The sequence below is a fragment of the Stegodyphus dumicola genome, chromosome 9, assembly GCF_044657685.1.
Source record: "Stegodyphus dumicola isolate Sdum_Otavi_A_Nest chromosome 9, ASM4465768v1".
NCBI classification, from domain to species: domain Eukaryota; kingdom Metazoa; phylum Arthropoda; class Arachnida; order Araneae; family Eresidae; genus Stegodyphus; species Stegodyphus dumicola.
In genome coordinates this window covers 162,668,812-162,740,900 of record NC_140776.1, presented here as the reverse complement: position 1 = coordinate 162,740,900, position 72,089 = coordinate 162,668,812, and positions in this window count along the sequence as shown.

Below are 72,089 nucleotides of genomic sequence, written 5' to 3'. Positions count from 1 at the left end.
AAAAAAAAAAAATGGAAATTTCGCGAAATAAATATTAACTACGATATATTACTTCTCCGTTCTTCATACACGTACAGATTCATCCAAAAATCACCTTGAAGCAAAGTTTAAACATCTGACGCATCATTCACGCCAAACCCTGAGGGAGCATCATTTGTTTTAGAACACCGTTGCAATAAATCACGTAATCTTTTCTTGAAACAATTTCACGAAGCCAAACCTATTTCATTCAAAAACTTACTCTTCAGTTTTACTTTGTATGGCTGAATTTATGTGCTTTATGTAACGGTGTGGCGTGTTATGAGGAAATGTCTACAATTCTGGCCATGCACCTTTCGTTGTGTGTCAAGCTTTCTGTGAGAATTTGCAATATAATCTGGAGGTAGATGGTTTCGCATGTAGACATGTGTTTACGGATGAAGCTACTTTCACGTTTCTGGCAAAGTTGTGAAGATTTATCTCTTTATTTTTAGCTAATTGTTAATAATTTTGAGTTAAAATACTTTTGTCGCTCTCTTTTCACCCATGGGTTTCATGCTAAAATGTAAATTGATGACTAGAATGTAAATAAAATGGCGTTTTCATTAATACTATGTACACTTTGCACAAAAAAGGGACAGTTTTGTAGACCGCGTTACTGGGCCGATATACGAAATTTAATTTGTGTTTTTCATGTCTTATCATATACATTGACCGCGTTTTCACGTCTTCTTATGTTTTCATGTCTTGCGACTCGGGATATATATTTAAAAAATAATCTTGGCGCATTGCTTTCAGTTTCGTCAAAAATAATTTTACGAAATTCATTATTTATAGTAACCTATTTTTATTTTTCTTTCCCTTTCATTGCGCAGGAGCGGAAAATAAAGGGCATCTTTCATTTAACACTTTTAACAAAGTACGTAAACAATATTTTGCGTTGTTATCACTTTTGACAAATAAACCAAATTTCAAAACGTGCCAATATATAAATTTAAGTATATGTTCAGAAATTTTGCATAAAAAATTCTAGTTCTTTTGGAGGTATGGCTAGAAATGCATCTACTTTAAGGTGATGGTAACAATTTCATAAGTTTTAATTCAAAACTGTTTTCGAAATTTTTTTAAATATTGCTAGAAAAGAGAAATTTTAAAAATAAATCGAAAACTAGCGGTGAATTTTATTTGGATTGAACCTAAATTTCAAACTGTAAAACATGAATTTGAAGAAAGAAATATTAATAAATATGTACCAAATTTAATTAACACTGAGGACCTAAAATTTTGAGAGCTACGTTTTTAAAAACGGCTCGTGCGATTTTTATAAAACATGACACTTTGGCAAAATTTGAGACGTAAAATCGGAATATAGAAGAAAATATTGCGCAATTTTAGAAAAAGGCTGCTTTTGTATCAGAAAGAAAGATATAGAACTATTCCCCTTTGTTTTGTGCAGAGTGTACTTCGTATTAATACTACATCATAAGTAAAATATAACTATTAGACCATTAAAATAATAATCGAACAAATAGCTTCTTTAATTAATGAGACATTTGATTATATAAAAATCAATGCCAAGGACTTAAGCATTTTCTAACTGCAAAATTTTACCCTGAAATTTAGTTCAACCATAATGGCAGGTTTCACAAAATTTCACGGAGTATTAACATTTATCAATTAAGTATTTTCGCAGGACTCATTTTATTTTAATTGCCAGCACTTAATATAACATTTAATAACCAAATAAAATATTTTAAAATTCTACAGTTTTCAGCCAAATTACTGAATCTAAGCGACTTGTCTTTGGAAATATTAAATTGCAAAATATTACATAATTATAGCTTAGAACTACGAAAACGTTCAAGTACCATTAAGAAAGCGTTTTCGGTTTATAGTTATGGAGGAATTTTCCAAACGTAATTTGCATATTACTATGATTTAATTGCTATTAAGAATATATAGGGTGTTTCATATTGAATGGGACAAAAGGAATAGCATAGTACGAATCTTGTAATTGATTTATTAACCCGAAACAAATTAATTCTGAAACTATATACAATCATACAAATCTTATCCCACATCAGCGAAAAACATCCGGCAACGAAATCACTGTTAGAAATCAAACGAAATGTAACGAATCGCTGTTAATAAAATGGCGCCATGCATGCGGAGAAAACGTATTGTCTTTTCGAATACGCCCAAATATTATCATTTACCGTCTCGCACGAAATCTGGTAAAGAAACACCGCATCGTCACAACATCGAACGGTGAATGAAAGCAGTTTCAAGACACCGGTTGCTTGCATAAAAAAATCAAGCCCGGAACCAACAGCAGCCAAAACCGAAGTGGTTGAAGAAGCTCATGAAACATTTTTACGAAGTCCCATAACATCAACGAATCCTGCGAGTTCTGAATTTGTGTGCTTTATGTAACGGTGTGGCGTGTTATGAGGAAACGTCTACAATTCTGGCTATGCACCTTTCGTTGCGTAAAGCTTTCTGTGGTAATTTGCAAGATAAGCTGGAGGTAGATAGTTTAGCGTGTAGACATATGTTTACGGATGAAGCTACTTTCACGTTTCTAGCAAAGTTGTTAGGATTTATCTCTGTATTTTTAGCTAATTGTTAATAATTTTGAATTAAAATACTTCTCTGTCACTTTCTTTTCACCCATACGTTTCATGCTAGAATGTAAATGAGCTAGAACGCGTTTATTCATATTAAGGAGAAAAGAAGTGCTGTTTGAGCGAATGTTTCCCAAGTTGATTTTGGAGTGTAATCTGCCTACTTAAGACCACGTTGTTACGTGACTTATTAACGATTTGTTTCTGTGGCTTTGAGTGCTTCTAGCCATTCGGCTTGACTCGCCAGTTTCCTACAAACCAGAGCCTTCCTGCGCATTACTTTATCCTGCGAGCCGATAGGCTAACTTAACTACATTTGGTTTTAGTTCAACATTACCCATTTAAGTCGAGCTAGAAGTGTTGGCTTGTGTAAAGCCAAGATGGGGCAATGTTACTTCTTTGTTTTCAAATAAAACGGTCTTATGCATCCTTCTTCTTATCTTTGCATCATAAGACCTGAAGATGATTCTTCTATAGTCTTTCTAGATTTTCTCAGTGTATGCTTCCTAAGCATACCAGACTCTATGAAGTTAATCGCCATAATTTACGATTTGGGGGCATGGAAAATCCACATGGTATAGTAGAATATGATCAAGATTATCCAAAAGAAAACATTTTCTGTGCCACTTCCAACAGTTGTGTTTCTGATCCTTTCGTCTTCGTGAAAAAAATTATTATTGGGTACATTTACCGAGATATGCTATCAGGGTGGTTCTTCCCGCAGTAGAAGGAAGAGGTTCACTTCTTAATTCTGCAGTAAGATCGTTGTTCACCACATTGGCATAGAAACGTAGGCTTAGTACCTAAACAATAGTCTACCCCCATTGCTGGATCTACCGAGCTGGGTCGAATGATATACCATTGCTTTGCTGGCCACCGAGATTCCCAGATCTAAGCGTTTGTAATTTTTTTCTACAACAATTTTTAAAGACAAAGCATTCGTGTCCCATTTCTTCAGGACAACTGGAAGTGCTGGAATAATTAATTATTATTATTCTATCACGGATATGGGCATTCTATCACATTGACACGGTAAATACTGCATAGACATTTACCGTGTCAACAGAGAGGCACATATAGAATATCTACATAAAAGTGGATAAATAGAGTTTCGCAATGTTTGATTTATCAAAATATGTAATTACCGCTTTCACAGGTGTGTTTTTTGTCCCACCTTGTAGTATACCTTTAAAAATTTAAATTTTTTCATAAAGGTATGAATTCCTTAGAAGGTCTATCATATGTTATTACGTATATACTTTCTTAGCTTTTTATAATATGAACTGGAATAACTGTCATAAGATTTTCTTCACTTTTTCTCTCTAAAACGTGAGCCTTAAATATCCATCTGTCATTATTTTCATTACAGCAGTAAGATAAATTTTATTAACAGAAAATTTTAGAATTTTGAATGTAGAACTTTTCTAATGTCGCCTGCTCGTCTGTATATTCCTCTTTTTTTTTTTTTTTTTTTTTTTTTTGGCGTATAAGCGAAATGAAATACAGTTTCTTTCGCAGCAGACGTTCTTTTAATATTTATATCATAGTTATTCTTATCCATGTGCCTTCTCAGTCGTCAGAAATGACGCTCTTTGTATTTTAATGGAATACTTGAATATTAGAATATAATTTTCGTTCATTCTTTGAATCCTGTCTGGCAATTCTTCAGATACATTGACTGATCCCGAAACGTCAATATAAACTAGAAACTAGTAGATATTGCAAATTGAATTCCACGAAAAGAATGTAAAATTTATTTAAATTTGCTTTTATTTTAACTACTTGCAGTGTTATGTAACATTAACTGAAAATTTTAGAAATTTTTTTATAAAAGCATTACTATGCTTTATATCACGGATTCGGGAACATTATCTCGCATCGACCCCAATTGTTATCTTCATCGAGCCTCTAGCATTTTCTGTAAAATATACAGCATATAACGTAAAACCATAATATAAATAATTGCACATAAAAAACTAAAACATAAAAAAAAAAAAAAAAAAAAAAAAAAGAAAAGAAAAAAAAAAAAATCTGAAACTTTCAGATTTCATATTCTGAAAGGATGTAAAGTTGCGCGCTTCCAACCTGCACGCAACAAAGTGGTGACTGCTGAAAACTGGAAATTAGACAGAGTCTTGAGAAGGGTTTAAGTCCCTTTTTATTCAAGTTTAGAAATTACAAATGCGTGCTCTTGACGCTCACAAACTACGCCGACCCGGCGGTAAAATAAAAATAAGAAACTAAAAAGAGATGCTAACAAGTGACTAACTACGAGGCTCTCTAAACGTAACTAACCTCACCGCGTTCTAAAATACCGCTGATAATTCAGCAAACTCTGAATATTACGTTGAAAGATTAACAATTTGCCGAGGCAAGCACACGGGCCGAAACGCGTGGTTCTTCAATTTCTAACTAGCCACCTCCACACTCGTGAAGCAAGAAAGCACTCTTTCGAACTCGTTTCCCTTCTATTTAACTCAGAATACTTCCGCTGATAATTTGAATCCTTGCGCGTTCTACTAAAATTTACATACTCTGGCATTGGTAATTCCAGGGCAAAGTAAGGCTTGACAGGAAAGATAGTTTAAACTTAAAATAAATGTCAGATAAAATAAATATAAACCCTACATTTGCCGCTGCCAGAATTTGGAAAACTTGGAAGCAGGTCCTACAAACGACCTGTTGAAAAGTTTCTACAATTCTGAACTAAAATTTAAGAGCCTCGTTTACATAAAAAAAATCTGTTATCTCACAAGAGGTATAATAAATTTCTGTGTATACTTGTTTAAATCTCTCTTCTTACAGCAACTTTTCCTGGACTTCAGCAATCAATCTTGTTCTCTTCCTTCCAGCATCTGGAAGGAATAAGTATCAGTATCTTTCTAAATACATTATAATTTATACTTTCTTGCACTGAATAAGTTTTTGTTTTTGAACGATTTCTTTTCCTTACTTACTGCTTAATCCACATTCATTCAAGTATTCAAACATGAATTTAACTTTACCCTGGCTCTCCACCATGTGTGGTGTCAAAAGGGAATATTCGTGTTTTAGTATTGTAACACTTCCCCTAACCACAATGATTTGTTAGAATTCAACGACCAAATAGACACACCTTACTCGACATTCTACAACTCGATGAGGTACTTTAACATTCTTAAAATTCAAGTGTAAGTGGAGAACCCTACAAAACACATTCATTCTAACTTCCCCCTCATTTAACTTTAGACATACAGGCTTTCGCTCTAAAGCATGATTTTATCTACAGTTTAATACTTAAATTTGAATTCATTGCTCTTGAGCATTTACTTTTAGCATCTAAAATTTTATGCCTCTAGACTAAATTCTACTTTTACATAACTTTCAAGTATTTACGTATATTTACAAAATTCTAATACATATGATTTTTACAATTTACCATAAAATGAATAAGAGAAAAATAAATTTTTACTTTACTCATTCTTCGCTAAGCTGGCGGCACTGAAACTAATATTCTTATTAATACAAGAATACGAAGTTATTTTTATCTTCAGCCAAATTTTGGCTTTAACATAACAGAATTAGCCTTTCGACCAACAGAAACTGCTTGTTCTTAGATTTTATACTTAAAGAAAATAATACTTTTGCCTTAGCTAAATAAGGTAAAACAAAACTAAGTCTCAACCGAGACACATTGACTTCCGTCAAAACATAGAACTTCGTATTTACGCATAACATTTCGGAACAAAACAAAAAAATGTTTATAGAAGATTTTAACTTATCTTTGAGTTTTCGATGACTGGAACTCCGTTATTCTTTTCTGGCAGAACTGATCCCACGTTATAGGTTTCATGGACGTCAGTCTTCTCCTTAAAGTCCTCATAGTGTCGTCCAAGTTAATTTTTCTTCTTCGCCCTCTGCATGCTGGCCTCTTGGAGCGGTAGTCGTCGGGTTGCTATCTTTTCCGTTTTTCCCCTGGACGGCTGGTCTTGGCGTCCTCCGGTCTGGAGTCATTCTTGAATTTCTTCTGTTGGTGGTGGTCTTTTCGTTCCTCCTGCTGTCTTTTCATTTTCGGTAACGGCGGCCTTGTTTGCACCTGACTCTCTGGCCCTGGAAGCGTTCTCCTTGATGTAGAATTTCTACTGCGATACGTTGTAAGTGATGTTTTCCTCTTTACCAAGGTTTCTTTACGCGGCGGCTTTGCTTTCTTGTTTTTCTTAAATGCTGGAGTCGGAAAGTTTTCGTTTCTTCCTTTCGGTACCGTCGCATGGGTTGTAGAAAGGCTAGGTTTCTCTTCAGTTCTCTGCTTCTTGGGTGGTGGAACGGGTGACGTTACTTCTGGACCTTCTACTTCTTTCACGCTTGAGTCCTGCAAGAAATTTTTAAGGATTTCAAAATCATTTTGATTATAGTATTTTTCACTTGGTCGGGACTTGCTTTACAGATTTCCCCTCTCTCGTTCTTAAGGTACAATATGACTCCTTTGATTTCCTGAATTACATAGGGGCCTTCAAATTTTGGAGCTAACTTTGCAGTAAAATTGTCTGGGGCACTTGATAAAGAAAATTTCCGCTTCAACACTTTATCCCCAACTTTAAAATCTGCTTCACGGCGTTTTCTATCATAATATACTTTTTGCCTATTTCTTGCCGTATCCGAGCTTTTAATCGCCTGGTCAATAAGCGTTTGCACGTCTTTCTGTTTAAATTCTTGCTCTCTTTGTTGCACAAAGAATAATTTATCTAAAGGCGTAATTAACTTTCGGCCTAAAAATAATTCTGCTGGGGTTTTTCCCGTAGTATCGTCATTTGCCGTTCTTAAAGCATAAGCTAACTCATTTATGTAGCCATCTCAGCGCTTGTGATGTGTGCTAATATAACTGCGAATTATTTTTACAATGTTTTTATTAACTCTTTTTGCTATGTTTGCCTGTGGTTTATACGGAACCATTTTGATATGGCGTATGCCAAGTCCAGTGCATATGTTTTCAAATATTTGACTAATGAATTGTTTACCGTTATCGCTAATGACTTTTATCGGTGCACCGTATTTTAAAATGTATTTGTGTAAGAATGCATCTGCGACTGTTTTGGCTGACGCGCGTTTAAGTGGAAGAGTTTCTGTCCATTTTGAAAAATGATCTACAATTACCAAAAGAAAACGATTTGTATTTAACTCACTCTGGGACAAAGGACCAAGAAGATCTATGCCTAAAATTTCATTCGGAAATGTAGCGCGAATGCTATTTAAGTACCCGGCCGGGCTGTAATTTGTATCATTTATTAACTGACATTGATTGCAGGACCTGACATACGCAGTTACAATTTTGTATAATTGCGGGAAATATACCGCCTCGCGTACCCTTTTTAAAGTCTTTCTGACCCCTAAATGACCCGCTGTTTTCGCGTCGTGTAATTCCTTCCAAATGCTTAATCGAAGCGAGGCTGGGATGACTGGTTTGTACTCGAGATTTTCGTCTGTTGTTTTCATATAAAATAATAAATTATAAATTAAATAATAAATTAGATTATTATATTATTATATTAAATAATAAATTATAAATACAATTAAAATAATAAATTATTTCATAGTTTTCTGCTCTATTTCTTATCGCCTCGATATCTGTGTGCTCAGAGCTTTCGGGGTCTTTCAAATATGGATAGATACTTCCAAATTCAGGATCAGCTTTCAGTTCAGCGATAATTGTATCTCTAGAATCTAAAATTTTTGAAGTCAACACAGCGCATTTAAGTTCATTACCTTCATCGTCCAGTTTTATACGAGAAAGTGCGTCAGCTACATTGTTTTCCTTACCCGGTTTATATTTTGTTATTAAATTATATTCTTGGAGTTTTAAATCCCATCTTATTAACCTGGTCGTTAGGGTTTTCCCCGAGGAAAGTCTACCAACAGCCGCATGATTCGAAAAGACTGTTACTGGCGCTTTGCCGAAATAAACTCGAAATTTGTGTACAGCCATTAATACGGCTAATGTTTCTCTCTCTGTAGCTGTCTAATTCCTTTGTGTATGTGTGTGTGTGTATTTAATTATGGCAAAGCACACTAGGGCTATCTGCCTAAGGGGAGGGATGCCTTCGTGGAGGACTTTCTAAGGGAAACTGGCTCGTATACACGTTACACATGGGGAAAACCACGAAAACGCCCATGCAGCCAGCCCGTTCGCTGGATTCGAACCTCGGACCGAACTACCAGTGTTCAGCGACTTTCCGCTCGGCCGCTGGTGGGCTCCTTTGTGTATGATTCAACGTTTTACTAAAAAATGCCAAAGGATGGCTATTTTGCATAAGAACCGCACCCACAGCATAGTCCGACGCATCTGCTGCAATTTCCAGGTTTTCGTCCCCCTCCGGGAATTTCAAAACAGGGGCATTGATGAGCGCTTCTTTTAATCTTTCAAATGCGGTATTTGCTTCCGCTGTCCACGTAAATTTACTTTTCTTTCTTTTAATTATTAACAAGCGAAATCTGTTCAACAATATTAGCGAAATCTTTTATGAAAGACCGATAGTAAGAACATAACCCAAGGAAAGAAGAAAGTTTCTTGGTGGTGTTGGGAGGTGGGAAATTCTTGATTGCTTTTATTTTTAAATCTTGAGTTTCTATACCCTTTTGCGAAATTTTATAACCCAGATATTTAGGTTCTTTAGTTGCGAGCTTGCATTTTGAGGCGTTAATTGTAAGACCGGCCTCTTTTAATAATTTAAAAACTTCTTCTAGATCTTTAATATGTTGTTCCAACGTACTACTCGTTATAATTATATCATCTAGATATTATCTATTGAATCTAGAACTGTCCTAGGAATCATCTAGATTTTCCTAGGACAGGCTTTAGAACAATATCCATAGCTCTCTGGAATGTTGACGGGACCCCACACAAGCCAAAGTGCATGCGTAAAAATGCATATGTGCCCGATTTTGTTATAAACGCGGTTTTATGTATGTCTTCGGGTCTCATAGCTATTTGATAGTAGCCAGACGTTAAGTCCAAAGTAGTCATGTATCTAGTAGATTTAATCTTTCTAATAATTTCCTCTATAACCGGCAAAGGGTAAACTGGGAATTTAGTAATACTATTCAGTTTTCTGTAATCGATAGCAAACCTCCAAGCCCTTTTATCCGAAGGAGGAAACTCGTTCTTTTTCCTACATAGTACGACTGGACTCGCGTACTCACTATTTATGGGCGTTATTATTTTGTTCTTTAACATTTCCTGAATATGTTCTTCTATAATTAGGTCTTTCCGTTTATCATAGAGATAAGGTTTAGTCCTACAGGGTTTGTAGGCAGTTAACTGTATCTGATGCGTAACTATTTGACAGCTACCAGGCCATTCTGAAAACAAGTTTGAAAAAGTACTCACCACTTGCTGGATGGCTTGACTTTCATGGTCATTCAAATGGCTAAGGTCAACTTGGGGTTGTTCCACTGGTTCCACCACCCTCTGGTCCATCTCCAGCACAATAGAACTGTCCTGAAAATTCAATTTGGCCCTCGCGGCCCTTAAAAACTCCATACCTAAAATAAGTGGATTTTGCAAATGTTTTACTACAAAAATTAATACTTTGAGGCTTTCATCTTTTACCTGTATGTTTAATGATAATTTCCCGATGCAGTGACAGGTTTTTCCTTGCGCCGCTATAGTTTCTGTGTTTTTGTTTTTAAATAATCGTAACCTATAAAAATTCTTCTTGAAAAATATATCACTCATAAAATTACCTTCTGCTCCTGTATCGATGAGGGCTTCTACTGGTACATTGCCAACCAGGACTTGTATAATTGGTAGATGGGAGTTTTTTACGATAACCGTATTTAAATATCTTTTTGAGGGTTTTTTTAAAACTTCCGGTGTCTGGACCCTCGCTTTCACAGGCCCCTCTACTCGTTTAAAGCTTTCCTTTCAACTTCTGCCTTCTGTGTACGCGGACGTTTGTTTTCAAATTTCCTTTTTGGTCCTTGACTTTCGAGGTTCGATGAGTTAGCTTGATAGCTCTTTCCCCCATAAGAGCGATTTGCATTTCTGGTCTGCTCATTTGAAGATTGCCTTCGGATACTTTGAGAATACGATGCCCCTCTAGCTTTTTCCGCTATTCTGCGATTTTGAAACTTGACCGCCAATTCGAAGAGCTCCTGCAATGTGCTTGGGTTTCTAGTTTCAAAGTAATCTTGAACAGCAGGTAGTAATCTTGGTAAGATTATTTCAATAATCTCTGCGTCGGGTTTCTTCCCATATCCAACGTCAGCTTAACTCTATGTGGCGATGGCAACTTTTTGTCTTTCAAGCACAGGGTAGAGCTGAAAGTGGTTGTCGAGGCTTTCTAGAAATATCGCTACCGAATTTTTTCCGTCGAAATTGACGTTTGGCTTGATTGACGCTCTCATCGTCTGGACCAGGTATCCAAATCCTTCCAATTGGCTTGCCATTTAGACATTTGCTTTGAAAAATGCAACATATGAACGAAATAATATGCTCTTTTATAACAATAAGTAATATGTTCGTTTATAACGTTCTGTTGTATGAATAACTAACGTTTGAAAAATTTACATTAGGGCTTTAATTACAGCTCAAGAAATGAACTGTACAAATTTGTAATTCATTATTCTTCTATTTGTAAAGTTGCGCGCCTCCAACCTGCACGCAACAAAGTGGTGGCTGCTGAAACTGGAAATTAGACAGAGTCTTGAGAAGGGTTTATGTCCCTTTTTATTCAACTTTAGAAATTACAAATGCGTGCTCTTGACGCTCACAAACTACGTCGACGCGGCGGTAAAATAAAAATAAGAAACTAAAAAGAGATACTAACAAGTGACTAACTACGAAGCTCTTTAAACGTAACTAACCTCACCGCGTTCTAAAATACCGCTGATAATTCAGCAAACCCTGAATATTACGTTAAAGGATTAACAATTTGCCGAGGCAAGCACACAGGCCGAAACGCGTGTTTCTTCAATTTCTAACTAGCCACCTCCACACTCGTGAAGCAAGAAAGCACTCTTTCGAACTCGTTTCCCTTCTATTTAACTCAGAATACTTCCGCTGTTAATTTGAATCCTTGCGCGTTCTACTAAAATTTACATACTCTGGCATTGGCAATTTCAGGGGAAAGTAAGGCTTGACAGGAAACATACTTTAAACTTAAAATAAATGTTAGTTAAAATAAATATAAACCCTACAAGGTCAAAAGGGCTTTTTTTTAGCGTGTTACCTTTATTTATTAAATATAATGTTTTCCGCGTCTAATGCATAAAATTCAGTTCAACAGCCATGTCACAGAATATTTAAAAAGAGCATATCTTTTCGAATATACGATACACAGTATAGAAGGCTGGAAATATTTTTTTCCGTATAGTGTTGCCGTTGCTCGCTTAGAAATCGTTGAGTTTCTTAATCAAAAATTTGTTAAAATGTTACAAAATATGGAATAGATAAATTCCAATTTCCAACTTTGGCCCTCCAGATTACCATATTGGAGAGCAGGACTGCGTTATTAAAAACTGAATGTCTCCAAGTACCGTTGTTTTTTCACAATGCGAGAAACTTACATACATTCAGGCAAATTCTTCATTATTTAATTTTTTAAATATATAATGCAGGAATGTAATATTCGGTGGCAACAATCTGAAAAGTGAAACGCCCTTTGATAGTGGACGACGCAAAAGGCCAAGATAAATTAACAGCTCTTCTGGTCAGATTGCCCCTTTCGGGTAGATAAAATAAAAATAAAAGTTTTGAGAAAATGGTTTATTAGATTTAGTTAAATTAATATTCTCAGACTGGGATTCCAAAAATGTTCGATGTTAATTAATGGGATGTTTGCGCTTGACGCATTTTTTTAATATTTGCATAAAATTTCTTAATCTAATTTTAAAAATCCTTCGTTTAAAAATATTCAACTTGTTTCTTGTTTCATATTTTACATAGTTTTGGTTTCTTTGTATTTTATTTATTCCATTTTCTTCTGCTCTTTTGTTTGACATTTTTCTATATCGCTTCTTTTATAGAAGACTTATACATTCCATAAAAATGCCATTGACTTTTAAAACTTTTTAAATAATTTTAATGTCTTCTTTCCCTTGTAAATATATTTGATGCCTTCCTTACTATATGATACGGCATTATACCAATAAACAATTAATTATAAATTTTATGAATACATTTTCTTCTATAATTAGTGGAATCTTAATTATGCCGATCCATTGAAAGTATCTATTTGATAATCTAAACCGTTCGACCTCTTGATCATCATTTATCCTCATTACAAATCCATCGACCTCCATGCGCTCGATATTAAGCCCACTAGGAATCCATGCCTTATGCTATTCACCATGGTGTCCTTTCACAAACAGATCTTCAAAATTCCTACTTAAATGCATTTTTGCACGAATATTTGTTTTTAGTGTATATTGTTTAATTTTTTATTTAGTTTCCTTTGTGAGTATACGTTTGTTTATTTGTTTCTATTTATTACTTATTTTCCAAGCTGTTTATCATAATTTTATGAATATTTCTTGTGTATTTTCTATTTTCCATTTTGGTATACCAATTTTATAAATATGCAGTTGTTTGCTTAATATATTATAATCGTGGCATACACAGAAATGTTAGCATTTTAAATCTGTCGGGTTTGGGATAAAACTTTATCACGAAGATTTTGACTTTTGATTTATCTATGGTTACAGGGTTATTACTATTATTTTTCATTAACCAGTTATTTTTATATTATGGATCTCTATTGTTGCATCTCGTTTCCGTTTCTCTACCAGAATGTAAATGAGGTTGAAAGAGATAGAATTTAAAGGAAACTTTTAGGAATTTAATTCAGAGCATATTCTACCTCTTGAGACCATGTTACTAAGCAAGTTTTCGCTATCTGAGATAAGATTTTATTCTCCTGGTTTGAATTATAGTGCCGATATTTAAATATAGATTTGAGAACCATCTTTGCGTTAAACTGAACTGTGTGGTCTTTCAGTACTAGCTTAATTTAAAATCCGAATTTTCTATTACCTTAAATGATATCCCTACAAGAGGTTCATTGATTTGTAAGTACGAGTCGCTCATTTATGTTCCAGTTCTGATTTAATAAAAAGGTTTAATTTAAAACTTTCTTAAGACTTTGTAGTTCTGCTCAGACATGGCGATAATTCGTTTAACGTCCGTTAAAAATTTAATACTAGTTTTTGCTACCTGACATTTGGAACGTTTCAGAGAGGAAGTCAGTGAACAAATAACTTCAATGTTATTCAAATATTTCATTTCAATATTCCGTTGACACTTTTTTCTTCTTTCCAGACTCACAGTAAACGTTATTCCAGAAATCAGCAAAACTTCAGGAAGTATCTAGTCATATTAATGCAGAATTTATTTCACTTCAGCTTTGGTAGCGGAATTGAATTCTACGACTGCAAGTATCATACTTTTCATAGTCTATTTTGAGCTATGGTGGAAAATAATTTCGTAGTCGTGCAAAGTTAAATGTTTCTGGTTTGGTGGAGATAATATAAAAGAGAGCAAATTAGAAGGCGAGAAAAAGGATTAAATATTGTTTATTAGCAGTGTTTATGCTGCGCGGAGACGAAATCGATACAATCCTATAATAATTGCTAAGCGAAGAAAGGTCAGAGTCATTATGCAGAGATATTACTATTCTGACGAAAAGCTGCAGTTTATTATTAAATTCCGCTAGCGGAGAGCACCACTTAACAGAGCTATGAGTGAAGCAAAATTCGCCTTATAGTACATATCCTGCACCATATCTAATAAATATATAGATAGATCTTTCAGGCAATCCCTGACAATGTGTATCGGCCATCCGGCATAATTGCCGCAATATGCATTAGTACACATTCATGTCATTAAACAATGCCATGCACGTTCCAGATATTCTTCCTGTAAAACGAGTAACACAGTAATGCACCTGATCAGACAAAAACGAGGATAAGTGTTTAATTTTCATCAGTGATGTATATATATATACGATGGCATTTCGAAAAGTAAAGATACGCCGTACGCCAAAGGAGAAGAAAAGTTTTGGTGAGCAAGATGGCAACACAGGTGTTAACCTTGAACCGTTAGCTTTCTTCTCGCGGTCGTTCGGCATTTCAACGTTGATTCTGGTTGGAGTAGGTCGTGTTTAAAATGGCTGCGCCGATTCAGAATCACGCCAAATACGAAGTGCGCTTCGTCATACGTTTTCTTCATGCAAAAGGTCAGCGACCAGCGGCTATTCCCAAAGAAACTGTTTCTGCTTATGGGAACATTATGAATCAACAAAATGTAACGAAATGGTGTCGTCATTTCTCTGAATGGCAGGACCGATGTTCATGACGAACAAAGAACAGGTTGCCCATCCGTGATCTCTGATGCCCTTCTTCAGAGAACAGAGGAAGCAATTCGTGAGAATAGACGTCTCAAATTGAAATAATTGCATCAGATCATACCGGAAGTGTCAATGACAAATCTTTATGAAGTTGTGACTGTCAAATTAGGTTACAGGAAATTGTGTGCGCGCTGGGTTGCAACAGGTGGCAACCTTCTATGACTGTGGGATACAAAAGCTTGTGCACCGACTTAACAAATGTTTGGATAACGGGAGTGATTATATCGAAAAATAATAAATAATCCAGTTAATAAGATGTAACTGACGTTTTCTAAATAAATGTTTTTTTAAGGAGTGCGAGCCATTGTATCTTTACTTTTCGAAATGCCCTCGTATATGCATGATACTTATGATTTTAGAAAAATTGTTTTCGAATTTTTAAAGTAAGACTTATCATTTTTTTCTGAAACAGCAACCATGTAAATTACATGCTTAAACGCACCCTTCCCAGGTCAAATTTAGTCACAAGTATATTTAGGTTAGTCACTGAAAGGAAAAAATTATTTTCTTAGTCGTGCCATTAACACCAGGAAGTGATCTGTAACTTAAGCAGAAGTTTTTCTGTGGTATGTGCATGCAAATGTGAACGTTTGTTTCCGTGGATGCATAAACGGTATCGATAAAAATGCGAAAGGTCTTTTGAAAATTGGAATTTTAGCCTCAGTGGTGCTACTGAGTGTTGATCCTTACATTTTCATTATCTCAGTTTTGCGTCATATTATTTTTGTGTCCAATCTACTTTTCAAATATAATGATGTCGTCAACAAATATTTTCGCCTGTATTGTTTCCAATATAAGCACAAATAAAAGAATGTTGCTAAGAACTGTTATCGTTAGGTGCTATTTTTAAAGAAATAGTATGGCATATAATATATATATATATATACACATACACGCAGAAGGAACTAAATTAATAAGGTAATATTTCAAATACTTAAAAAGCCTAATACTTGCCCTAAAGATGCATAGTAAAAATAATAATTTATTTAAAAGAATAGGAATTAAATTATCTCTTAGGAATATAAAGAAAAATCGTAATCTTTAATGCTAATGAGGAACAATATTTAATATGTGAGCTGGAGCATGGAAAAAGGTATTTTGCATTCTCTAGGTCACTAGCAAGGTAAAAATTTAAGAACATGGTGAAAACGTTACTAATTAAATTGATAAAAATATAATAAACTGTAAAAGACGAAAACTTTTTAAGAAAAATTGTTGTACTTAAACGGAAGTTAATTGCCTAATCAAGGGAAAAGAATTCATCTCTGGTTAATTAGCAGTAATTAATAGAAGAGTTTATGTTTCATAGCATTTATATGCAAGAACCATATATATACATAACTTTGTGAGCGTGTGTGTGTGTGTGTAAGATAAATATATGCAAAGCAAACTTCTAATTTTAATCGACATTACTCCTTATTATCCTTCATTTTAATTTGGATATCCTGAAAATTGATTATTCTTTCCTGAAAATTGTAACTATTTACAATACGTCGATCTAAACAGCATCATTTCAAATTACGCGTCATAGGACCTTACATAATGCTTCAGTACAAATTCCTTTTACCCAATCAATGAATAATATTTCTACTAAACCCGGAAAACTTTTCACACTTTCCTACGCTTCTTCTGAACTCGTAGCATATTTTCTCGCGTAGCTTGCTTTGTGTTAGAACATCGTAACTTATCTCTCTCTCTCTGTAATCAATTTCATGCATTAAGATGCATTAAACTTCCAAACATGTACGGTGCAGATTGCGCACGTAATGGTATGTGCATTGTTATGATGATTAGCATGAGTGAATAGAAGAGCAGATTGGAGAATAAAAGGCCTTAAAAAAGGGTCACCCTTTGGTGTGAAGTTGAAATCTAAATTAATTTAAAACTTCTTATTCTTTTCTTTTTTTTTGCATGATTTTTGCGCACGAGTTTCAACCAAATTTAACTAAACTTACAGATGTGGCAACTTTCAAGAGAAACATTGAACTGAAATTTAAAATGAAATCGAAGAATGTTCGTTGAAATGTGAGCATTTAACGAAATTAATCATCAACTGTTTATGAGCTAAATATATTAAAATTTTTGTTTCATAATTTAGTCCCCAAATATCTACGGCAAGCAGATATAAATACTCCTAGTGAATATTATTAAAATTTTGAAAGATATTGGTGATACAGTGAACTCAGTTGCAGTTATTTTCTAGAATTAGCTGGCTGATAAAGGAGTTTCCACAAATGTCATTTTTATTTAATTAACCTTTGCTGATTATGATATAAAAGACGTTTAATGCTCAAGTAGTTCCTTTTTTGGCCTCTTAAATAGCATCGAACTACTTTTCTGCTTTTTGTATATTCCTGAACTCTTTCACTTAGAGCAAAATGGCGTCCGATAAACTGAGAAAATATCATTTTATGGAAAAATCCCTTATCAACAGCACCTAGTTCAAAAACTACGTGCAATACAGATCATTTTTAGAGAGTAATATATTCAACTCAGTTGATTCAAAGATCCTTGCATTGAAGGTATTTAGCGCAACTATTGTGTTTGGCTTGCAAGGTCTAACTGCCATAGAAAACGTTAGGAATCTTCTTAGGAAACGTTTGGAAGTATGTGACCCGCCATCAGCAACAATTTCGCAGCTGAATCTTGAGCTGCAAGAGGAATGAATCACGACACATTAACAGCTGTTTACAACCCTATCCTTGTCGTCGAAATATTTGGGCTTAGAGTGATCATATTCCCTTCTAAAAGAGTGAATTGTTCTTTATATGCGTCTATGATATAAACGTTTCTGTCTTCTCACTAGTAGTACTCGGATAATATTTTTTTTTCAATTAAGTGCAATTTTGTTCTTTTGTACCCCTTGCTTGGATGGTTTTGTGCGTTTATCCTATATTTTAACATATTGGGAACCTTAGGGTACGAACTGTGTCGATATATAGAAGATTTCTGCATGAAATGGTATTAAAAAAAACTATTCTCACTTTAAATTTTGCGTATCAGTGTACTTACTAATCGCTATCTTAAAGTTACCACAGACGAAGTTGCCCACACGGTACAGATTAATAGAGTCTGGCTTCAAAGCCTCTGTCTAAGTTCACTGCTAACAACTATAGGGTCGGATTCAGTACTCGTTCTGTACAATGAAAATAAAATATGTAAACATTAATATATATATATATATATATATATATATATATATATATGTAAGATAAAATTATATGAATCAGAATTATAATATAATTATAAACATTAATTCTTCCTCTCCATTCTAAAATCGTAATAACTTCTTTGCATTGCGTCATTTCTAGATCACTCTATGCCCGCGCAACTCTGATGACGTAATAATTAAGAACTGAAACTGCCATTGTAAACCAAAACTTTTCTCTTCGCCGTGCTTCCATCCTTCATAACTACGCACTTCAGCTTCTGCTCTCTACTGTGCTAAGATGTAATTTCGCTGGCTTGCTTTCTATCTCAACAATATCAAAAATGTAAATCTTCTGTGGAAAGGCACGACTAGAGTGCCAAGTGATTGTGGCCACAAATATCAGTTGCAAATAAAAATGGAATTAAAACTGCCTCGACTGCCAAGTTCTTTAGATATTACCAAGTTAGCATTACTAGCATACTACGCAATCAAAATCTTCTTCAATATGGGTCTAATCACTCATCTACAGTGTTCCGTCTTTTCTTTTGCTTTTATTATGACATATATATATATATATACATATATATGTAATGGGATGATTCGAGAATAGATGCAGTGGATTGGCGATGTTTTTCCCTCATTAAAATAACATAGAAATGTGTTAGTGCGCAGATAAATAGATGAACTTGAAGACAAATGTGGCCTTTCGAAACATAATATTATTCCTTGATAACTATATCTTTGGACACTTATTCTTTTCCACTACTATACATCATCTTTATTGGCGCTCTGTGTATTCTGCAGCTTCATACACCTCACATTATTAGAACAATGGACAATAGATGGCAGAGGCTAAGCGACAAGTCTAAGCAGCAGGAATGTGAAGTAGGGCTGCGCAATAGTGGCAGCGATATTTATAGTAACACGCTTCTTTAATCTGATTGGATGTGAGCCATGCGCATTGCAGGCTTAGTAAGAGGACATAATGCGAATTAGTTTATAGATACTTTAAACATACTGTCAAGCGTCTCCCAAGAAGGTTCCCCATGTGGTCTGTGGCAGTTAGATCCGGGGACCTTGCAAGCCAATCTGAATAGTTGCGTTGAATATCTTCAACGAAAAGATATCTTTCAGTCAATCGAGTTGTATATCTTACTCTCCAAAAGTGATCTGCATTGCAAATAGGTTCTAGAACTAGCTGCTGTTGATAAACGATTTCCCATAAAATGACATTTTCTCAGTTTATCGGTTTCAGAAACATGCAAAAAGGTAGTTCGATGCTATAAGAAGCCAAAACAATATGTGATCACAAAACGTGTTTTACCTTAAAATCAACAAAGGTTAATTATAAAATGATATTTGTGGAAAATCCGTTATTAGCTAGCTAGTTCTAAGACAGAAAGAGAACATAGCCAAATTAAAATGGAGAATTGAAAGAACTATTCCTAAATTAAAGTTAGTAATCTTCTTTCACATTCAATATCTGCATATTTATATAAAGGATTGCTCAAAAACGTTTTAATTAAGTAGATATATATGGCGGCGAATGGAAACATTTTACATATTCAAAATACTTTAACACATAGCATTTTTAGCTCTTATAAAATTGCTACTTTAATAAATGATTGCTTTCTTTGTTTCATCGAAATAAAATTAATTTAAGTCGCGTAAAGTTAACATGTAATACATTTTTATAAAATAATTACAATTGAAAAATATTTGTTACACACGAAATAAAATTATTAAAATAATATAAACATTCATTAATGTAGTGGATAATCCGGTCATACGTACAATTAGGTTGATCATGTATGCAATTAGGATTTTTTTTTAATTTATTCAGAATGGCTACTTTACTGTTACATCACATATTGTAATTTCATTTCGCAACTCAATTTCTATCTAAAAAGCGAAAAATATACATACATAAGTGCAAAAAGTACTCATGATAATATTACATTGCTTTGAAAAAATGACTCTTCTATAGAATAAAAATATTCTCTTGTTTTATCACTTTTAAAAAGCCAAACGTGTATGTTTTTGTTTAACCTTGCATTCCAAAATCAAACTTTCAAAAAGAATTTTCTGGATTTAGTGTGGATTCTTCCCACTAAGTTCGGTTATCTCTATTTCAAATAAGTTCATACCTCAATTTATGTATTCTCTGGATGCTTCTTGGAATGCAACCTTTTTCTAGAAAAATATAAGCTATAATATTTTTTATGTGTAGGAATCCACATCTTGTGATGGGAAAACGTAAATTGAATTCATCTCTGAATGTGGAATACCCATTATAGTATGAACGCCGAACTGTACTTTTATCTTTTAGCCCGACCTACTTTCTTTGGAAAATAACTTACTGTCGAGTCATATTCTTACAGATATACGTATGAGCATTGTTAACCTTAAAAAAAAAAACAAATTTTGAAATGCACGACTATGCTTACATTAAAATTTTTTCAATAAATTTTGGAATTCTTTCTGTGATTTACGACAGTTTCAAAAGAGACTTTTTTTTGCAGGTTTTCCCCACATGTAGAAATTTTCCCCCTTTTATTACATGCTCTGCCAATGTGCACTACACGGCGGAAAGGAAGGGATGCCCCGTGGAGGACCTTTTAAGGGAAACCGACCGTATCCACAATCACACGTGGAAAACGAGGAAAACACCAATGCAGACAACGCGTTCGCAGGGAATCGAACCTCAGACCGAACTATCAGTGATCAGCAGCTTTTACCGCTCAGAGGCTGGTGGGCCAATTCTGAATTATTGCAATTTAAAAAATAGTTCTGTCAAAAGCTCGTGTAGGCTTTAGACCTATTGGCATTTATTTTCATGATGAATACACAAATACGCAACTAAAAATTTTAATTTTCGTGTTTAATGATAAAATTAGGTATAGCATCAACAGCGCTACTTATCACATTAAATGATAGTATTGTTAATTTAGAAGTCAAACAACAAAAATCACCGTTATATTTTCAAATTTTCACAGGACTAGTTTCGATGGTTTTACTGAACCATCATCCTCAGCTGCAAAAGCGCAAGTGAACAGGTAAGATATAATGATGAGATAAGATAAGAGAGCCTGGAGAGGAGACAAGCTGAGGGTGATGGTTCGGTAAAACCATCGAGACTAGTCTGCGGACAAATGAGACTTTTTGATCTAGAAGGATCAGTAAATGGGGAGAAGTATCAAATATAGAGGAGTCGCCCTATAATATGCATTAAAATTTTTGCATTTCGATCGTGCGGTTGTGTACGGCAGATTTACATTGGTTTTCTTCTGTGCTCATAGTCCTTTCAGAAGCCAACATATAAATGTCCAGCAAGTTATTCCGTTTGCATATTATTGTAATTTCATTTGACATTATATGATTTTATCCTTGCAGGAAGAAGGATATTTAGAGACACCAACTTTCATTCAAAATGGAGGTGCAACTCATGCTCAAATAAAGTTGCTTTTTGACATGTTTGGTGAGGCTTTTGTGAATATAAGTTTTCCAGATGCTCGGATTATTCGCTTTCTAGATCCGTGTTTTTTTTTTTTTTCCAATGGCAGCAAACGGTAAAAATTTAAATTTAGTATTTGGTACATCAAGAAAATACTTAGACTCTCCGCATGGTCCTAAAATCAGCATAATGCGGAATGTCGCTGATATTCTTGTTATATTTTTACGCTCAACGATAGATCATGTTCTGCTATACTTACGGGGTGTTGGAACCCCAAAATCTTCAAAAAATGGTGATTTCGGAATTTTGCATTTTCAAATTCTCTACAATTTTATCTTTCTAAAAATACCATTTTTTAATCTCTATGAAAATTAGAACTGTAAAAAATCTAGTTTTAATTTGTCATCGAATGCTTTGATAAATGATGATTTTTACATAAAAGCGTGTTTTTCTCCAAACGTCATTCTTTTGTACTCGATGTACCTTTTCTCAAGAATTTTTATGGCTTATTTATTAAGGTTTCCTAATATTTACTGAAATAAGATTTTTGTGATAAACTAAGAAAAAAAAATTTTTTTTGTATGAGAAAAGTGCTAAATTTTACTATGCCTAACAAAATATTCTGTAAATTACTCTAACATTCAAAATGTTTCAAATGCTCATTTCAGTATAAACAGATAGGTATACTTTAATTAGACAAAATATTTCAAGCGTATATCCTGCAGCAGATTTGGAGAGTGCAAGGTACATCGAAAATGACCAAGTTAACATTGTCGGTATAGGGGTTGCTGATACCCCTTACGTAATAGAAGCATAATACCTGCATATTGAACGCATTCTATAACATTGGGCTCACCAGCGGCCGAGCGGTAAAGTTGCTGAACACTGGTAGTTCGGTCCGAGGTTCAAATCCCGCGAACGGGCTGGATGCATGACTGTTTTCGTGGTTTTCCCCATGTGTAACGTGTATACGAGCCAGTTTCCCTTAGAAAGTCCTCCACGAAGGCATCCCTCCCTTTAAGCAGATAGCCCTCGAGGCTTTGCCATAATCACACACACACTATAATATTGGTCTTCTTTATTTTACTTTAGGATTCTCTGTTTTGTACTGAAATGTAACGGGTTCTGTTCTGACTACGCCTTTGTTGAAAAATGCTAGATAATACCGAAAGTTGGAGCTATTTTTTTCGACCTTCGAATATTTTTTTCCTTAACGGTTTAAATACCTATGAGGTTTTATTAACCCATATTCATTAGAAAGGGAAACAAAAGATTTTCTGAGCAAAGATTCATTAACTATAAACCCAAAGCTATATGTCAGAATATCAGATTTTTGGGCCTTCTAATTCACATTTACGTCCTTCCTTAGAAATAGTAATAATGAGAATCCTTGTATGTCCTCCCTACAATCAATATTACACATACAAACCTTTACAAATTTTATGGATGATCAGATGGATATATCTTAGATATACTTAGAGATCTGGCCAGTAATACGGCTAAAAGAAACACAAGTGTAATAACGCTTGCATTATGTAAATGCGAAAAAGTGCGCATAATAGACTAATATCTTTTGTGTGTTCAACGAATATTGCCAAACTGTTACAGGAAAAAAAAATACTTGTAAAATCTGTTTGTTTTTGTTTTCCTCAAAACTCTAAATTTCTTAAACTTTCTCACGGAGCAGGTGTTTTTATCTTGCTTCTAGGGACTTCAAATGCTTGGTTTTAGAAGTTTTTGTGAATTTATTATGCTTCTTGTTCCAGCTTTTCACCACTCCAGTTTACTGCATAATACGCGAGATGTTCATATACAAACAAAACTATGTGTTGCGGAGCATGTGTTACAAATGTACAAAATGTTTGAAATATAGGAGAGACAAGAAAGATAGAACCAAGACGAGTATAGCCTATTTGTGTGTTTTCTCAAAGTTAAAAAAATACCATGATGTGTTTATAAATGTTTCTGGTATTGACTTAACTGGCGTTTAAACAACTGAGTCGTTGTTTAATTTTTATTCATATTAGGTTAATACATGTGGAAATCATAATTGTTAGAAAACCAGAACTGACTCTAAAATTAGGCAAAATTATGTCTTATATAAAGTTAAGATATTTTGTAGCATATCTTTCACAAAGACTATAATTTGAAAGATTGATAGCGGAAGAAAGGTAAATGACTAATAGTCTTTTAAGTAAAATATTCTCGTAAATAGTAATCTTTTATTTTTATTGATGGATACTCCATTTATTTGCTTTTAAACTATCAAAAGTTAAGTTATCTGAAGGTCTGCACATTATGCTTTAAAATATGCAAGATGTTTTTCTCATAAAATCAAAAGTTTAACAAAATATTATTTTTGGTAAACTGTTTACATTGATATTCCCATAGCACTTCTGGTACTTAAGGGGAAAAAATATTACAAATGCAAAAGAAATTCATAAATATAAATATGTTGTTGTTGCGACTTATGTTATTTGTCTAGCAACATCAGAGGACTGATAGTAACAAGCTGAGAAAATTCATCGTCGCAGGAAGTGCAAGTATATGCCTGTCGTTGGCAACAGCCTTGAGCGCAACACAGACGACAGTAAGACTTTACTTATCCCCCCCCCCCAATTTTGATGGAAAGTACCCTGGCGGACTGGCCCGAGGTCTCCCCTTTCTTCCACTACCAACAATCTCTCTAGAGCATTTTCGTATCGCCGCATATTTAGAGTTCCCCATGCCGCACAGACACTATACATTTGCAAATAGTCCTGCTTCTCCGGGATTCGAGCCTTGGTCCAAGGGTACGGCGATCAGCGTCGCTAACAACTATGCCGGTTGGGCGGCGCCTTACAAAATGTGGCCCAATTACAGATTCAAGTTTTCTAATATGGAGTTGAGGTTGGGTGGCAATAGAAATATTGAGCAGATTATAACGTATTCCTCTCACCTTCTTGGCATGCCTTCGTGATGTGGTGGTCTGCTCGCTGGGCGCGTATTCCAGAGGTCCGCGAAGTCGTTGCTATTGTTTATTTCTCCTGCTTCTAAAGAAAGTACCTCTACAAGATACAGTAGTTTTAATCACGATTCATCAGTTCTAACATAATGAAATATTTTTCTTAAATAATAGACTACTGATTGTAATCATCAATAATTTCTACACATTCTGTTTGAGTATCTTAATATTTATATCTCTCGAATGTTTCATGTTTCTTTTTTCTTTTTTTGTAGATTTCTAAGTATTTTTTGACGGAATTCCTAGGAATCGAATCCGATTTTCAGTCATTTGAAATATTTTATCGCTTCTCGCAATATCAAGTCATCGAAATGTTTTAGCTTAAATGATGCAAATGCGTGCAATATGCTTATGCTTGAGCGAAAGCAATTATAATATTATTTTCACTCCAGTTTTTCAGTTTTAATTCTTAACTTCATAAAATGCCTTTTTTCGTATCATTGGAGAAAAGACAAAATTTAGAAATAACACAAACCAGCAAAACCTGATTTTTTAAAATTGCCTACTTAGTCTGGAAATGAAGCAAACATTAAGGGAAAGGATGACAAAAACACATCGCAGAAGACAAATCTATATCTGACACGGAAAAATGTAACCTTTCATCTAAACTTTTGGACTCCACCAAAATTGAGTATGATTATTCATGGCGTGGAAATGAAAACTTACTGCTAAAAATCTGCTGAATGAGGGGAAACAAATAGGAGCAAAACTGAAATAAGAAATCAATTTTTGAGTCATTAAAGTTATGGAAGCAGCATACATGAAATATGTGCAATACCCTGTCCGGGACTCAAACTACTGAGCTTCTAATGCCAAGCTGAAATGATTTCTACTTTCACAAAAAAAGCTCGTAATAAGAAGGAAAAAAACCTTTACAAATTGTAGTCTGAGTACACTTATTCAGATCTGTGATACATAAAAGATTTTTTTTCCTGAATATGGAAATGTAGATATTCGTGAAGATTATACTCTTATTATTGGTGGGAGCTTGGTTCGTAATAGATTGATTGCCACAAGTCCGATGATAGGTTAATAAAAATTTGTTTTTTCAAATTGAACACTTCAGCGTTCTGGAATTTTATGTAGATATACTCGTACAGGAATTCACAGTAACAGAGCGTACAATCAGTAGTTACGCATCAAATTACTAAAACCGTTAAACACACCGTAATGCAAAGCACATCTAAAGAGAAAGCTAAATCGGATATCTCAGTTCACGCGGAACTAACAACTCACAACAACCATAACTGAGCAACTGAGAGCAGATGCTCTCTCTCCGGCCTTAGATAGTTCTTACCCGGACGCCAAGATGGTTCTAGTACCGTCTGCCTTACGAAGTTACTGCAAAGCAATATGAGGGTCGAATTACGGTTAGAGTTAACACAGTGGTCAATTATATTTATTCCCTTACAATAACTATTGCGATGATACAGAGACCGCACCCAAATGGTCGACAAATTTGGCGACAAAATAAGTCATCAAAACCGTTGTCAGTTTGGCTATATCTCGCCAAATCCACAGAGAATCCACCAATGTACTTGCACCTGTATTCTTGCTTTTCCAGCATAGCTTCTCTGCAGTGTTGTAGGTTACATTACAATAACAAAATGAAACAGAACAATTTTACTTATAATTCCACCAAAATCATCTATTTATGTACAGAATTCGTAACATTATTAATATTAGCCGAAAGGGCGTTAACCCAGAATGGCAATTAAAGTCTTTTTGGCATTTTACGTCGAATCACTATAAACGACGTAAGACTTTTCAAATGGTTGCTACCAAATGTAAGAGCCCTATATTATATTTAAAGTAATTGTATAATGAAGAATTTGCATGAATGTATGTATGTTTTTCGCATTTCAAAAAAACAACTGTATCTAGGGCCATTAAATTTTGAATAACGTACTCCTCCCCCAAATAAGGGCATCTGGAAGTCCTAATTTGCAATTTGTTTTATTATTTATTTCATACTTTGTATCAATTTAACTAATATGATTAAGAAGCTCAATGATTTGAAAGCGAGCAATGGCAACACTTTACGAAAAAAATTCTCTCCAGCGCGTGAGACTGTGTATCAGAAACTCTAAAGATAGGCTGTTTTTAAATTATCTTTGATATTGCTGTTGAATTCAATTTTATGGCTTAAGTGTGAAGAACACGAACTTTAATAAATGAAAGTAACACACAAAACGTTAAAAAAAAAAAGCCTTTTGAGAGTAATATAAAATCTGAAAACTTTCCGATATTGTATTTACTTTTTTTATTATTATTATTATTACTATTTTGTTTTAATTCTTCTTTCTGGAATAGCTTTTGTTTTAGTAGAGACTTCATTTGTTTACCAGCAATTCTGAAATTCGAAATATGAGCATCTTCTCTTGAAGATTATATAAAAATGGGAATAAATGATTTTGCATTTAGTAATAGCAAAAGCATTTTTATCAATCTAATGCACCTCTCTTTCTGAGCATTAAGTAAGTCTGCAGAGTAAGGAAGCTTTAAATGCACGCAAACTCAGTTGCAATTTAAAATCTAATGGATTTCCAATATTTTTTATATGTCCTCTAGTTCTATAGAAATTTAATCGTAAGCTTTCATTGAATAATTTTTATTGTTACATTTATGCGAAATAACCTTTTTTTCCGTAACTCATAATCATCCTCATAATCAATCCTTTTTTCCATCAAATGAAAGTACGCTTCAGTGAAAAAGAGATTAGCATTTTTCTTCATGTCAGTTAATATAATGATAATTAGCTTAACATGGCTGCTGCAAGCAGATAAAGGGTTTTTGTTATACATATTTGATACTATTATCTGTCGTCTGAAGAGCAAACTAAATTGCTTGGAGTAAATGACGAATCACATTTTATAAACTTTCAAAAACGAAGCAGCTAATTATAGGCAATAGTTATCATTTGAGATTTCTATAATTGAAATGGGTAACGTATCTGCGAGAACATCAAATGGCATTTCCCGTCGAATACATCAGACATCTTAACCATTACAAAAATAAACAAGATGAAGGATAAAACAAAGTATGATATGAAAGTTAGATTGTATTAAGCGCGTGTTACTATGAATTATTCGTACGTAAAAATTTTTGCGTAATACACGAGAACAGCAGAACACTGAAGGATTATCGACTAAAACGAAGAGGTCACTTGGTAAACACTATTTTCGAAGAGCTGCCATAGTTCATAAGGTTTTTAGCTGGTATTTTTTTTTTAGTTAGTTACGTAAAATTACGTACTGTAAGGTGTTTTTTCCCTCCTTCCAGCGCGCCTTTCGTAGTGTAAAGGTAGCACACTTGGCGCGTCTTCCATAGGTACAGGTTCGAGTCCCGATAGTAGCATTGCTTATTTTTCATGTTTCCTCCTTCAAAGGCGGCTCAAGTAAAAGGTGTTCAACGATAATTCGTCCCCCTCAGGAGTTGGGGATTGGGTCTTCTAATCCCCAGTCGACCTTTAAAAGGGGGGTATGGCGATGTCACCCTTTTAAAGGTCATTTTTTTAAAGGTCATTTTTTTAAAGGACAACGGTTTTGATGACTTATTTTGTCGCCAAATTTGGCGACCATTTGGATGCGGTCCCTGTATCATCGCAATAGGTATTGTAAGGCAATAAATGATTAAATGATGATGATAAGTAGGTAGGTATGGCGATGTCCACTCTCCTGTTAAGCCGAAGCTCACCTCATTGGCTTTTCTAAACCGGTCACGAAGGAAAAACATATAGGACAACACAACATGAATAAACGAAGTCTCCAGCAGCAGCCATATTGGAGTGTTCTTTGTTATTGGTCTACTCCAGTTGCGACCAGGTTTTATTAATTCTTTGCTGATCTCTTTTGCTATGTTTTTTGCTTCAATTTCACGATAAACCAGGTCTTTAAAGTCCATCTTGCTATTTCCTAATCCTTTTGTTAATTCACATTATTCCACATAATGCCTGTTATTTCCCAGCTTTCCGCATAGTAAAGAGTTTGCGTTTTCTTAAATTTTAAATCTGTTCAGGTACGCCGGGAATGTACCATTACCTGAGGGGATCTGAGAAACATCCTTTCGGTTATAGTTTTCATTATTTTTGAGAATTCAATGTGTTCTAAGTAGTCATTTCTACGGTCTGAATCTCTCCATTTTTATTACATTCTTAATATGTATTTAGATCCCTGTATAAGGTACATAAAGTGAGTGAGTGAGTGAGTGCACCGCTATGATGGCTTCCGACCACGGACATGAACCATACGGAATTATATACCATCACGGCGGGGAAGACTCCAGAGTAACAAGGTTGAATATTATAAACTAATAATAGTTTTCACATATTGTTAACTGCAAGGCTCTAAGCGTTATTTTGGTTATCTGCTTTAAGTTCTGAACTTTTGAAACATTATAATATTATCCACGGTTGTTTCTGCTTAGGCAGTGTTCTGAGATTTTCTCTATTTTATCAAGGGCTATTCTGTTTTTGAATGTGTTAGTCGTCCACATTGCCCAGGCACAGTCCGCTGGTTTCTTCAAGTGCCAGGTTCTTGTATGTACACAATGGAAGTAATAATGGTCCGTGTCGCCTTCCTCTCCGCATTCGCAGAATGGAGTATCCCTAAGTCTGAATCTGTTCAGGTATACTGGGAATGGTCCATGACCTGTCAAGAACTGTGTTAGGCTAGCACAGTGGGTCTTTATTTCCATGTTAACTTTTGGCAGTAAGCGAAATGTCCTTCGTCCTACCTCTGCCTCTGTCCATCTACTTTGCCCATTTTGTAGCAGACTTGTCAACGTTGTTCGCTTAATATGAGACCAAGGAAGTTTAGTTGGTCTTTCTAATATATCCGTACAGTTGGCTGCCTGCTTGGCCAGTAGGTCAGCGGCTTCATTGCCTTGAATCCCTGTGTGAGCGGGAACCCATTTTAAAGTGGGTCTTTGCGAAATAGGCATTGTCAGAAGCTGTTTCTGAATTCTGTATACCAATGGACTCCGGCTGTTTTGACTTGTGATAGCCGTCAGACTTAATGCCGAATCACTCAGTATGGAGAATTTCTCCTGTTGACATGTGTTCGCATATCTAATTGCAGCACCGATAGCTAGGTACATAAGGTATTTTCTACCTCCTTCCAGTATGCCTTCGTGGTGTAACGGTAGCACACTCGGCGTGTATTCCAGAGGTCCAGGTTCGAGTCCCGGCCAGGGCATTGCACATTTGTCATGTCTCCTGCTTCAAAGTAACCTAATGAGTCTATAGCACAATTACGTAAATATTAACCTCACTCGCTATTTTTTCTTCCGTCAGGCTTCACAAAAATGTAAATTAGTTTAAATTTAAATAGTGAGGAATTTTTAATTTAGGAAAGTGCTGCGGCAGTAAGTCAATATAGCTATTTAAGCTGGACATCCATTTAGCAGACCTGTAAGCTTGCATAGGTCTGCTACACTTATACAAATATGCTACACTTGCTCTTCTTACTAGCTTGTACGGGTCTGCTAGACTTGTACTCAGCAAACCGTTACAAGCAAATGTTTGTACATGTTAGTTCGCAAATTTGTAATCACCAGTCGAGGAGCCGAAATAAGCATAGATATTTGATTCTATGGTTTGCTAAATTAAGGACTTGACCCGTGTAAGTAATCGTAGCTGGTTATTGTCAATTTTTAGCTCAAGTATAAGATATAATTTTAATACTTTGTTACTATATTTTAGTTACAGATATGTTTGGTGAAAAGATTACATTTCGACAGAGCAATGGGTGGTTAAATGTTTGCCGTTAGATAGTTAATTAGATTTAATCATAAATATTTATTAGCATGAATCCCTTTAACTAAGTATGTCTTGTTAGTCATATTATGTTTTATTTTCTTGTAGGATTTACATCTCTTCATGGATAATAAATCAAAAACGTTAAAGTTTATAGTTTTTATTAGTCTATAGTTTTTATTTGAATATGCGTTTTGCCAATGGATAATTGTTGCATAGGCAGACTTATACAAAATGAACAGGTATTATTGTCAATTACTGTATCTCATGCAACAGACTAGCAAACAATTTGAATGGAAATTCTTTAGAGCATTTAATAAATTTTATGATGAATAAATTTTTGCTTCGGATTTTCATATTTTAACTCTCATAATACTCATATAAATAAAATACTTATATGCTAAAAATAAGTATATTAAACTGTTCGTGACAGGCATTTATAAATTATTTTTGTAATGAGCACAAGAATAGAGAAGGACAGATCGTATTCCAAGGATCGTCCAAGGAATTTGAGTGACAGTTTAGTTTTGAGTAAATCAGAATCTTCTAAGGGGAAAGTCTGCATGAGACAGGTTTTTAGCCCAAGGCATTTCATCTTTTGAAATTAGAGACAGATTTATTATAAACATTTCAAGAAAACTGTGAGATACTACTATCTGTCAGATACTATAAGATATCTTTCTTACCGTAAGGTACTATTATCTGTCAAATTCAGTTTATTTGTATTTAATGTTTAAGCACTGTAGCATTATTAATATTGCGAAGAATATTTCAGTATGTATGCTTCATGCTCCAAGTAAAGAAAATATTTGCAAACTTAAGACATTATTAAATGGTAACTAAGAGAAAATCTGTTTACTTTTATTTGTAAATTTTATTTATGGCAATTATCAGTTTTGTTAAATACTAAAGGTGCATAAAATAGAAAATCATTTATTTTTCATATGAAGACGTTAAAAATCAATATTTGTCTGTTTTTGTTTTTATCCTATTTCTGTTTTAATTCTCGTAGAAAGAAGTATGGGAAATAAAAATTGAAATACAGAATAAAATCTTAAAAATATGAATATTTTCTTTTTTTTTTAATCTTCTTAGAAAATTGAGGAAGTGAAGCTAGGAAAGAATGAGGAAAAGTTGAGGCAGATTTCTTTAATCCTACACGAGCTTCTTTATGATGTATTTCTCTCGCCTTCTTAGCATGCCTTCGTAGTGTAGTGGTCAGCACGCTCGGCGCGTATTCGAGAGACCCGTGGTTCGAGTCCCGGGGAAGGCATTTTTAATATCTCCTACTTCAGAAATAACCTAATGTCTCTACATCTTATTCAAATGGAAAAAATTATGATTTATGAAGTATTCGAAACTTCAATCGAAATAAAATTCAATTAACAAATTCTACCAAGAATATATTTTTTTGTTAGAAGTAAACTTTAGTTATAAATAGAGCAAATGAAGTTGAGAATTCAGTGATATCATAACAGGTTTTTTACAGACTAGGACAGTAAAGATAGCAGAGAAAGAACTTTCCTGAAAAGCATGAAACGAACAGAAGTCATGAAACATATAAAATAAAAGATAACACAAAGATAATGTTCTATAATTCTGGATGCTTAGAGAAGTTCAAATTCCTTCTATATTATTCTATATATTTAACCTATTCTTTTTGACACTTCTTGAACTTCTGTGTTTTTGAAGAAGGAGGCAGCAGCTTCAGTTAGCTTATCTTGATTGGTTAATATTTAGGCTTCAGACACTACTACTTTTCTGAAGTAGTAGTGTCTGAACTTATTTATGTAAGTAAGTTATATGGGACATCAGCTTTATGTAAGAATCATATGACAGCTATTAATGCTATTAATTTTGAAACAACGCAGTATAGAAACGTTTACTATAAGTAAGTTATAGTTTAAGGATAGAAAGGAGAAATATCCAAATTAAAATATAGGTTTAAGAGACCATTGCAGGTTAAAACTCTAATTTTACATAGTTACGACATTTACCTGTTTATGTGTTTGTCTACATGTCGGATTTTTGATAAACACAACTGTAATATTTTACCTCTAGTTTTGGAAAAAAGACGTTTTAGCAACATTTTTTTTTCCTTCGGTAAAAGAAAGGGATACATATAATCGCTCGCGAAATTTAAAGAATTTTATTCAAAATATGTGCCAATCTAACCCGATCATGTTTGCCAAATTTTAAATATTTTTAAAAGAAAGAGGTTATATTTTTTTAATCACTTAACTAATTGCAATGAAATTGTAGGAAATATAATTCTGAAATGGGAAAGTAAAACTTATATTTAGTACAAATTTGCGAACTCATTTTATAACACCTACATGATGTACTACACTATTACTAAAAATTATTCATCATTAGAAAAAATCCTATTCCCACAAAGAAACTCTTAAAATATTTTAGGTATTTATTAACAAGCATGCCTCTGATATATATTAACAATCTTAAATGGCGGTAATATTTTGTAATATTCTAATTAAAAGAGTGTTTCTTGGAAGCTAGAATAGTGAAGGACTATGTACCGACTATTCGCTGAGTTCCTGTAACGTAAGTAACAAATCCAAGAAGGGTTAAGTTATCCTTTTATTCCAATTCAAAATGAATTCACGGATGGCTACTCTCGGGCTTACAAGCAGCCTCCACTTGTGATTTAACTCAAAATAGAATATAAACTAATCTAATACTAAATAAAATTAATCAGCCGAAGATACACAGAATCATCTCGCCGAGTTGGCCCTTATTTAACTCTTTGAAGACATAACGCCCCAGACGGCCTTTCAATCAAACGACCACAACCGCCCGAAACGGCCGAAAGTACGATGTTGTTTTCTTCCCTTCCCCTAAGGTATGCAGTTGCAGGTGTAGTTCCCCAAATGCATTGTATCAGTTTATTGCAAATAGCTTATCCTAAAAGGATTTATTTGTGGTTTCGTATCTTTATTTGTTAGGAAGTAGAAATGATGTCATTTGAAATCTTCACTCTTCTTTGTGCGTTAATGGACCGGCAGGGGAGGAATTGCTGTGACTCTCGAAAACTTTTCGGGCAGTTCATATTTTATGCATACAGGTTAGCGAACACTTCCGTTTTAATAGAGTTAACAACTCGACAGAACATCCTTTGCTAGCTTGATAACGCCAGGCTAATCAAACTGCTAACATTTTACTGAGATGTTCCACCTCATCCTCCATATTCCCCACATATTGCATATGTGATTATAATGGGGAGAGGAGGAAACTGCTGTGACTCTGGAAACCCATTTCGGGCGTTTCGGTATTTTAACATACAGGTTAAGGAAGGCTTCGGTTTTTAAGGAGTTAAGGATCACCGGCTTCTACTAGCAGGCACGTAGAAGTATGGCTGTAGAATAGCAAATTTAAACTAATAGCAACGTCATGGCCGAAAGGCTCTTCTACTGAAGTGACCCAGACTTCAGCTTATATACTCGTTTGTACCTCATTTGCATAAATCGTAATCCTAAAAACTCATTCTGGAAGGGAAACATAGGGAGAATTTAAACTGTATAGGAAAGGTTTGTTGCAAAATAAAAATAACTATTAGAAAAATAAAGCAAAGCCCTACTATTTGATTTAAACTTCCTGTCAATGTTTTAAAAGGAAACAGAAGAACATAATTTTAATGCCCTTGGTTCTGTCAAACTACCTACTAACCTACCTACCTCTCTATCTATTAATCTGTCTACCTATCTATCTGTTATTCTATTTGTATGTCTATCTCCATATGTGTCTGACTGTGTGTGCATATGCGCGAATTTTTTTTATATAATTCTCTATATTCTTACCCATTTTTATGTATGTTATATGCATTACTTATTATTTTGTATTGCTTATATGCATTAGTTATTATCGTGTCCAGCAAAATTAATTATATATTATAAAATTTATAATTAAAATGACTGAAAAATTATATGAAAGCAAATACAGCCATAAATTTATTTGCGATTATTTAGAATACGGGAATCATAATCGCAAATGCAGAGAAAGAAGATTAGAAATACAATCTTTGTAAAATTTTTAATGCTTTTTCATGACCAACAATTTGGCTCATTGTAAGCGGATTGTTTTATTTTATCTATTTTAAGCGACCACCATAAATTACTATAAATCAGGTATAACTTCTTATTTACAGTCACTATATTTGATTTAAAAAAACACTTAGTAATATTTAAACATATGATCATAAATTAATACCAAACGAAAGGTTGAAATTAATTTTTAGCAGCAAAACGGCTTATATAAAACATTTAACGTAAGTATCACATACGTTCTTAGCATAAATTTAACGGATTTAATTTTCTTAGACTGAAATGAATTCATTTTATTCAAATTTTCCTATTAAAAAGAACACTAGTCTAATGATACACTTAGTTTCCCAAACTCTTACTGAAGTCACTCTAAGGAAGAATGAAGATGATTCATTGTGTTAAAACAAACGTGAGAAAGGTATTTTACAACCACCTTTGCAGGTCCATAAAATAAAGTATTTTATAAATTTAGTAAGTCGGAAATCATTCCATGACGTAACTTCAGATCTTCCTGATTTTGGTACTGATTACAGAACGCAGACTGCACGCACCAATCTCATCAATCCGAAGTATTTCGTGAATGCAATTTAGTAACTAATGATTGGCTATTCGTGTCATCTGAGGTCAGTAGGGACAGAATATTTCCACACGAGAGGAAAACTCGAATATTAACAATTGACTTGTATAACATCTGCGTGAGGAGTTATGAACATGGACGGGATTGCCAATGAGTCTAGAAAAGAAAGAAAATTATTCGAAATAGAGAATTTATTTCAGAACAGAAATTAGGATGTTTGAAAAAGAACTATTTGGCTATGATCATGAAGAATTAAAATCCTGCTAATTCATCAAAAATAATCTTGTTAATCCATAATATTTATTAATGACGTTTTAGAGTCATTAGGTTATATCGAAGCAGAAGACATGAAAAATGAACAATGCCCTCGCCGAGACTGGAACTTGGACTCTGGAATACGCACCAAGTGTGCTAACGTTACACCATGAAAGCTTGTAGAAAGGAGGAAGAAAATACCTTATATACTCCCCCTTTACTGGGGACTGATTAGGGGATCCAGTCGCCTAGAGGTGAAAATTCATTATCCACCACGTTTTAGTCCGGGCGCCACTGTAGAGTGTTTAGGATATTTTGAAGCAGAAGACATAAATACTGAGCAATGTTTTCGCAGGGACTCGGACTTGGAAGTGTGTTAACGTTACACCACGAAGGCATACAGAATTGAGGGGGAAAATACCTTAGAACGTTTTTATTAATTTAAGAAATGATATTTATGTTAAGTAGTAGTAGTATTCCAGGGTAGTAGTAGTAAAAAAGCGGTAGTAGTATTCCAAGGAATAATTTCATCACGATCAAGAAAACATCTTAAAACTAGAGCTGCTGAAACTTTTAAAAAAATAAATAAAAAAAAGTATTATCGGAATTTACCTCGATTGTCATACAAAGCTTCAGGATCAAGAATTCTCGAATGTAACTTCAATTCAGGATTTCTTAAACTTTTTTCAGTTGCGATCCTTTTTTATCACTGCGATTTTTTCGCTACCCCCAGGACCCCATAATATTTAAAAAAAATCTTTGTGCGAGAAGTGAAGTATTGCGCAAATCTGACACACGTGTGAATGAAACTGTCACTTTTTTTCACTTGTAATATAATATACTATTGCAGGTTTAGGCCATTAACTTTAATTTCTAATTTTAAAACATAGAACAATGTGAAAATTTTAAATAAGTAGACGAAATGGCAGCGTCACGGGCAAAGCAAAGAAAATGAACCTTTATATTTTAAAAAGAATGCGTCGAAAGGTTTTCGATTTTTACTTTGTCTGTATTGGCTTATCTTTATACACTCACTTCCTAAAGTTAAGCACGGAGCGGAAAATGCTAATATCCGGAAGCCAATGAGAATTGAAGAGGATGCAATTCGCTGCAGAGGTAGATGGAAATATGCAAATATGTTAGGTAACAGCCAATCACGCTTTGATGTCAAGAAATATGCGGAAAAGGCAGTCTTATAAGAAGCCAGCATTATGAAGGGTTACAGAAGATGATTGTAAGTGCTGATAGAAGGTGTTTGTAACTTTCGTACAATTTGTTATCAAGACATACGTGTTTCTATGACTTCCAGAAGACGAATGGAAGTTCCTGAGGCCTGGCGTATTGTGGGGCGCATTGAAGCAGGACAGTCGATCACAGATGTTGCTCTTTTCTTCCGCGTTTATCATTCTGTAATTTCACGTTTATGGAAACAATTCCAAACCACACAGACAGTTGTCCGAAGACCCGTAGCCGGTCGCCCAAGGGTTACAACCTCTGCGTAAGATCGATATTTTGCTATTGTAGCAAAGCGGAATCGCAGAGCGACCTCCACACGTGTGACTTCTATGGTTACAGCGTCCATTGGTAAGGCGATATGTATAGCTACTGTACGCCGAAGATTACATGTGAGTGGACTGCACGCCCGGGTACCTCGAGTTTGTGGTCCTCTATCCGTCCAGTCAACAGGGGTGCGATTACAGTGGTGTCGGGAACATGTCAATTGGAATGTGTCTGACTAGGGCAATGTCATGTTTGCTGATGAGTCAAGATTTATGAGCTAGATGACAAGCATATAAGGATATGGGGTGAACAACGAACACGCAATCAGTCCCAAAACATCACCGAAAGTTATGCATTCCGAGGCGGAAGCGTTATGGTGTGGGCAAGGATTTCATTAGGATACCGCACCGACCTCCGCATCTTTAAACGGGGTTCTTTGTCTGTTCTTTGTCTTAAACGGGGCTGTACGGTATCGAGATGAAGTCCTAGAACCCATTGTGAGATTGTACGCTGCAGCAATTGACCCTACTTTTATTTTAATGGACGAAAACGCCCGTTCCTATAGAGCTGACATCATCGATGACTACCTGGAGAGTGAAGGGATTGCGCGTATGGCGTGGCCAGCATATTTCAACGACATTAATCCCATTGAAAATCTTTGGGATACTCTCGGCCGTGCTGTATTTTCACGTTTCCCACCTCCAGCCACTCTTATTGAGCTGGAAACTGGTCTACAAGAAAATAGGCGATTACTTAATTCTGCGGTTTTTGACCACCTAATTGAAAGCATGGTCACAGGGTGTAAATTTTGTATACAGATAAGGGGGGATCACATACCCTATTAATGTCCTTTTTTTCAATTTATGCTGTTTATTTTCACTTTATACATAATTGTGTTTATATCTCCAGCATGTGATTATCTGATAACTTACAAACATTTATATTGTTTTCATTTCTGTGTATAATTATTGATTTTGTTTTATGCAGAAATATATATGCTATTTTCCAGACGAATTTTGTGTCAATTAAAGCAGTATTTGTTGATTTTTTTGCATTTTACATATTCGTGCTTAACTTTTGGAAGTGAGTGTATATTTTCACTTACATTGTATGTAAAAATATTTAGTAATTGTGAAAATACTGTAATAAATTAAAGAAATACCAAACCTATTAAACGTTTTGGCGACCCACAGTTTAAGAACCCCTGATTTAAGAAAATTTTATTATGTGAAAAAACTTTACGTAAATCCTTCGTTTCAAAATAAGTAAAAAGCTTTCTTATCCATGCCCAAATCGTATTAATCTGAGCAAACTGCTCTTCCTAAGCAGGACTTAAGTCACTTCGTGCGCCAACTTACATGTCTTTTTGCATAGGGAGACAAAACATTAACATCTAATATTGTAAACAAAAATTTTGGTCTGTCTGCCTGTTGGCTGATTTCCTTGTTTGGATGCAGAAACTCTAACTTTAATTGCAAAAAATGTTTTAACTGTATTAAACTTTTAGAATTTTATATATTTTACAGTTATTAATGAAGGTGTTTTAATATTCCTTACAGAGTAGTCGTGTGGTGGCCAATCAGATATTTTGTTGGGTGCATGTACCTAAATTAAATGAACTAGCTAGATGAAACTTTTCCATGAGAACAAAGCTAGATGAAACGTTTCCATGAGAGTGTAAGATAAACATGATTTTCTGTGCTTTGCACTAAAAAATTGAATTCCGATGCCGACTTTTCGTCATGGGCAATTCCCAAATTGTTAATCCATAAGATATCAAAAAAAGATTTAAAATCAAAAAAGGATTTAAAAATTAAACTAGTATTTCAATGGCGTCTTAACAAATACAGAACTATATAAACTTAAGCAATCTGAAATCTGCGCGTACGCTAGATTTGGTGCGCTGAAATGGGCGCTTTTGCTAGATGTGGCGCTTTTGCGCGTACATTTTCGCTGCAATTTTTTTACGGCTCTTGAAACCGAATAGTACCGAAAAACGTTACTGAAATATTTTTTCTTTAAGAAATATTAGGTAAAAGCGCAGAATAGGCTGCATCAACAAAGTTCAGTAGGCGGAGCTGTGTGACGTTCATAAATGGGTGGGACTAAGCTTGTGACGTCACAATGTAGTCTCGCATTTACACTACGCGTACTTTCTATTTTCTCTTATAAATAACAATAATAAATTGATTATTATTGTAAATTAATATCAAATTCTTTACTTTAATTTACATTTCTAACATTTAAGCTTAGGCGTTACTGATAAGAAGTATAATAAATTGTTTATATTTAAAATTACCATGGTACAGTGAGCGAATTCTACCAATTATTAAAACAATAAACAACGTCGCAGTCTCTGATATTTGTAGAGCTTCAATATTTTCAAAGATTTTTATTAAAGCATTTATACAATAATTTTTTTTAAAAAAAATTTAAATTCATATTGTGGAACATTTCAATTTTATCATTTTTACAAATTACCTTCTTGCTACTTAACGACATAATTCCTTACATACCAATAATTAGACAATTTTCATTATTTTCTAAAAAATTTAAACTTTAATAAAAAAAGGAGAATATTTTTTATTGCTTATGAACATCATTACACAGCTTTCATATCAGTTTCTAAAATTCCTGAATCACGTCATATTCTGTGTAGGCATACTAGAATTCTACGCATTAATAAATTAAAAAATCTAATTTCTCAGAATGAAAGAAAATAATATAATAAAATAAATACTACAAACTTGGAACACTAAGCAATGCTTCACATACGCACACACACACATATTATCAATGAACTCATATTATCAAGTGCAATTACGATACCAAACACTACGTATTAAAATATGAGGTAAACGTTACTTCAAGGGTTAAAGTTTACAGTTTTGCTACTGTTGAGTAGATCGTCGGGCTATCGATATATATCGTAAGTCGGAAAGCGTTATAAACATATCAAAACCAAAAATTAAAAATACAATTTAAATGAAAAATGATGTCTTAAATATAATTCACAATTAAAACAACAATACAAATTTAAAATACGCAAACCATATATTAAACATTGCACAAAAATAAAGTTACATTACTGCTCGGCATCACACACAACCTCGTTTTCCCTTTTACACAACGATCAGTATTCGCTCGAAAAACATCAAAGAATTCCACAAACTCGGTGTCCATGTGCTCATCCATCAATTTTCACTTAAAGAAAAATCAGAGAATTGTTCAAATCAGAGAATTGCCACCCCATTGACTTTGTCCATGTGCACATCAATCTATTTTCACTTAAAAAAACATTCCAGAATTGCACAAACTCGGCATCGCGCACAACTTCGGCATTGCGCACCACATTGGCTTTGCCCATGTGCACATCGATCTATTTTCACTTAAAAAAAATCCCAGAATTGCACAAACTCGGCATCTCGCACAACCTCGGCATTGCGCACCACATTGGCTTTGCCTATGCGCACATCAATTTATTTTCACTTAAAAAAAACATCCGAGTTGCACAAACTCGGCATTGCGCACCACTAAAAACCGTCTATACGGTTTTTCACTCTACTATTTCCATATTTGTTCCACAAATTGGGCACTTATACGATATTGCAATAAAATGTTTCTCCATACACAATAACGTTCTTTTTACCTCTTCGCTCCAACTGATAAAAGAAATCCAGATTCAGATACTAATCCATTCTGCAGTAAGCACCGATTTTGACGCACTCATCAATAATCAAAACATTCTTAAACAATCTTCTGTATTTTGACAAGTTACGGTTATAATTTTTAACTCATGCATTCAATATTTTCAATCGTTTGGTAATGATCGTTTTCAATGGTGTGGTATCTTGATAATACATTTGTGAGAGATAATTCGTTGCATTAAATGCTAACTCTACCACACAACACACAAAAGTAGATTTATAATTTAAAAAATCTCGCGCAGAACATTATAAACCTACCATTTCAACTCAGTTAAAATATAATTTAAGTTTTCTTTAAATACAAAGCTATAACATACTTCTGTTTAAGAAGAGGTGTAACCAATATTACGTCATAAAAAGGCGTGTCCAAGCATAAGAGAAGTAAACACAGCATCGACTGATGCAGCCTATTCTGAGATTTAGCCAAAAATTAAAAATAAACATAACAGTTTAAAGCCTCATATCAAGATGTAAGTTTATATAATTTCAGTTTATATTCGTCATAAATTTGTTCGAAATGACACTAATCTCATTGACTGACCAGACACTGACTAAGTGACTATAACACTGACTAAGTGACTATAACACTGACTGACCAGAGACTGATTAAGTGACGATCACACTGACTGACCAGTGACTAAAAATTGGACGTTGACTGACTAAATGACGATCTCTTTGACGGGCCAAGGAGTCAGTAAATATTGGACATGGACTGACCAGGGACTAAATAAGTGACGACCTCATTGATTGAATAAGAATTGGACATTGACTGACCAGTGACTGACTAAGTGACGATCTCATCGACTCACCAGTGACTGACTAAAAATTGGACATCGACTAGCCAGTGACAGACTAAGTGATGATCTCCTTGACTGACCAGGGACTAACTAAAATTTTGAGCTCATAAGCAGAAGTTGAATTTTTAACTATATTTTTGCAACTAATGCATTTTTTTACTAAGTTTATATCATATTCTCTTTTTAATGGTACTTTATTTTTACTTATTTGTTTATTATTATTTGCTTTTATGCATTTTTGCATTTTCTTATTCTTTTTAAATTTTATATTTATTTCTTCTTAATATTTTACTTTGCTTAGCATTAATTTTATTATTATAAATATTATTACTATTATTATCTTAATTTTGTATTTCATTTACTTATTTCTAAATTTTTGATTTCATTTTTTATTACAATTTCATTTATTATTACCATTTAAAAAAAATTCGAACCAGTTGTAAAGTTTAGACTTTTACTAAAAATTAAATGTAAAATTAACACTTTTGACTCTCCAGTAAAATTCTAATCATTCGTCTTATCATCTCATTTGCATTAAAGACTGTGATGCTTCTTTGGCGAAATGAAGCAACTCCAATGATGGAACACAGCAATAACTTTTATTTAACACTCAAAAAAAAAAAAAAAAAAAAAAAAATGACGACATACAAACAAGAAGAGAAAACATATTCTATCATTTAAAAATAAATTACATTCTTCGTGCGAGAGTCGCACGAGGCACTCGAGTCTGGTTTCAAATATAGCCATTCACAAATACCTTAATGTTCATCTATTTAAATTATTTAAACTACAGGATTTTAATATTATTTAAAACTGTTACAACCTCTCCCCCAACGAAGAAACTTTTACCGAAGGGAAAAGTTCTGTAAATTTCGAAAGTTTATAAGCTCGGCTTGCTCAATTGCTTAAAGAGAAAAGATAACTTCTCTCATAAGTTTCCAAATTTTCAGGCCAAAAATTTTAAGTTTTAAACAAATATTTTTACACCATATTTAAATAAGAAGAAAATGGACAGTGTTCAAATTAGTCTTCTTTTTTTTTTCTTGACGGCGCCTAGATCTCTTCCATGGTGGACCAGTTCCTCGGCTATAATTCACAGCAAAGCCTTTCCTCAGTTCATCTGTGCCTTTCGGATAATATTCATTTGTCATTTGCTTTCGACAATTGTTTTCTTCGTCTATTAGTAGCGGCTTTGATGTTAAATCAAAAGCCGAAAGATGATGATAACGCTGCATTGCAAAATGATTCCCAATATTAATTTCTTTATCGTTTTCCAGTTTTTCGTGAACATCTTCCACGTTTAATTCCGGTGATTTTACTTCTTCAAAGACATCTCTGGATGCTTTATTTTCTTCCTTCATCAGTTCCAAGATCTTCTCTTCAGCTATTTTTCTTTTCCTTTGAGATCTAGTAGAGACGGCCTGATAAGGATGACTATCAGGTTCCTTTCTTTGTTTATTCAACAGTGCAACAGTTCGATTGCCTAATAAATACCTTCCTTTGTCGAGTTCATCTCTAATAATGGCAGCCTTAGAGATGATCGCAATTTAGTTCCCAAGATCGCAATTTAGTTCGATCTCAGCCAATGGTAAACAGGTTGGATTCAAATCTAATGGCTGTTGCACCCACACATTTTCACCTGTCAGCATTTCCGGCGTGATGTATTTGCGACAAACTATATCAATACTAGCACCTGAATCCCTTAATATAGGAATTTTATGACCATTTACGTAACCCATACTAGTATAAGGTAATAGAAATTTATCCTCTGGTTTTGCACTAATTCTGTTAAGATTAGCAGGAGATTCAGTACTATTCTTAAGTTTTGGACATTGGGGTCTTAAATGTTGATAGGACCCACACTGATAGCATTGTGGTGTCTTTCGTTTTTCATATTTATCATTTGGACGTGGACTTCTAGGTCTATGAAACAAGTTTTGCGTATTAAATCCTGATGACAATTTTTTTTCAGTTTTATTTTTATTATCTGAACTCAATTTACCTTGAGTTAGTGCATTGTATCTTTCTTTCTGCCTATCCACTACAGGCTTTTTTTTGAAAGTTTCCGCAAACGTTTTTGTAGGAATCAAGTTTTTCAGCTAATTTTTAGATGAAATCATCTCTACCCACTCATCAAGAAAATGATCTCGAATTTCAGGAGGAACTCGACGTTTAAGTTGGTCAAGCACCATCAAATCTAGCAACTGATCAAAAGTCTTAACTCCTAGACTAGTCACCCATTCCTTGCAATAATTTTCTATTTCATAATTGAAATCCACCCATGTGGATTCGGTACTCTTTTGATGTTTCAGAAATTTCTGCCTAAACTTTTCCGGGCTTAGTTTAAACCGTCTTAACAATAAATTTTTCACGTGTTCATAGTTTTTAGCTTTATCGGAGGGTTCTCTAGCTATTAACTGGGTTACTTCGTAAGGAAGTAGTCCTAGTAAATGAGATACAAATTCTTCTTTATCAATTTTAGCCCATTCTGCTTGCCTTTCAAACAATCGCAAATATAGACTGATATCTCCTTTCTTGTCATCGAATTTCTGCATAATGTGACGCAGCTCCGTTTTCAGCCGGATCTGTCCGGTATTTTGAGACTTTGTCTCTGCCTCAAGTCTTAATCTCTCTAATTCATACTGTTCGTTCCTTCTCCGCTCCTCTGCTTCTTCCTGTCTCCTACGTTCTTCTCTTTCCTCCCTCTCTTTCCGTTCTTCTCTTTCCATTTCCTCCCTCTCTTTCCGTTCTTCTCTTTCCCTTTCCTCTTTCTCTTTCCGTTCTTCTCTTTCCTCTCTCTCTTTTTCTCTTTTCTCCCTCTCTTTCCGTACTTCTATTATTGTGTCTAAGACTCCTTTGACGAATACTTCATCATAATCACTACTTTCAACAATTTTCTGTTTTAAATCGACTATTTTCATATCTGCAGTCACATGAACTCCCAGTTCAGCCGCGAGATTTTGCAAATCTTCCTTACGAGCTCTTTCCAATTAGGACATTTTTTTATGTTTAAAATTAACGAACACTGTGTTCTTTATATTTCCTCAAAATAGCTCAATTCAATTACTTTAGTTAATTAATGCAGTCAGGAATCACAAAATTAAATGCACTTTGTTAAGTACGTATACCTCAAAAATGAAATATTTAAATTATATGAAGTTCATTCTCTGTACCACATTAATTGTGATTAAAATAAGAATAATAACATAGAGCAATATAGTATATATCTACCGTCTGGACAACTAAAATGAATATTAAATATATCAAATACGGTAATAAAATAAGACAATTTATTATTAACAGGAAGTAATAATCTGGTATCACTAATATTGCGTTCAGTGATGAACTAATAGCATAAAGCAATTCTATATAAACATTAAGTAATAATCTGGTATCGCTAATATTATGTTCAGTGATGAACTAATAAAATAAAAATACGCACGATTATTCGATCTCGGTCAGTGACTCCAAAATAATTAAGACTGTGATGCTTCTTTGGCGAAATGAAGCAACTCCAATGATGGAACACAGCAATAACTTTTATTTAACACTAAAAAAAATGGCGACCTACAAACAAGAAGAGAAAACATATTCTATCATCTAAAAATAAATTGCATTCTTCGTGCGAGAGTCGCACGAGGCACTCGAGTCTGGTTTCAAATATAGCCATTCACAAATACCTTAATGTTCATCTATTTAAATTATTTAAACTACAAGATTCTAATATTATTTAAAACTGTTACAAGACTTTCGTTTATTATTAATCATTTACGATTTATTAAAATACCCTGTTAAAATGCCCCGTAGAAACCCATAAAAGTTTTTTACGGGGAATTGGCCTACGGGTACCCGTACAGCTCTGTGGGTACCCGTAGGCCAAATCCCCGTAAAAACCCACAGACAGAAACCCGTACAACTGTACGGGTACCCGTAGGCCAAATCCCCGTAAAAACCCATAGAAAGAAACCCGTACGGTTGTACGGGAACCGGTAGGCCAAATCCCCGTAAAAACCCATGAAAAGAAACCTGTACGTTTGTACGGGTACCCATAGGCCGAGTACCCGTAAAAACCCATAGAAAGAAACCTGCACAGCTGTATAGGTACCTGTAGGCGAAATACCCGTAAAAAACCTGTAAACGGAAACCCGTACGACTGTACGGTTACGAGTAGGCCAAATCTCTGTAGAACTGTAGGCACTATAAACAAAATCCCAGTAAAAACCCATAGCCAAAAATCAAAACTTTATATGCATATCCATTGGCCAAATTTCCATTAAAAAAATGGATATTCCGTAGGTCTATGCCTTGTAAAAACCAGTAAACAAAAGCATGTACACCTATACAGGCACCCATACGCCAAATCCTGTAAAAATCACTACACAAAAATCCACAGACCAATAAAGGTACCTCTTGGAAAAATCGCTGCACAAAACCCATAAACAGAACCAATAGCATTATACCATAGCGGAGTATCCATACATATAATCATACATAGAATGGGTATCCATATACAGAATCCCTATAAAAAACAATATACAAAAATAGAACTGTAAATCAAATTTCCATAAAAACATAAACCAGCAGAAGTACATAATTAGCACTGATGAAATGTACAGAACTAAATTGCGGAGAAAGCATGTAAAGTAATTTTAAATAAAACTCAATGCGAATAAATAAAAATTTTTAAATATCTAGAAGCCTACGAGCTCGTCCTTCTTAATGCGCGTCAATATCTATAAACATATTACAAAATATTTGTATAAATTCTCTTTACAAAATTTTAAACTACCTTTATATAATTCTGAAAATAAAATGAATAGAAAGATAATAACTAAAGTCATGATTCACAACCATCGAATGATATATGTACATATATATATGTAAGAAAAATAAGAAATATGCAAAAGATTAAATTAGCAGCGTAAAATTAATTTTCCTTCTCTATTCTAAAAACAGTAATCTTTCTGCACTGCATCATTTGGAGATTAATTCATGTCATATGACTCTTAAATAATTTGATGTTGTAAAAGAAACTAAAACTCAAACAGCCAATAGTAATTTTACAGCAGTATTAACTATCAAATACGAGTAAAAATGCATCGAGAACCAAAATTAACTCGGTCTGAATTAAGATTTCACCCTTAACTTAACGCATTTGCTTTTTTTACGCTTTGTATTAGCTGGATTGTAGTCTGTCTGCTCCTTGTTTCTTACTACACATTTATCAAAAATGTTAATTTTTGGAATAGGCATAAATAATGTGCCAACTTGTTTGTGGCTGCAACATATTTGCTGAAAGAAAAGTTGAATTAAATCTACCTCGACTGCCAAATTTCTTATTCATTGTGGATTGGAGTTTCAACATCTCTAAGCCATCAAATTTCTTGCTGTTCATTACGGATTCAGCTGCTTGTATTCGACTACAGAATCTATTACATATATATATAATATCATTTCATTTGATGGTTGCGAATCACTACTTTGACTGTATATATATTATTGATTTCATTATAAATATATACATATAGTACTGTACCTCACTGCATATATTTGTATTTCAGTTCTTTAATTGGGAAATTAAACAATTGTATTTAATCACATCAGCTTGTTTAACAATTTGATACCTAACGAGAAATGTATTGCCAAAGGATGGTACTTTCTAACATCTGCTTAAATTTTAAGTTACCTACAATGCACTAAACCAAATTAAAAAAACAAAACTAGAAGAAACCCATATTTTCAGAAAGAGAAACATTATTAACAAGCAAGCAAAAAGAATACGGGACTTGCAAATTAGAAACTTAACATAGAGTTCAAATTTAGCATACTTGCTATCCCCTTAAAGCTCGCTTACCAATGATAGTAACACCCTGCAGCTCATTATGAAATGCATACACATAGATGTTTTGCGTGGAAGAAAGGATGAATCCAAGAATATAATGTAGTGAAGAAATAATAATATACAAACACTGTGTCGACCCCTTGTTACAATACTTTGAATGTTACCTGTATCTCTCAAAAGATAAATGAAACATGAAGATAACATATAATAATCTTAATAGTACCCAAAATACAATAAATTATATTGTAACAAAATGAATTTAAAAAAATTTACAAGTTTCGACAAATATCAATTCTCAACGCACAGTTCGGGAATTAAGAAAATATCTCATAGCGTATAATGTTTTATTCCGTATCTCACTTTTAGTGCTATATAATCTTCCACAGATTTTATATAAATAAAATCTATAACATAATGGGTATTTATAGTATATGTAGTTCTTGATGTAAAAAAGATCAACTTTCGTACTGTAAAAATTCCATCTATGTGAATAAGTATGAATATACTCATATACACATAATTATACTAAATAACTAATTTAATGAAACTAAATTCCTATAGAAAAATGGGGAAAGTGTAGAATCGCCCACTGCTTGTCGTGTTTTTAAGAATTGCACATACTCGGTATCCATGTACACATCGACCTATTTTCACTTAAAAAAACATCTCAGAATTGCACAAAAATGCCATTGTGCACTCCTTTGACTTTATTCATGTACACATCAACCTATTTTCACTTTAAAAGTCAAAAGAAAATTGACAAAAATTCAATTCCTTTTACTTTTGTACAAAGTGCCAAATAAATAAGTGGGCGATTCTGCACTTTACCCGAAAAAATATATAAAAATACTATTTACCTATATATATTAATAATTTATTATTACACAAGGTTTTTCATATATCATCTCAAGGGAACATAAATTTAATTAAAGCGATGCATTATTGGAATAAATTTGAGTCAGTGTTTTAGGTGCAAGTTATTTAGATTTCTATTGTAGAAAGAATACTTGGAATAATGTATAGAAATATTATTTTGAACCATAAAAATTCTCAATAGTAAAATTTAAAGTACTGAAAGGTAGCTATTGTTTTTGACAGTAGATTACATAATATAAAAATACCTCATGCTGAGCATTTTCTGAAATTACAATGCTAAATGAAATTGATATAGTGCAGTATTTAGCAATAATAACTTTTTGTAAACAAATGTGGCTATATTCGCTTAATTGTAATGACAGTAATTTTAACTGCATTTGTATAAGGCTGTACAGAAGATTTATTTATATGGGTTTTCATCCACAGAGAACAACCGGATTCCCTGCGGAAGTGATTCCGAAAATAATGTTTAAATATTACTCTAACTATATTTGAAAGCAATGCTACAACAGTGCCCTTATAAGACTCATGATCCGAAAAGCTTTGGTTTTAAATGTCTCGTAAAAACTTTCAATTACTTCTGCAAAATTCATACCCACGTAAAAATTACTACACCGAAGTCAATTGATTATACAGCAAAACGTTCCTAAAACAATCAACTCCACAATTCGAGATAATGCGAGTTTCCTGTAGCCTGACAAAACTATGAATGATTTTTAAGTCCTGTTATTTAATTATTGTCCTGACAAATGTTCCATTATCAGAGGTGGTCATTTAAGAAAATAACCACTATATGAGGTTTCAACTAAATGTAATTTTTTTCAAATAAATAATTCACTTTTTATACTCCCAAGACTAGTACATTTAATATTACATAAATCTTATTCACAAATCTACTTCTATTTCAAAAGCAATTTATGAAAAACACATTTGAAATTTTCTTCATCAAACTAATAATAATGAAAATTAAAGTATGCATAAAAATGATTATATGTGTTTTAACAAAATAGCACAAAATATTTAATGTAAAAATGTGGTTCTAGTCTCATACTTGTAAAGAAAAATAGACCAAAAAGAAAAACAATGTAAGCTACTATGATCATCTAAATTTTCACATAATTTTAGTAGTGGAAAAAAGATTCCTTAAGCTTGTATGTCTTGTATACCCCATTCAATAAGTAATAAACACATTAAATACTTCAATGTTTATTTCATTAATAAAACTTACCTTTTTTGCTCGCGAAATATAATTAGTACATTTTTTAAAACATAAAAGAACATTCTTTTTGCTCGGCCACATCACATTAGTCGAAAAATTTAAAATTGAATCATGAAAGATCATTTTTAAGTAAGGTATGCTCAAATTTATTAGTACATAATATTCAAATGATAAAGCATCTACATGAAGAAGCTTTAAAAAAGTATTTCTAAACTGTAATCAAAAAAATACATTTTCCAAAATACAGTTTCAGTAGAATGCAAAAACTACATTTCTGCATCTGCACACTGAAACAAACTATCAAGCCTGAAATTATCACTTTTCAGTTTTTAAGCACATTGTTTTTCAGGTTAAAAGTAAAGATAGAAAATCAATTTCACGCTCAGAAACTCCATTTCACAACTAGTCAGTTATCAGCAACTTTCCCTCAAACATTAGACACGATTACACGTGCATGGCTTTAGTGGTATATTCATAGTCAGTGCTGGTATTTTATTATTAATTTCTAAACAGTAAAACATAGTAAAATTTGTAATACAGTAAATCCTAGTAAATAATATATTGCATTACTACAACCACGAAGAAAATAACACCACCGCCACACAACAATAACTAGAGCGGCGCCATATTGCTTGTTTGGGAAACTTCTGAGAGTGGGAGAAGGAGGGGAAATTTTTTTCTTCAGGTCAGCGTTAACAGGGAGAAACGTTTTGCGATTGTGAATGAACTTGTTCGCGTTAAAGAGATGTTGGCTGATACCGGTGTTTATTTGCAATATCAGAAATGTAAGTGCTTATGTGTGTGTATTCAGAGAACCAACTCGTAGCAAAAACCACCTCCCTAAGACGACCGCCTCTGAAAGAAACCAGTATTTCTGAAAACATAAGTATACTTTGGTATTGAATATTCCCTCTGTAAGGCGACCATTCACAGAGAAAATTCTGCAAGTGTGTCTGGTCGCCTTAGAGAGATTCATTCCGTAGATGCAATCTCCCTAAGACGACCACCTCTAAAAGATAAACGTATCTCTGAGAACGTCAGTATCTATTGGTATTGAGCATCACCTCTCTAAGGCGACCACTTGCAAAGATGAATTTTTATTTGCGGCTGGTCGACTTGGAGAGACCTCGTTGCGTGTGGTGTATATGATTACTGTTATTGTTTCCGAAAAAAAAATTTAAATAAAAAATAGCAAATTTAGTAAAAACCCTCTCTAAAACGACCACCTGCGTTTACCGGTTACTCTGGTGGTCTTAAAGAGATCATATTTTCATTCTGTTAATTTTATTGTTTACAAGAAGTATATTAACGTCAGATAAAAAAATAGCACAAACCCATATAAACCAACAGAAGATTTATTATTATATTTATACCAGTAAGAAAACCAGTAAAAGTCAATATAAACCTATACAAACCAATACAAAGTTCTGCCATTGAATATTGGTTGTATGGGTGTCAATTGATACCAGTAAGAAAAACCCACAGAGATCAATAGAAACCAGTAAAAGTCAATAGAGACCATCAAAAATTCTATAGGTACCAGTAGAAAGATTTACTGGTTTCTATGGATCATTTTGAAACCAGTAAAAAAACCCACAGAGACCAACAGAAACCAGTAAAAGTCAATAGAAACCCATAAATATTATGGGTACCCATAAAAAGTTTTACTGGTTTCTATGGGGCATTTTTAGTAGGGTATTCAGAGCATGATTCTTGGAAAACTGCATGAATAATAAAATATTGGCCTTTCAGGCAAAACTACGAGACTTCAGACTCCGCTCTAAGGGTTTCCATTTCCTCGTAATCCATAAGTATATCCAAATCCCAGAGAATGATTTTAAATAAAGAACAATTTAGTTAACAAGTTCCTGTAATTTGAATTCGAATTTCATGTCACTCATAAAATTTTCTTTAGGTAAACGACCTCTTTAAAAGGAGATTTATTGTTATATGTTTACAATTTGTATATTTTCCCTTTCGCAATTTTATTTTTCGAGTTTCTTCAATTATAAATTCTAATTTCAATTTGGATTAATTTTTTATATTGTGTTAAAACTCTTATAAAAGTTTGCGAAAGAAGCGCTTTTCCGGTATAAAAAATGCAAGCTAAATTTCGTTAATCGGCCCCGTAGAATGAAAGATACAAAACTGTCAATTTCTAATTGCTTGTACAAATTAAAGTAAGAACTGTAATTGCAAAAAATTTAGGGTACCAGGTTTCAAGAAAACTCTTATGATTGTGACCCAATTTAAAACACTATAAATCAATTGGAATGATTTTTTTGGCATAGTATCTGGATAAAATAAATAAGGAGCTCTTTTTTCCAATAACGGATTGTAAAATGAATTCCGAAACGAGATTTTTCGGTATTTGCAAGTATTTTCGTTTCAAGAGATACGTATCTCGAATAACTCGAGAATGTGTAGACGAAGAATGTTTTAGTATATGGGAGTGCTATAACATATAGTTGTACTCCTCGCTTTTTCGTGGTAATCGGTCACTTTAACATGTATATATATATATATGTAATCAAACTCTGGTTTGAAGGTGGCAGAGTGGAAAGCATGATGACGCAATTTAACACAACATATCTTGAAAAACCACAATCTTTATTTTTTCCATGCATATCAAATCTTACTTTTTCAGACAAGATATTTCTTAATAATATTTGAATACAGTAAGTTCCATTTTGAAGTAGAACGTCATCTTAAGTAAGTAAGCAGCAGCAGCATGGATGAAATGCGTCTTACCAGCAGTAGAGCTCCCGCGGAAAAAAGGGAATGGTTATAGTACTTTCATAGCAAGAAGGCTGAAGTTTCAGTTCACAGTTTTGGTTTAGAATTAATTTGATTGGACCAGAGGCATCTGCATTAAAACGTTACTTAAGATAGAAAAGTCTGGAACCTGTGAGAAGAGATGAATTTAAGGGCAGATTACCAAATTTAGAATGTTAATTTTGAGGTCGTCAATTATATTTTGAAACAGCTATCATATTTTGTTATATCTTACATATCCCCCCCCTTCAAAAGAAAAGTTGGGTGAGCAGGGTAGAAGAACAAGCATTAGAGCAGCAAAATGTTAAAGTTTTTATTTTGAGATTACAAACATATTAACTTTCAAACAAAAAATTATAGCCATAAAGTAAAATTTTGACAGATATATTTGACATTTCATTGAAAGTCATAAAATTTTCAGTTGAGTAATGAATTTTAGCACTGTATCATTTTGAAACAGCTATCATATTTTATTATATCTTACATATATGTATATATATTCCTGTCCTGTTACACCGGCTCATTCAGCTCTGTATTTGTGTTCTTATCTATTAGTAAATTTTGCATTTTTGCTTTTTAAAGGGTTAGAATTATGTTGTTCTTATGTTGCGGTTACTGATTTTACAACTTTAGTACATGGGATAGCTATCGATTTATGAGCAATGTAAAAGTGATGGTAGGCGCAACGAGGCTACCATTTATTTGCATTTGAAAGAGTTAATAGAGTTAGTGAATTAAGTCATTTGGTGCGCCACCTTCCATGTCCGTTTCCATAGGCAGACTAAGCATTAACTTTCAATAGTGTATACCAAAATTTTGGTCTGTCTGCCTGTTGGCTGATTTGTTTGTTTGCATGCAGAAACTCTAATTTTAATCGTAAAAATTATTTTTAACTGTAATAAACGTTTTAGATTTTTATATATTTTACAGTTATTAATGAAGGTGTTTTAATAGTCCTTACAGAGAAGTCGTGTGGTGGCCACATCAGATATTTTATTGGGTGCATGTACCTAAATTAAATATACGTTCATGTTAGGTAAGTGGTGAGCGAAAGTGTTTATGATTTTATATATAAATAAAAATCAAAAGATTTGAGTAGGAGGAAAAGGGATGTGAGACCTTTAGATCGAATATAATATTGTGAAAACAATGCACTGATTTTAGAGAAAAGACAAAATAATAGTTTAATTAAACTCCCACTTCCCTTAACTCTGTGATTGTGACCCAATAAGCAGTGAAGATAATAAAGATTTCCATTCTAAGTCTCATGAATTTTTCAGGCATGTGTATAAGTGCTAGAAGGATGTTCAGCCAACAGCATTAAGCAGGCGCATAATTTAGCTCTGTTGGTTCACCGAAGATGAAATATAAGTCACTTTCTCGTTCCCGCTTTCTAGTCATAATCTGTTGGATGAGAAAGTGACCATCGCACGAGCTACCTTAATTCCATTACCTGAATCCCTTAGTAAGGTAAGCGTTCTGAAAACGCCATGTTGTCTCAACTTATTATATCTTGTTATTGAGGAATGTAGAGAATTGAAATGATATGTTCTATTCACTCGGTTTTCAATGTTCACAATGTCTGTTATGATGGTCGTATGAAATATCGTCGCCTGATATGATATCAGAATGTCGTCTGATAGGATGGTTTCTTATGGAAGCATATTGTTGAGCATAAAACTCTGTTCGAGGTATACTGGCTTTTGTGTTAGATGTACCTATGTACCAAATTCGTAGCCCTGGGTCCATTAGCTTACACCCAGGATGAGCGAAAGAAATACACACAGACACTTCCTTTATATTATGAGTACAGTTATATATCAGAACATCTTTCATTGCTACATATTGAAAGAATCCTTTTAATAACATTTGTAACAATCAAGTTCCTAATAATTGTTTTAAGCTTTTGTTGAATTACAACAAAGTTAATGAATACTTTTTTAACAATGCTAATAAACCATAATCATTAGAGATATCAAATCTAGTGGTGCTAAAATTTTACGTGTGGATCACATTTGCTTAAATTTGTTATTTTTACTGCTGAAAACGAATTCGGGCCATTTTTAGAAATGGGCTTCTTTGTGTTGACAGTATTATGTTACGTTTTTATACCAACACCGTTTATCGACAGCCTATTGGGCATACTTATTTGTTTTGCGATTGCCTTCATTTTGTTTCCTCGAGGAGAAGACGAAACTCGAAAAAGTAACGACGAAAATACCATTAACCTTAATGAACACAACTATAGTGCCGGAAAGAAGGTACATAATTTAGATTACTTTGATTCATGTGCTGATATTCATAAACGTAATGACGATTCGTTTGATGTGGATGTAGAAAATGACGCCCATCTCCTCCAAGTTTCTAACGAAGCTTTTGATAATAATCTTCTAAATTTGCATATTGATAGTGACACTGATCACATCGAAAGTTTTGCCAAAAATTTCAATAATTATCCTACTGAAGTTTACCATATAAGTGATGGAAATCAATTGAATTACCTCCATGAAGAAGGAGAAAGGAATTTTGATTATCCAAAACCTGATAACTCAGGCATGAATAGTAGTATAACCACCTTCACCCAGGAAAACCCCAGTTTGAATGCCTCTATTAAATCATTGGATGCTGAATGTATTGTATCGCATACCGATCTTGGAGCACAAGGGGACATCAATTTCGGCAATCTCATCAACACAAATAATGAACCAGAAATAAATAGCAAAATGGATCAATTAGACACAATAGAAGTGAAACCAATTCAAGAATTTCAAGAACGCCTTATTGATATCGTCGTTGATACCGTCGCTGTTATCTACGTTGATGACGAGAATACTCAACATCCTTCATCACATCTTAGCAAGCGTTTCAAAATTTCAAAATTAAGAAAAGCTTTACTGAAATATTTTCGCTTTAAAAAAATTAAAAATAAACATAACAGTTTAAAGCATCATATCAAGATCTAAGTTTACATAATTTCAATTTATGTTCGTGATAAAGTTCTTCGAAATGACACCAATCTAATTGACTGACTAAAAAGTGCACATTGACTGACGAGAGACTGACTACCTGACGATCACACTAATTGACCAGTGACTGAAGTGACTGAATAAATATAGGACATTAACTGAATAAATGACGATCTCATTGATTGAATAAAAATTGGATATTGAATGACCAGGGACTGGTCATGTGATGATCTCCTTGACTGACTGAAAAACTGACCTCATAAGCAGAACCTATATTTATTTAACAAAATGACTAATTGGGGAGCCAAGAAAGTGGCTTACTTATGACTAAACTGTGCATTCTGCCAAAATTAAGGCGTTTAAATAAAGCTTAAGAATTAATTTTATTATATTTTTGAAATTAATGCAATTTTTACTATTTTTATATCATATTCCGTTCTAAATGTTATTTTATTTTTACTTATTTATTTATTAATATTTACTTTTATGTTTTTAGTGTTTTCTTATTGTTACTTTTTAAATTTTATATTCCTTTATCCTTAATATTTTATTTTGCTTAGCATTAATTTTATTATTATTAATATTATTACTATTATTATCTTAATTTTGTATTTGATTTACTTATTTCTAAATTTTTGATTATATTTTTATTACAATTTCATTTATTATTACCATTTCAAAAAAATTTCGAACCCGTTATAAAGTTTAGACTTTTATTAAAAATTAAATGTAAAATTAACACTTTTGGTTCTCCAATAAAATTTTAATCATTCATCTTGTCATCTCATTTGTATTAAAGACTTTCGTTTATTATTATCCATTTAAGATTTATTATAATATTCAAAGCTTTATTCTTGAAAAACTGCATGAATCATAAAATATTGTCATTTGAGGCAAACCTACGAGACTTCAGACTCCGCCCTAAAGGTTTCCATTTCCTCGTAATCCATAAGTATATCCAGATACAAGAGAATGATTTTAAATAAAGAAAAATTTATTTAACAAATTCTTGTAATTTGAATTCGAATTTCATATAACTCAGAAAATTTTCTTTAGGTAAGCGACCTCTTTAAAAGGAGATTTATTGTTATATGTTTGCAATTTGTATATTTTCCCTTTCGCATTTTTATTTTTCGAGTTTGTTCAATTATAAATTCTTATTTCAATTTGGATAATTTTTAATATTGTGTTAAAACTCTTATACAAGTTTGCGAAAGACGCGCTTTTCCTGTATGAAAAATGCAAGCTAAATTTCGTTAATCGGCCCTGTAGAATGGAAGATACAAAACTGTCACCTTCTAATTCCTTGTACAAATTAAAGTAAGAAATGTAATTGCCAAAAATTAAACCCACTATAAATCAATTGAAATGATTTTTTTTGGCATAGTATCTGGACAGAATAAATATGGAGCTCTTTTTTCCAATAACGGATTGTAAAATGAATTCAGAAAACAGATTTTTCGGTAGTTGCAAGTATTTTTGTTTCAAGAGATACGTATCTCGAATAAATCGAGAATGAGTAGACGTAGAATGTTTTAATATAAGGGAGTGCTGTAACATATAGTTGTACTCCTCGCTTTTTCTTGGCAATCGGCCACTTTAACATGTATAAATATATATATATATATATGTATATATATGTGTAATGAAACTGTGGTTTGAAGGTGGCAGAGTGGAAAGCATGATGACGCAATTTAACACAACATATCTTGAAAAACCACAATCTTTATTTTTTCCATGCATATCAAATCTTACTTTTTCAGACAAGATATTTCTTAATAATATTTGAATACAGTAAGTTCCATTTTGAAGTAGAACGTCATCTTAAGTAAGTAAGCAGCAGCAGCATGGATGAAATGCGTCTTACCAGCAGTAGAGCTCCCGCGGAAAAAAGGGAATGGTTATAGTACTTTCATAGCAAGAAGGCTGAAGTTTCAGTTCACAGTTTTGGTTTAGAATTAATTTGATTGGACCAGAGGCATCTGCATTAAAACGTTACTTAAGATAGAAAAGTCTGGAACCTGTGAGAAGAGATGAATTTAAGGGCAGATTACCAAATTTAGAATGTTAATTTTGAGGTCGTCAATTATATTTTGAAACAGCTATCATATTTTGTTATATCTTACATATCCCCCCCCTTCAAAAGAAAAGTTGGGTGAGCAGGGTAGAAGAACAAGCATTAGAGCAGCAAAATGTTAAAGTTTTTATTTTGAGATTACAAACATATTAACTTTCAAACAAAAAATTATAGCCATAAAGTAAAATTTTGACAGATATATTTGACATTTCATTGAAAGTCATAAAATTTTCAGTTGAGTAATGAATTTTAGCACTGTATCATTTTGAAACAGCTATCATATTTTATTATATCTTACATATATGTATATATATTCCTGTCCTGTTACACCGGCTCATTCAGCTCTGTATTTGTGTTCTTATCTATTAGTAAATTTTGCATTTTTGCTTTTTAAAGGGTTAGAATTATGTTGTTCTTATGTTGCGGTTACTGATTTTACAACTTTAGTACATGGGATAGCTATCGATTTATGAGCAATGTAAAAGTGATGGTAGGCGCAACGAGGCTACCATTTATTTGCATTTGAAAGAGTTAATAGAGTTAGTGAATTAAGTCATTTGGTGCGCCACCTTCCATGTCCGTTTCCATAGGCAGACTAAGCATTAACTTTCAATAGTGTATACCAAAATTTTGGTCTGTCTGCCTGTTGGCTGATTTGTTTGTTTGCATGCAGAAACTCTAATTTTAATCGTAAAAATTATTTTTAACTGTAATAAACGTTTTAGATTTTTATATATTTTACAGTTATTAATGAAGGTGTTTTAATAGTCCTTACAGAGAAGTCGTGTGGTGGCCACATCAGATATTTTATTGGGTGCATGTACCTAAATTAAATATACGTTCATGTTACGTAAGTGGTGAGCGAAAGTGTTTATGATTTTATATATAAATAAAAATCAAAAGATTTGAGTAGGAGGAAAAGGGATGTGAGACCTTTAGATCGAATATAATATTGTGAAAACAATGCACTGATTTTAGAGAAAAGACAAAATAATAGTTTAATTAAACTCCCACTTCCCTTAACTCTGTGATTGTGACCCAATAAGCAGTGAAGATAATAAAGATTTCCATTCTAAGTCTCATGAATTTTTCAGGCATGTGTATAAGTGCTAGAAGGATGTTCAGCCAACAGCATTAAGCAGGCGCATAATTTAGCTCTGTTGGTTCACCGAAGATGAAATATAAGTCACTTTCTCGTTCCCGCTTTCTAGTCATAATCTGTTGGATGAGAAAGTGACCATCGCACGAGCTACCTTAATTCCATTACCTGAATCCCTTAGTAAGGTAAGCGTTCTGAAAACGCCATGTTGTCTCAACTTATTATATCTTGTTATTGAGGAATGTAGAGAATTGAAATGATATGTTCTATTCACTCGGTTTTCAATGTTCACAATGTCTGTTATGATGGTCGTATGAAATATCGTCGCCTGATATGATATCAGAATGTCGTCTGATAGGATGGTTTCTTATGGAAGCATATTGTTGAGCATAAAACTCTGTTCGAGGTATACTGGCTTTTGTGTTAGATGTACCTATGTACCAAATTCGTAGCCCTGGGTCCATTAGCTTACACCCAGGATGAGCGAAAGAAATACACACAGACACTTCCTTTATATTATGAGTACAGTTATATATCAGAACATCTTTCATTGCTACATATTGAAAGAATCCTTTTAATAACATTTGTAACAATCAAGTTCCTAATAATTGTTTTAAGCTTTTGTTGAATTACAACAAAGTTAATGAATACTTTTTTAACAATGCTAATAAACCATAATCATTAGAGATATCAAATCTAGTGGTGCTAAAATTTTACGTGTGGATCACATTTGCTTAAATTTGTTATTTTTACTGCTGAAAACGAATTCGGGCCATTTTTAGAAATGGGCTTCTTTGTGTTGACAGTATTATGTTACGTTTTTATACCAACACCGTTTATCGACAGCCTATTGGGCATACTTATTTGTTTTGCGATTGCCTTCATTTTGTTTCCTCGAGGAGAAGACGAAACTCGAAAAAGTAACGACGAAAATACCATTAACCTTAATGAACACAACTATAGTGCCGGAAAGAAGGTACATAATTTAGATTACTTTGATTCATGTGCTGATATTCATAAACGTAATGACGATTCGTTTGATGTGGATGTAGAAAATGACGCCCATCTCCTCCAAGTTTCTAACGAAGCTTTTGATAATAATCTTCTAAATTTGCATATTGATAGTGACACTGATCACATCGAAAGTTTTGCCAAAAATTTCAATAATTATCCTACTGAAGTTTACCATATAAGTGATGGAAATCAATTGAATTACCTCCATGAAGAAGGAGAAAGGAATTTTGATTATCCAAAACCTGATAACTCAGGCATGAATAGTAGTATAACCACCTTCACCCAGGAAAACCCCAGTTTGAATGCCTCTATTAAATCATTGGATGCTGAATGTATTGTATCGCATACCGATCTTGGAGCACAAGGGGACATCAATTTCGGCAATCTCATCAACACAAATAATGAACCAGAAATAAATAGCAAAATGGATCAATTAGACACAATAGAAGTGAAACCAATTCAAGAATTTCAAGAACGCCTTATTGATATCGTCGTTGATACCGTCGCTGTTATCTACGTTGATGACGAGAATACTCAACATCCTTCATCACATCTTAGCAAGCGTTTCAAAATTTCAAAATTAAGAAAAGCTTTACTGAAATATTTTCGCTTTAAAAAAATTAAAAATAAACATAACAGTTTAAAGCATCATATCAAGATCTAAGTTTACATAATTTCAATTTATGTTCGTGATAAAGTTCTTCGAAATGACACCAATCTAATTGACTGACTAAAAAGTGCACATTGACTGACGAGAGACTGACTACCTGACGATCACACTAATTGACCAGTGACTGAAGTGACTGAATAAATATAGGACATTAACTGAATAAATGACGATCTCATTGATTGAATAAAAATTGGATATTGAATGACCAGGGACTGGTCATGTGATGATCTCCTTGACTGACTGAAAAACTGACCTCATAAGCAGAACCTATATTTATTTAACAAAATGACTAATTGGGGAGCCAAGAAAGTGGCTTACTTATGACTAAACTGTGCATTCTGCCAAAATTAAGGCGTTTAAATAAAGCTTAAGAATTAATTTTATTATATTTTTGAAATTAATGCAATTTTTACTATTTTTATATCATATTCCGTTCTAAATGTTATTTTATTTTTACTTATTTATTTATTAATATTTACTTTTATGTTTTTAGTGTTTTCTTATTGTTACTTTTTAAATTTTATATTCCTTTATCCTTAATATTTTATTTTGCTTAGCATTAATTTTATTATTATTAATATTATTACTATTATTATCTTAATTTTGTATTTGATTTACTTATTTCTAAATTTTTGATTATATTTTTATTACAATTTCATTTATTATTACCATTTCAAAAAAATTTCGAACCCGTTATAAAGTTTAGACTTTTATTAAAAATTAAATGTAAAATTAACACTTTTGGTTCTCCAATAAAATTTTAATCATTCATCTTGTCATCTCATTTGTATTAAAGACTTTCGTTTATTATTATCCATTTAAGATTTATTATAATATTCAAAGCTTTATTCTTGAAAAACTGCATGAATCATAAAATATTGTCATTTGAGGCAAACCTACGAGACTTCAGACTCCGCCCTAAAGGTTTCCATTTCCTCGTAATCCATAAGTATATCCAGATACAAGAGAATGATTTTAAATAAAGAAAAATTTATTTAACAAATTCTTGTAATTTGAATTCGAATTTCATATAACTCAGAAAATTTTCTTTAGGTAAGCGACCTCTTTAAAAGGAGATTTATTGTTATATGTTTGCAATTTGTATATTTTCCCTTTCGCATTTTTATTTTTCGAGTTTGTTCAATTATAAATTCTTATTTCAATTTGGATAATTTTTAATATTGTGTTAAAACTCTTATACAAGTTTGCGAAAGACGCGCTTTTCCTGTATGAAAAATGCAAGCTAAATTTCGTTAATCGGCCCTGTAGAATGGAAGATACAAAACTGTCACCTTCTAATTCCTTGTACAAATTAAAGTAAGAAATGTAATTGCCAAAAATTAAACCCACTATAAATCAATTGAAATGATTTTTTTTGGCATAGTATCTGGACAGAATAAATATGGAGCTCTTTTTTCCAATAACGGATTGTAAAATGAATTCAGAAAACAGATTTTTCGGTAGTTGCAAGTATTTTTGTTTCAAGAGATACGTATCTCGAATAAATCGAGAATGAGTAGACGTAGAATGTTTTAATATAAGGGAGTGCTGTAACATATAGTTGTACTCCTCGCTTTTTCTTGGCAATCGGCCACTTTAACATGTATAAATATATATATATATATATGTATATATATGTGTAATGAAACTGTGGTTTGAAGGTGGCAGAGTGGAAAGCATGATGACGCAATTTAACACAACATATCTTGAAAAACCACAATCTTTATTTTTTCCATGCATATCAAATCTTACTTTTTCAGACAAGATATTTCTTAATAATATTTGAATACAGTAAGTTCCATTTTGAAGTAGAACCTCATCTTAAGTAAGTAAGCAGCAGCAGCATGGATGAAATGCGTCTTACCAGCAGTAGAGCTCCCGCGGAAAAAAGGGAATGGTTATAGTACTTTCATAGCAAGAAGGCTGAAGTTTCAGTTCACAGTTTTGGTTTAGAATTAATTTGATTGGACCAGAGGCATCTGCATTAAAACGTTACTTAAGATAGAAAAGTCTGGAACCTGTGAGAAGAGATGAATTTAAGGGCAGATTACCAAATTTAGAATGTTAATTTTGAGGTCGTCAATTATATTTTGAAACAGCTATCATATTTTGTTATATCTTACATATCCCCCCCCTTCAAAAGAAAAGTTGGGTGAGCAGGGTAGAAGAACAAGCATTAGAGCAGCAAAATGTTAAAGTTTTTATTTTGAGATTACAAACATATTAACTTTTAAATAAAAAATTATAGCCATAAAGTAAAATTTTGACAGATATATTTGACATTTCATTGAAAGTCATAAAATTTTCAGTTGAGTAATGAATTTTAGCACTGTATCAGTTTGAAACAGCTATCATATTTTATTATATCTTACATATATGTATATATATTCCTGTCCTGTTACACCGGCTCATTCAGCTCTGTATTTGTGTTCTTATCTATTAGTAAATTTTGCATTTTTGCTTTTTAAAGGGTTAGAATTATGTCGTTCTTATGTTGCGGTTACTGATTTTACAACTTTAGTACATGGGATAGCTATCGATTTATGAGCAATGTAAAAGTGATGGTAGGCGCAACGAGGCTACCATTTATTTGCATTTGAAAGAGTTAATAGAGTTAGTGAATTAAGTCATTTGGTGCGCCACCTTCCATGTCCGTTTCCATAGGCAGACTAAGCATTAACTTTCAATAGTGTATACCAAAATTTTGGTCTGTCTGCCTGTTGGCTGATTTGTTTGTTTGCATGCAGAAACTCTAATTTTAATCGTAAAAATTATTTTTAACTGTAATAAACGTTTTAGATTTTTATATATTTTACAGTTATTAATGAAGGTGTTTTAATAGTCCTTACAGAGAAGTCGTGTGGTGGCCACATCAGATATTTTATTGGGTGCATGTACCTAAATTAAATATACGTTCATGTTAGGTAAGTGGTGAGCGAAAGTGTTTATGATTTTATATATAAATAAAAATCAAAAGATTTGAGTAGGAGGAAAAGGGATGTGAGACCTTTAGATCGAATATAATATTGTGAAAACAATGCACTGATTTTAGAGAAAAGACAAAATAATAGTTTAATTAAACTCCCACTTCCCTTAACTCTGTGATTGTGACCCAATAAGCAGTGAAGATAATAAAGATTTCCATTCTAAGTCTCATGAATTTTTCAGGCATGTGTATAAGTGCTAGAAGGATGTTCAGCCAACAGCATTAAGCAGGCGCATAATTTAGCTCTGTTGGTTCACCGAAGATGAAATATAAGTCACTTTCTCGTTCCCGCTCTCTAGTCATAATCTGTTGGATGAGAAAGTGACCATCGCACGAGCTACCTTAATTCCATTACCTGAATCCCTTAGTAAGGTAAGCGTTCTGAAAACGCCATGTTGTCTCAACTTATTATATCTTGTTATTGAGGAATGTAGAGAATTGAAATGATATGTTCTATTCACTCGGTTTTCAATGTTCACAATGTCTGTTATGATGGTCGTATGAAATATCGTCGCCTGATATGATATCAGAATGTCGTCTGATAGGATGGTTTCTTATGGAAGCATATTGTTGAGCATAAAACTCTGTTCGAGGTATACTGGCTTTTGTGTTAGATGTACCTGTGTACCAAATTCGTAGCCCTGGGTCCATTAGGTTACACGCAGCATGAGCGAAAGAAATACACACAGACACATCCTTTATATTATGAGTACAGTTATATATCAGAACATCTTTCATTGCTACATATTCAAAGAATCCTTTTAATAACATTTGTAACAATCAAGTTCCTAATAATTGTTTTAGGCTTTTGTTGAATTACAACAAAGTTAATGAATACTTTTTAACAATGCTAATAAACCATAATCATTAGAGATATCAAATCTAGTGGTGCTAAAATTTTACGTGTGGATCACATTTGCTTAAATTTGTTATTTTTACTGCTGAAAACGTATTCGGGCCATTTTTAGAAATGGGCTTCTTTGTGTTGACAGTATTATGTTACGTTTTTATACCAACACCGTTTATCGACAGCCTATTGGGCATACTTATTTGTTTTGCGATTGCCTTCATTTTGTTTCCTCGAGGAGAAGACGAAACTCGAAAAAGTAACGACGAAAATACCATTAACCTTAATGAACACAACTATAGTGCCGGAAAGAAGGTACATAATTTAGATTACTTTGATTCATGTGCTGATATTCATGAACGTAATGACGATTCGTTTGATGTGGATGTAGAAAATGACGCCCATCTCCTCCAAGTTTCTAACGAAGCTTTTGATAATAATCTTCTAAATTTGCATATTGATAGTGACACTGATCACATCGAAAGTTTTGCCAAAAATTTCAATAATAATCCTACTGAAGTTTACCATATAAGTGATGGAAATCAATTGAATTACCTCCATGAAGAAGGAGAAAGGAATTTTGATTATCCAAAACCTGATAACTCAGGCATGAATAGCAGTATAATCACCTTCACCCAGGAAAACCCCAGTTTGAATGCCTCTATTAAATCATTGGATGCTGAATGTATTGTATCGCATACCGATCTTGGAGCACAAGGGGACATCAATTTCGGCAATCTCATCAACACAAATAATGAACCAGAAATAAATAGCATAATGGATCAATTAGACACAATAGAAGTGAAACCAATTCAAGAATTTCAAGAACGCCTTATTGATATCGTCGTTGATACCGTCGCTGTTATCTACGTTGATGACGAGAATACTCAACATCCTTCATCACATCTTAGCAAGCGTTTCAAAATTTCAAAATTAAGAAAAGCTTTACTGAGATATTTTCGCTTTAAAAAAATTAAAAATAAACATAACAGTTTAAAGCATCATATCAAGATCTAAGTTTACATAATTTCAATTTATGTTCGTGATAAAGTTCTTCGAAATGACACCAATCTAATTGACTGACTAAAAAGTGCATATTGACTGACGAGAGACTGACTACCTGACGATCACACTAATTGACCAGTGACTGAAGTGACTGAATAAATATAGGACATTAGCTGAATAAATGACGATCTCATTGATTGAATAAAAATTGGATATTGAATGACCAGGGACTGGTCATGTGATGATCTCCTTGACTGACTGAAAAACTGACCTCATAAGCAGAACCTATATTTATTTAACAAAAAGACTAATTGGGGAGCAAAGGAAGTGGCTTACTTATGACTAAACTGTGCATTCTGCCAAAATTAAGGCGTTTAAATAAAGCTTAAGAATTAATTTTATTATATTTTTGAAATTAATGCAATTTTTACTATTTTTATATCATATTCCGTTCTAAATGTTATTTTATTTTTACTTAATTATTTTTTAATATTTACTTTTATGTTTTTAGTGTTTTCTTATTGTTACTTTTTAAATTTTATATTCCTTTATCCTTAATATTTTATTTTGCTTAGCATTAATTTTATTATTATTAATATTATTATCTTAATTTTGTATTTGATTTACTTATTTCTAAATTTTTGATTATATTTTTATTACAATTTCATTTATTATTACCATTTCAAAAAAATTTCGAACCCGTTATAAAGTTTAGACTTTTATTAAAAATTAAATGTAAAATTAACACTTTTGGTTCTCCAATAAAATTTTAATCATTCATCTTGTCATCTCATTTGTATTAAAGACTTTCGTTTATTATTATCCATTTAAGATTTATAATAATATTCAAAGCTTTATTCTTGAAAAATTGCATGAATCATAAAATATTGTCATTTGAGGCAAACCTACGAGACTTCAGACTCCGCCCTAAAGGTTTCCATTTCCTCGTAATCCATAAGTATATCCAGGTACAAGAGAATGATTTTAAATAAAGAAAAATTTATTTAACAAATTTTTGTAATTTGAATTCGAATTTCATATAACTCAGAAAATTTTCTTTAGGTAAGCGACCTCTTTAAAAGGAGATTTATTGTTATATGTTTACAATTTGTATATTTTTCCTTTCGCATTTTTATTTTTCGAGTTTGTTCAATTATAAATTCTTATTTCAATTTGGATAATTTTTAATATTGTGTTAAAACTCTTATACAAGTTTGCGAAAGACGCGCTTTTCCTGTATGAAAAATGCAAGCTAAATTTCGTTAATCGGCCCTGTAGAATGGAAGATACAAAACTGTCACCTTCTAATTCCTTGTACAAATTAAAGTAAGAACTGTAATTGCCAAAAATTAAACCCACTATAAATCAATTGAAATGATTTTTTTTGGCATAGTATCTGGACAGAATAAATATGGAGCTCTTTTTTCCAATAACGGATTGTAAAATGAATTCAGAAAACAGATTTTTCGGTAGTTGCAAGTATTTTTGTTTCAAGAGATACGTATCTCGAATAAATCGAGAATGAGTAGACGTAGAATGTTTTAGTATAAGGGAGTGCTGTAACATATAGTTGTACTCCTCGCTTTTTCTTGGCAATCGGCCACTTTAACATGTATAAATATATATATATATATGTATATATATGTGTAATGAAACTGTGGTTTGAAGGTGGCAGAGTGGAAAGCATGATGACGCAATTTAACACAACATATCTTGAAAAACCACAATCTTTATTTTTTCCATGCATATCAAATCTTACTTTTTCAGACAAGATATTTCTTAATAATATTTGAATACAGTAAGTTCCATTTTGAAGTAGAACGTCATCTTAAGTAAGTAAGCAGCAGCAGCATGGATGAAATGCGTCTTACCAGCAGTAGAGCTCCCGCGGAAAAAAGGGAATGGTTATAGTACTTTCATAGCAAGAAGGCTGAAGTTTCAGTTCACAGTTTTGGTTTAGAATTAATTTGATTGGACCAGAGGCATCTGCATTAAAACGTTACTTAAGATTAAGTCTGGAACCTGTGAGAAGAGATGAATTTAAGGGCAGATTACCAAATTTAGAATGTTAATTTTGAGGTCGTCAATTATATTTTGAAACAGCTATCATATTTTGTTATATCTTACATATCCCCCCCTTCAAAAGAAAAGTTGGGTGAGCAGGGTAGAAGAACAAGCATTAGAGCAGCAAAATGTTAAAGTTTTTATTTTGAGATTACAAACATATTAACTTTTAAACAAAAAATTATAGCCATAAAGTAAAATTTTGACAGATATATTTGACATTTCATTGAAAGTCATAAAATTTTCAGTTGAATAATGAATTTTAGCACAGTATCATTTTGAAACAGCTATCATATTTTATTATATCTTACATATATGTATATATATTCCTGTCCTGTTACACCGGCTCATTCAGCTCTGTATTTGTGTTCTTATCTATTAGTAAATTTTGCATTTTTGCTTTTTAAAGGGTTAGAATTATGTTGTTCTTATGTTGCGGTTACTGATTTTACAACTTTAGTACATGGGATAGCTATCGATTTATGAGCAATGTAAAAGTGATGGTAGGCGCAACGAGGCTACCATTTATTTGCATTTGAAAGAGTTAATAGAGTTAGTGAATTAAGTCATTTGGTGCGCCACCTTCCATGTCCGTTTCCATAGGCAGACTAAGCATTAACTTTCAATAGTGTATACCAAAATTTTGGTCTGTCTGCCTGTTGGCTGATTTGTTTGTTTGCATGCAGAAACTCTAATTTTAATCGTAAAAATTATTTTTAACTGTAATAAACGTTTTAGATTTTTATATATTTTACAGTTATTAATGAAGGTGTTTTAATAGTCCTTACAGAGAAGTCGTGTGGTGGCCACATCAGATATTTTATTGGGTGCATGTACCTAAATTAAATATACGTTCATGTTAGGTAAGTGGTGAGCGAAAGTGTTTATGATTTTATATATAAATAAAAATCAAAAGATTTGAGTAGGAGGAAAAGGGATGTGAGACCTTTAGATCGAATATAATATTGTGAAAACAATGCACTGATTTTAGAGAAAAGACAAAATAATAGTTTAATTAAACTCCCACTTCCCTTAACTCTGTGATTGTGACCCAATAAGCAGTGAAGATAATAAAGATTTCCATTCTAAGTCTCATGAATTTTTCAGGCATGTGTATAAGTGCTAGAAGGATGTTCAGCCAACAGCATTAAGCAGGCGCATAATTTAGCTCTGTTGGTTCACCGAAGATGAAATATAAGTCACTTTCTCGTTCCCGCTCTCTAGTCATAATCTGTTGGATGAGAAAGTGACCATCGCACGAGCTACCTTAATTCCATTACCTGAATCCCTTAGTAAGGTAAGCGTTCGGAAAACGCCATGTTGTCTCAACTTATTATATCTTGTTATTGAGGAATGTAGAGAATTGAAATGATATGTTCTATTCACTCGGTTTTCAATGTTCACAATGTCTGTTATGATGGTCGTATGAAATATCGTCGCCTGATATGATATCAGAATGTCGTCTGATAGGATGGTTTCTTATGGAAGCATATTGTTGAGCATAAAACTCTGTTCGAGGTATACTGGCTTTTGTGTTAGATGTACCTGTGTACCAAATTCGTAGCCCTGGGTCCATTAGCTTACACGCAGCATGAGCGAAAGAAATACACACAGACACTTCCTTTATATTATGAGTACAGTTATATATCAGAACATCTTTCATTGCTACATATTCAAAGAATCCTTTTAATAACATTTGTAACAATCAAGTTCCTAATAATTGTTTTAGTCTTTTGTTGAATTACAACAGAGTTAATGAATACTTTTTTAACAATGCTAATAAACCATAATCATTAGAGATATCAAATCTAGTGGTGCTAAAATTTTACGTGTGGATCACATTTGCTTAAATTTGTTATTTTTACTGCTGAAAACGAATTCGGGCCATTTTTAGAAATGGGCTTCTTTGTGTTGACAGTATTATGTTACGTTTTTATACCAACACCGTTTATCGACAGCCTATTGGGCATACTTATTTGTTTTGCGATTGCCTTCATTTTGTTTCCTCGAGGAGAAGACGAAACTCGAAAAAGTAACGACGAAAATACCATTAACCTTAATGAACACAACTATAGTGCCGGAAAGAAGGTACATAATTTAGATTACTTTGATTCATGTGCTGATATTCATAAACGTAATGACGATTCGTTTGATGTGGATGTAGAAAATGACGCCCATCTCCTTCAAGTTTCTAACGAAGCTTTTGATAATAATCTTCTAAATTTGCATATTGATAGTGACACTGATCACATCGAAAGTTTTGCCAAAAGTTTCAATAATAATCCTACTGAAGTTTACCATATAAGTGATGGAAATCAATTGAATTACCTCCATGAAGAAGGAGAAAGGAATTTTGATTATCCAAAACCTGATAACTCAGGCATGAATAGCAGTATAACCACCTTCACCCAGGAAAACCCCAGTTTGAATGCCTCTATTAAATCATTGGATGCTGAATGTATTGTATCGCATACCGATCTCGGAGCACAAGGGGACATCAATTTCGGCAATCTCATCAACACAAATAATGAACCAGAAATAAATAGCAAAATGGATCAATTAGACACAATAGAAGTGAAACCAATTCAAGAATTTCAAGAACGCCTTATTGATGTCATCGTTGATACCGTCGCTGTTATCTACGTTGATGACGAGAATACTCAACATCCTTCATCACATCTTAGCAAGCGTTTCAAAATTTCAAAATTAAGAAAAGCTTTACTGAAATATTTTCGCTTTAAAAAAATTAAAAATAAACATAACAGTTTAAAGCATCATATCAAGATCTAAGTTTACATAATTTCAATTTATGTTCGTGATAAAGTTCTTCGAAATGACACCAATCTAATTGACTGACTAAAAAGTGTACATTGACTGACGAGAGACTGACTACCTGACGATCACACTAATTGACCAGTGACTGAAGTGACTGAATAAATATAGGACATTAACTGAATAAATGACGATCTCATTGATTGAATAAAAATTGGATATTGAATGACCAGGGACTGGTCATGTGATGATCTCCTTGACTGACTGAAAAACTGACCTCATAAGCAGAACCTATATTTATTTAACAAAAAAGAGACTAATTGGGGAGCCAAGAAAGTGGCTTACTTATGACTAAACTGTGCATTCTGCCAAAATTAAGGCGTTTAAATAAAGCTTAAGAATTAATTTTATTATATTTTTGAAATTAATGCAATTTTTACTATTTTTATATCATATTCCGTTCTAAATGTTATTTTATTTTTACTTATTTATTTATTAATATTTACTTTTATGTTTTTAGTGTTTTCTTATTGTTACTTTTTAAATTTTATATTCCTTTATCCTTAATATTTTATTTTGCTTAGCATTAATTTTATTATTATTAATATTATTACTATTATTATCTTAATTTTGTATTTGATTTACTTATTTCTAAATTTTTGATTATATTTTTATTACAATTTCATTTATTATTACCATTTCAAAAAAATTTCGAACCCGTTATAAAGTTTAGACTTTTATTAAAAATTAAATGTAAAATTAACACTTTTGGCTCTCCAATAAAATTTTAATCATTCATCTTGTCATCTCATTTGTATTAAAGACTTTCGTTTATTATTATCCATTTAAGATTTATTATAATATTCAAAGCTTTATTCTTGAAAAACTGCATGAATCATAAAATATTGTCATTTGAGGCAAACCTACGAGACTTCAGACTCCGCCCTAAAGGTTTCCATTTCCTCGTAATCCATAAGTATATCCAGATACAAGAGAATGATTTTAAATAAAGAAAAATTTATTTAACAAATTCTTGTAATTTGAATTCGAATTTCATATAACTCAGAAAATTTTCTATAGGTAAGCGACCTCTTTAAAAGGAGATTTATTGTTATATGTTTACAATTTGTATATTTTCCCTTTCGCATTTTTATTTTTCGAGTTTGTTCAATTATAAATTCTTATTTCAATTTGGATAATTTTTAATATTGTGTTAAAACTCTTATACAAGTTTGCGAAAGACGCGCTTTTCCTGTATGAAAAATGCAAGCTAAATTTCGTTAATCGGCCCTGTAGAATGGAAGATACAAAACTGTCACCTTCTAATTCCTTGTACAAATTAAAGTAAGAACTGTAATTGTCAAAAATTATACCCACTATAAATCAATTGAAATGACTTTTTTTTGGCATAGTATCTGGACAGAATAAATATGGAGCTCTTTTTTCCAATAACGGATTGTAAAATGAATTCAGAAAACAGATTTTTCGGTAGTTGGAAGTATTTTTGTTTCAAGAGATACGTATCTCGAATAAATCGAGAATGAGTAGACGTAGAATGTTTTAGTATAAGGGAGTGCTGTAACATATAGTTGTACTCCTCGCTTTTTCTTGGCAATCGGCCACTTTAACATGTATAAATATATATATATATGTATATATATGTGTAATGAAACTGTGGTTTGAAGGTGGCAGAGTGGAAAGCATGATGACGCAATTTAACACAACATATCTTGAAAAACCACAATCTTTATTTTTTCCATGCATATCAAATCTTACTTTTTCAGACAAGATATTTCTTAATAATATTTGAATACAGTAAGTTCCATTTTGAAGTAGAACGTCATCTTAAGTAAGTAAGCAGCAGCAGCATGGATGAAATGCGTCTTACCAGCAGTAGAGCTCCCGCGGAAAAAAGGGAATGGTTATAGTACTTTCATAGCATGAAGGCTGAAGTTTCAGTTCACAGTTTTGGTTTAGAATTAATTTGATTGGACCAGAGGCATCTGCATTAAAACGTTACTTAAGATAGAAAAGTCTGGAACCTGTGAGAAGAGATGAATTTAAGGGCAGATTACCAAATTTAGAATGTTAATTTTGAGGTCGTCAATTATATTTTGAAACAGCTATCATATTTTGTTATATCTTACATATCCCCCCCTTCAAAAGAAAAGTTGGGTGAGCAGGGTAGAAGAACAAGCATTAGAGCAGCAAAATGTTAAAGTTTTTATTTTGAGATTACAAACATATTAACTTTTAAACAAAAAATTATAGCCATAAAGTAAAATTTTGACAGATATATTTGACATTTCATTGAAAGTCATAAAATTTTCAGTTGAATAATGAATTTTAGCACAGTATCATTTTGAAACAGCTATCATATTTTATTATATCTTACATATATGTATATATATTCCTGTCCTGTTACACCGGCTCATTCAGCTCTGTATTTGTGTTCTTATCTATTAGTAAATTTTGCATTTTTGCTTTTTAAAGGGTTAGAATTATGTCGTTCTTATGTTGCGGTTACTGATTTTACAACTTTAGTACATGGGATAGCTATCGATTTATGAGCAATGTAAAAGTGATGGTAGGCGCAACGAGGCTACCATTTATTTGCATTTGAAAGAGTTAATAGAGTT